Raw genomic sequence first — 60948 nt, forward strand, 5'->3', positions numbered from 1 at the left:
TATCTTTGTAACAATTAGTTTTATATTGGTTTGATATATATACCTCTCGAGAGCCTGTTCTCAGAGAGGAGTTCCTTCTGTAACCGTTTTGGTAAGCAAGTAAAGGTCTTTTCTTTCTACTGCCTTACCTTCTCACTTTGTATTTTCATTTTATTTCTAAGTTATGAATTCTCTGAGGAATTTTCCCCAGAGAATGAGTAACTAAACCTCCAATTCCTTGGAGCTAAGGTTGCCGGGGAAGGTTCCAAGTGCAAAAATGCAAAGCTCTGTGGTTTTAGCTAGTAATGAAGAGGAAGTGAAATCTTTTAGTGATTTCAATGTTTTTAGTTAACTTAAAACACCTTGGAGTCACCTGGGCCAACACTTGGTAAAGCAAGTGATTTCCAACCATGGAAATGCACTAGTTTACCTCTTGCGAGCCTCCGGGAGGTGACTTCAAGGTAGGATTCTCTGGAATTACCAACACTTGGTAAGCTTTTGGATTCCTAGGAGACATCCATTAGTTATCTCTTGCGAGTTTGTGAAGGGGAATCCAAGGTTAAAGATCACCTTGAATGGTAAGTGCTCGTGAGAGGCATGAACCATTGCAAGTTGCATCAGTGAGAGAATTAAAGTGAAATCTAATTGAAGGAGTCTCTGTACATCACCGGTTAGAGAATTGACTATAAGTTGAATCTCTAATGCGAGGAAATGAACCAACTGACCAGAGCCGTGTCTTTTGCATGAGGAACCCCCCAGTGAACCTAAATCTCCAAGGAATGTTTTTCTTCCTAAATTATTCCAAACTTCTGTTAAGTTAGTTAGTTTAAGCCTCAACCTTTACCAATCAAAGTTTGTGTTTTATTTCTTAAGCTAACCGTGAAATGAAACAAGACCAATTCACTTGGAATTGGTATCCTTGATTGCTTGTTAGTTATTCCCAGTGAACGACCCTAGAGCCACTATACTATAGTAGCTTTTTATTTGCTACCCTAGTGTATGGTGTTATAGGTATAAATTTTGTTGATCACTTCCTTAATCAAGGAGCACCAGCTGAACACAAATCAGCTGAGACACCAATTGGGCATGAATCAGATATCTCGTATAGTGCAGCCCATAATCACGAGTAAACCGTAAGTACTTTAGTACTCTTATAATTCCTTGCCAATGCTTGGCTCCGGGATTACTCGTATATCTACTCAGTTTACTAACCGCATAGGCTATGTCTGGTCTTGTACAACTCATTAAGTACATTAGACTGCCTATTATTCTAGAGTATTCTACTTGAGAAACACTCTCACCTTTATTCTTGGACAAATGTAGAGTTACATCCACCGGTGTTCTAGCAACTCCAAAATTATCTTTATCAAACTTTCCAAGAATTTTGTCTACATAATGTGACTGACTTAATATGAGTTCATCTGATGTTCTTTTGATTTTTATTCCCAATATAACATCAGCAAGTCCCATGTCTTTCATGTCAAACCTTGAATTCAACATGTTCTTTGTAGATGTGATCATCTTATCATCACTACCAACAATAAGCATGTCATCTACATACAAACATACAATGACATATCCATGTTCTGTATCCTTGACATAAACACACTTGTCACATTCATTGATTTTGAAGCCATGTGACAGCATAACATTGTCAAATTTTTCATGCCATTGTTTCGGTGCTTGTTTTAAGCCATACAAAGATTTCACCAGTTTACAAACTTTCTTTTCTTGTCCTAGAGCTGAAAAACCCTCAGGTTGCTCCATATAGATTTCTTCATCTAAATCTCCATTTAGAAAGACTGTTTTTACATCCATTTGATGTATTTCAAGATTTCTCAATGCAGCAATTGCAAGTACCATCCTTATGGAATTTATTCTCGTCACAGGAGAATATGTGTCAAAATAATCTAGGCCTTCAATTTGTCTGTAGCCTTTGATTACAAGTCTTGCTTTATACTTGTCAATTGATCCATCTACTTTCATCTTTCTCTTGAAAATCCACTTGGAACTTAAAGGTTTACAACCTGGTGGAAGATCCACTAGTTCCCAAGTATGGTTTTGCAATATGGAATCAATTTCACTCTTAATGGCCTCTTTTCACATAAGACCTTCTGTAGAGTTCACCGCCTCTTTAAAAGTTTGAGGTTCGCCTTCAAGCATAAAAGTTAGAAAATCTGGACCAAAAGACTTTTCTGTCCTTACCCTTTTGCTACGTTTAGGTTCTACCTCAACTTCTTCATTTTGATCCTGACTCTCAAGCATTTTTTTTTATGAACTTGGCTCTTCTTTGGATTTACATGGAAATACATCTTCAAAGAATGATGCATTCCTTGATTCCATTATCGTGTTCTTATGAATATCTGGGATATTTGATTCATAAACAGGAAACCGATAAGCATTACTATTATGTGCATAGCCAATGAAAATGCAATCAATAGTCTTAGGTCCTATTTTCACCTTTTTAGGTGGAGGAACTGCCACTTTAGCAAGACATCCCCACATTCGTAAGTATGTGTAGGATGGCTTTCTTCCTTTCCATAACTCATATGGAGTCTTTTCTGCTTTCTTTTTGGGTACCTTATTCAAAAGGTAATTAGCAATTAAAATGGCTTCTCCCCACATGTTTTGTGGCAAACTAGAACTTATTAACATTGCATTCATCATTTCCTTTAAGGTACGATTCTTTCGCTCAGCCACTCCATTGGATTGAGGTGAATAAGGTGCTGTTGTTTCGTGTATAATCCCATGTTGAGCACAAATGTCAACAAATGGCGATTCATACTCACCACCTCGATCACTTCTTAGTACCTTAATTTTCTTGTTGAGTTGATTCTCAACTTCGGTTTTATAGAGAACAAATTTCTTTATAGCTTCATCCTTGCTTTTTAGTAAATACACATAACAATATTTGGTGCTATCGTCAACAAAAGTAATAAAATATTTATTACCACCTCTTGTTTGTACAAATTTCAAATCACAAATATCACTATGGATCAAATCAAGGGGTTCAGTGTTTCTTTCAACACTTTGAAAAGATGACCTTGTTAGTTTTGCCTCAACACAAGTTTCACATTTATGGTTGGAATTAATTTGGAATGTTGGTATATGATTTAAGTTAATTAATCTACGTAATGTATCATAATTAACATGTCCTAATCTACCATGCCATAGATTAGAAGACTCAAGCATGTAAGTAGAAGTACTAGCTTTATTCATATTTGACTTAATAATAGTCATTACATTGAGTTTCCACATTCCATCACTCATATACCCTTTCCCAACATACATTCCACTCTTGGACAAAACAACTTTGTTTGACTCAAAGACCAACCGAAATCCATGATTATTCAGCAATGAACCAGACACCAAGTTCTTGCGAATTTCCGGTACATATAAAACATTGGTCAGAGTCAACTCTTTCCCAGAAGTCATCTTCAAGATTACTTTACCTTGACCCTTGATCTCAGAGGTGGCAGAGTTCCCCATGAACACTTTTTCCCCATTCTCAATTGGTTCAAAAGTGGAGAACATTTTCTTATCAGAGCATACATGGCGAGTAGCACCAGTATCAATCCACCATTCCTTTGGGTTAGAACCCACCAAGTTCACCTCAGAGACTACTGTTGTGAGGTCAATGTCATAAACATTTTTAGTGATGTCGTCAATCACATTAGCTTCCTTAGGTTTATTCTTTTTGGGCAGTCTACAATCAACAGACTTGTGACCTTGCTTACCACAATTGAAGCATTTCCCTTGAAATTTCGGCTTCTTTGAGATCCCTCCTTTAGGTCCCAACTTAGATCCTTTCCCTTTGTTGTTGTTCGTCTTTGCCTTGGAACTTTGACCATGTTCTACAAAGTTAGCCTTGGCCTCATTTAGAGTGTGCGCGCCTTTCTTTTCAGATCTTCAATTATCTTCTTCAATGCGAAGTCTAATAATTAGATCCTCGATGCTCATTTCCTTTCTTTTGTGCTTGAGGTAATTCTTAAAATCTTTCCAAGCAGGGGGTAGTTTCTCAATAATAGCTGCTACTTGGAAAGTTTCACTCAACATCATTCCCTCAGCATGTATCTCATGCAAGATTACTTGAAGTTCTTGGACTTGACTTACCACAGTCTTGGAATCTACCATCTTATAGTCGAGGAAGCGACCCACAACAAATTTCTTAGCCCCGACATCCTCAGTTTTATATTTCCGGTCTAGAGATTCCCATAGCTCCTTAGCTGTTTTCTTGTCAGAATAAACATTGTACAACGAATCAGCTAAACCATTCATGACATAATTTCTACACAAGAAGTCAGAATGTTTCCAAGCATCTATAGCACTGATGACTTGGATATCGTGCTCGTCTTCTTTGAGCTTAGGAGCATCCTCAGTCAAGAATCTTGCAAGATTCAACGTGGTCAAATAGAATAACATCTTTTGTTGCCACCTTTTAAAATTTAGTCCACTGAACTTCTCTGGTTTTTCTCCTGGTGAGACAGAGATTGGTACAGCAGTAGGCATCGCTGGCACTTGGGCCACAGTAGGGGTTGCCACTGGGGCTAATTCAGTTACAACAACGTTATCGGATTCAGTTGTCATTTTCCTGAAACATCCAAGAAAATGTGTCAATTTCTTTTTCCTTTTTTTTTTTTCCAAAAACTTAAAAAAAAAAAAACTGAAAATCACTTTACAGAGTATTCCCAGGAAAGACTAGTGGGGTATAATGACCCAGACCAGGACTAGTTTCCTTAGACAGAATATTCAGTTCCCAGGAAATTGGAGGGGTCACAAATGGTCCCGCTTAAATTCCAATTACCTTAGACAGAACTTCTCTGTATCATAATTTCCAAATTTTCAAAAGACTTGGTACAAACTTTATAAGAAGGTATTTTTCCCATAATAAAAAAAACATGAGTCATAGTCCAATGGTGTCATACTGAGTTGAGCATGAGAAAAATGGCTCAGGTTAAGAGTTCGAAACTTCTTTTTGTAACAAATGGTTGTTTTTTTTTTTTTTTAGATAAACCCAATTTCAACAAACTTATTTTTTTTTTCTTTTGAAAAAAAATTTGTTTTTCCAAAAAAAAAAACCAACAAACAAAATTTTTTTTTTCTTTTAGAAAACAACAACTTGTTTTCCTAAAACTTTTAATTTTTTTTTTTCCGAAACCGAAAACAACAAACCAAATTGTTTGTTTGTTTTCCCGGAAAACTTAAACAACAAGATTATTTATTTATTTATTTTTCCAATTACAAATTGTAATTTAATTTTTTTTTTCTTCATAACCACGGTTTTTTTTTTTTTTCCTTCTTCTTCTTCCTGATAACTTTTTTTTTTTTTCCTTTTCACCAACCACTGGTTTTCCTTTGAAAAAATCTGTTTTAAGATTGTTACACAACCACACTGCACACACTGGTTAGTTCATAAGAAAATAAAGAAAACTGGAAAAAAAAAACAGAGAATTAAGGAAGAAGATTAGACCGAGTCTTGTGGAAAACACAATCTCCTTAAAACAGATTCACCTTCTCCACAGGTGCTTTGAGAATCGTAAGGCGTCTGTCTCCCAGGATAAAACGATCTTCGAATGACAGCAACAACACTCTGCAGCCACTCCGGCGAACTGGAAATTGTTCAACTCTATCACGGACACGGAAGGAAGGAACTCTTAAACACTCTGACATACTCCAAAGTTTTTCTGTACTTTTTTGAAAGAAAGTCTACCACTATTTATAGACTTCAAGGAGGGAAGAACACAGACAGGTTTAGAAAGCCAAAATGAATTTGGCTTCTTGAGACTCTTAGAATTCTGGAAAATTGAATGAATTTACTTAATTCAATGGATTTACTTAATTTCATTCATCCCCTTTTTCCAACAAGAACTTACCTTGGGAAGAAAAAGAAAGTGACAGATTTTTTATATGAAAAATAAAAGTAGCAGATTTATTGAGGAGTTGGAATTCTTTTTTTACGGAAGAAAAAGATGGCAGAATTTTTTTTGAAGAGGAGATGGAACCTGCGGGCACGATCAAGAGAATTTTCCACTGGAAACCCTAACTAGCTTGCATTCTAGACATGCTCCATGGAGATTGGGGAGCAGATTCAGGGGCCATGAGAAAAGAAAAAAGGAACCAAATGGCATATTTTCTTAGATAAGTGGATGGGAGAATTTTCAAAAATTTAAGGATCTGCAGATTGGTGAGAATCGAGGTATGCATTCGACTATTTTTCTTTGAAGACTATCAACACACACCATCATGAGATGCACCAGATTGTGATTCATCAGTAGAACTTCATCCATTGAAGAACAATCAGTCTGGATCATTGTAGGAGGAATCAACATGCATCATTAACAATCGCCATCACGCACTATCAGGTTTCTTTATTTTTGAGCACTAAAATGCTTGGAATTGCAGTTGAATTTTTAGGAAAAAAATGGCAGCTTGATGGAATTTATTTTAGTGGAAAGTTTTTTTTCAAAGAAATTTCATCCCCTTTATGCGTGTTGATGACTTGATTTAATGGAGAAGATTCTATACACATTCAGTCGTGTTGATGCCTTGGTTAAATGGAAAGGCTTTCATTCACTTTCAACCATGTTAACACTTTGATTCTGATGGAGAATGGGCAGCCACTTTGTGAATACTAATTACTTGATTTCAATAAGGTTTCAATGGCCTTGCACATAAAATCTCCATGGATGACTTTTATAATGGCTTAATGAAGATAATGTCCTTGAATTTATAAATCTCCATGGATGAATTTTATAATAGCTTAACGAAGATAATGGCCTTGAATTTATAAATCTCCATGGATGAATCGCGGAATATATGGTTGCATATGAAGAGTTCCTTTGAAGGTAGTTTCATGCAAAAGGTGGATTCTTGAAGATTGAATTTTGTGGTGGACACAACTCATCATCAGAAAGGGCTCTTAGGGGCACCAAACACACAACTGCAACCATTAGGACTCTGGACATGAATACAACTGCAGATTTTGAAGGAAAATGGGCCACGTTCCTACATAGAGAGGCTCCGGAACACAACACCATGGAGGGAGGAAGGAGGGACATGCTAGAATTTTCTTTAGGAGGAATATACACGCACCAGAATTTTTTTTTTTGAGGAGTCCACGCATAGGTCATGGAAAGTTTTCATTCATTAAGGGGTTTACCCAGATTTTCCGAGAGAAAAGGCGGGCTGCCACTCAGGATATGGTAGCCGCACAGTCCAACGCACCTCCATGTGGGCTACAACTTTGAGGGGAAACAACAAGCCGCACCACAGAATTTCTCCATATGACGCACCATAGGATGAAAGGCAGGTTGGACAATTAAAGAATGAAAGTGGAGGCTACATCTTGGAATGGCCACACATATACAGCTTGGAGACATTGCAAGAGTCCGTGCACCTATTCGATAAGGTAAGTGAGTTTCTTTGTTCTTTAGTTTTTGATTTCTTTTTTTAATTATTAGTTTATTAGTTTTTTTTTATTAGATTGAAAATTAGAGTTTGTTTATTAGTTTTTTTTTTATTCAATTTAGTTTTCGAGTCTTCAAAATTTTAGTCGATTAATTTATTTGGTTTTATGTCATTATCATCTTGTTTTTATTTAATTTTAGTTTCCGGATTCACCCAAATTAATTCGTGTGATGCTTTAGAATTTTAGTGGATTAATTTATTTGATTCTATGTCATTATCATCATGTTTTAATGTTATTTTATTCTCTTTTATTTCATCTTAGTTGATTCATGTGATGCTTTGGGTTTGTAGGTGATTAATTCATTTTATTCTGTCATTATCGCTATGTTTGTTAATTTTGATTTTTTTTGGATCGATCATATTTGGTTTACGAGTCTTTAGAATTTTAACTAATTAATTTATCTGACCCTCTTTAATTATATTCATGTTTCAAGTGTGTTAAGCTCTAGTTCTTGATTGATCCTTATTTAGTTCAAGTGTTTTAGAATGGTACTATATTTTACATTACTTTAATCATAGGTTTGTGTGTTCGAGTGATCTAACTAATTGTTGATTATATCCTTAGTTTATGCGCTTGATTAATCCTTGTTAGTTCTTGATTGATATCTGATTGACTTTATTTGATTTAAGGTCGTTTAGTTATTTGCTTTGACGTTTGTTCGTTAAGTTTAATTCTTGGAGGCCATCGAAAACTCATAAAGGTTGACTCCTACTCTCACCATATTGGTTTGGTTGGTTGTTGAAAATTTTACTTTGAAATTTTGTCTTCCTCTAGGTTGCCTTTGTATGACCCTTGTGTATTGTTGTTTGCAAATAATGTATTTCCTTTTAAAAAGAAACCTTTTCTCAAAATGTTCCTCGTTAAAGTGCATTTCAAAAACTCATTTAGAGTCCTTAGAATCAAAATCTCATTTTCTTAAATAATATGCAACCATGTCTTGATCAGTTTGCATCTTTCTTAGTCTTCAATAAAAATTATGGTTTTGAGTGGAATACAAATCCAAGCTTGTGGTCCCAAATAAATGGGATAATTATAGGCTAGATTTGTGTATATCAATTGGGGAATTGGTGGAACCCCTACATAAAATCATTCTTTCAAAACTCTTCCTTGCTGCCAGTTTTCACTCAAACATTACCCCTTTAGATTTAAAATTCATTTTAGCAACTTTATAATATTTAATTTTTTTTTTCCAAAACTAGTATGATTTTCCTCACTTCTTGAACTTGAATTTAAAATTTCATTTGAGTTAGAAAGCAATTATGAAATAGAAGATATAAATGAGTTTTTGGAGGGCTCTGTTTTCACCCAATTCTAGACACCCATAATCTTTTTCTAAAAATAGAATAACAGATAACTTTTTAAATTTGATTCAATATTTTTTCTTAATTTTAGACTTCTTGAAATTGATCTTAGACATAAAATATTTAATAAAATGCATTTTTGAGGGAGATATGATTTTTCAAAGTTGTACTTACTATACATAAGGGAATCTAAACATTTGATTAGTTGGAGTTGTTAGAAAAATTAGGCTAATCCAACCTATGGTAATCACCCTAGGAGGGGAGGGGTGAATAGGGTGATGGTCTCTTTTTGCAAATTTAAACATGTAAGAGACAATTATATGCAAGTATATAATAAGCAATATAAATACAATTGCATATAAATTAAAAGAGTAGGGAAGAGAGAATGCAAACACAAGATTTTATAGTGGTTCAGCGCAACCTGGCCTATATCCACTCTCCTCTAGCTTCAATCCCAAGCTTGAGGTTCCACTAATTCAAGGCTTCCAAACCAAGCCTTCAAGCAATACAATTGGATTATGGTTCCAATTCACTCTCTTGGACTTTTGGTTCCAAGCACCTTTTACACTTCTCAAGAGATATCCCACTCTTGAACAACCCCTCAAGTGATACCCCACACTTGAGAAACTTACTCTAAAAGATTTACAAATAAATGATCTCACAAAATCCTAGTACAAAAACTTTAAGCTCAAATGATACAAGAAAACTAGGATTGAATGGTGCACTAAAGATATGCAAGTTTTAAAACAATGGTGCACTCAAAAACACTCTTCCAAGGCTCACATATATTCAAGAAAGGTTTGGGAAGGTTAAGCTCATTAAAAAATCAAGATTGGAGTTTTTTTATAGAAGAAAAAAGCCAAACTAGCCGTTGGGGGTTTGACCGGTCGAGCTAGGGGTCGACTGGTTGACTAGCCATTATCATTTAATGCTTGGCAGGTGACTGTTGGACCTCAAACGGACCTCAACCGGACCTCGACCGGACCTCAACCGGTTGATGTTCAACCTTGACTGGTTGATGTTCAACCTTGACCGGTTGAACAACCGTTCTGGAAGAAAGAGAAAGTTTTTTGCACCCTCGATCGATTGAGCTAGGGGTTTACTCAGGCCTCGACCGGTTGAGCCGGGGGTAGACTCGGATCTCGTCCGGTTGAGTTGGGGGTTGACCCGGACCTCGACCGGTTGAGCTGGGGGTCGACCCGGACCTCGACCGGTTGAGCTGACGGTCGATCGGTTCCTCATCCAGTTCAACCGGTTGAGCCATTTTTGGCTCAACAACCAACTTTTTCAACTTAAAAACCTTTTTAAATAAGTTTGAAAAACATTTGACACAAGGTTTTAGTTGTAAACATGAAATCATCTAATTTTTAAAATATTTAAAACAAAATAAATCTTGGATGATTTTGGTGCATAAGTAAAGAATGTAATGCATGAAAATCCTAGTGCACCAACAACCTTATAAAGAGATCTTATGAAGCTTGGGTCTTGAAAAACACTTCACTTTGAGGTGGTCTTCTTTTTCATGATTTCTCCTTGGCTTGATTTGTCTTTGTGATTGCCACTTTGGAAATCGTCTTGCCTAATCACACTTGAAATATAATCATTAGTTCTAAACCTTGTTTTGTTATCATCAAAATCAAGATTAACCAAACCTTGGTTTCATAGGAGTGTTTTAAAAATATTTTTTATTCCTACTCGACCTTAAATTTGTTTTTCTTGTGATATAGACACTTTAAACGATATATCTAACTTTTTTGTATGATTTTATGTGATCTCTTATTATTTTTAAAAAATTCGTTTATGCATTCCACTTTTTTTTACCTAATATGGACCTTCTGGAACTTTTGGGTGTCTTTGTTGCAATTGTCATTTGAATGAGTGTTTAGCTCTTGCTATGTTGTTCTAGATGTGTAGGAGTTGTTTCCTTATTTTTTTTTTATAATTAAATTCAACTCCAAAATATTTTTTTTAGAAATTGTTTTGTGATGCTCCTTTTTTAAATTGCATGTTGATGATCTTGTACATTGCTTGAATTGGTTATTTGTTTTTGGAGTCATTTGACTTACCTAGGCTCAATTTTGGCTTTGGTATTGTATATTAGACATAATAAAGATGTTATATAATTTATACTTGTCCTAACCACTCTAGCATTTTTGGAAGAATCTTATAAATTATGCATGCTATCCAGGTATGCTCTCTATCACTTATATAAAATTCCAAAAAGTAAGTGATAGAGAGCATACTTGGATAGCATGCATAATTTATAAGATTCCTCCAAAAATGCCCAAAAATGCTAGAGTGGTTAGGACAAGTTTAAATTATATAACATCTTTATTATGTCTAATATATAGTACCAAAGCCAAAATTGAGCCAAGGTTAGTCAAATGACTCCAAAAATAATAACAATTTCAAGCAAAGTACAAGATCATCAACATGCAATTAGAAAAGGAAGCATCACAAAACAATTTCTAAACAAATATCTTAGAGTAGGATTTAATTACAAAAAAATTCAGGAAACAACTCCTATACATCTATAACAACATACCAAAAGCCAAACACTCATTCAAATGACAAATTATAGTAAAGACACCCAAAAGTTCCAAAAGATCCCGATTAGGTAAAAAAAAATAGTGACATGCATAAACAATTTTTTTTTAAAATAATAATAGATAACATAAAATCGTAAAAAAATCACACACATTTTTCAAAGTGTCTATATCACAGAAAAAATGAATCTAGGGTTGGGTAGTACTCAAAAATATTTTTAAAACACTCTAGCTAATCAAATGTCCAAATTCCATCATGTACAGTATGTACAACTTTAAAAAATCATATCTCCCTCAAAAATGCACATTTTTTTTTTAATATTTTATATGTCTAAGATCAATTTCAAGAAGTCTAGAATGAAGAAAAAAATATTGAATCAAATTTTAAAAGTAACCTGTTATTTTATTTTTAGAAAAATATTTCGGGTGTCCATAACTGGGTGAAAATAGTGCCCTCTTAAAGACTCATTTGTATTTTCTATTTCAGAATTGCTTTCTAACTTAAACAAAATTCTAAATTCAAGTTCAAGAAGTGAGGAAAATCACACGAGTTTTGGAATTTTTTTTAAAAAAATATTTTGAAGTTGCTGAAATGAATTTTAAAATTAAAGGGTTAGTGGTTGAGTGAAAATTGGCAGCAAGGAAGAGTTTTGAAAATTTTTCTTATGTAGGGGTTCCATCAATTCCCGTAAGTTTTACTTTTGTATCCCCATTAGTTTGGGAGTACAAGTCCAAACCTATGTGAATAATATCAAATTTTTGAAAAACCAACAAAGGAGAAATGCAACTTAAATGAAATGAGTTGCATAATTTTAATAGAAAGTGTGTTCTTTGCCTAAATCTAAAATGAACGTTTTCTAAAACATTTTATTGGTGATTTAAATGCTTTTAAAAATGACTTTAAGGGAAGTAAACTTATGATGGAAAAAATCATTTTTGAAAAAAGAAAGTTTGACTCAACTCAAAATATCAATTTAACAAAAAAACCTTTTCTAAAAGAAAGTTCAAACTCAAGAATTCCTTAAGGTGCTAGTAAAATAAGTATTAAAGATAAAGAGAACTAACAATTCAGTCACATATAACATCCCATATATCACTCAATGGATTTTTTTAAGAGGTATCTACCATGTGGATTTAATCAAACTAAAACTCAATAAATTTTTAAGAGTCATTTAGCATGTGAATTTAAACAAATGGATGCTCAATAAGTTTTTAAAAGACATCAAACATGTAAACTTAAAGAAACTAGTACTCAGTGAAAATTTTAGAACTCAAACTCAAACTAACCTCATTATTTATCAAAAACTAAAATCCAAATTAGCATCAACAATTATTCGAAAACTAAAGTCCATTATTCATCAACACCAATACAGTAAATTACATCTGTACTTATCGAAACTAAAATCCAATCATCAGAGCTAATACAGCGAATACATCCATACTTATCAAAGCTAAAATCCAAACTAACTAAAATGGATGAAAACATCTTTAAAAAAATGAAAACTCTAGCACAAAAGCAATTTTACTAATGGATTGAAATAACAAGAAATAAAAAATCTAAACCGAAGGGATAAATTTAAACTAAAATAAAACGAGTTTAAGAATGTGAACTTACCTTTCAGATCAATGCATGGGGGCTATTTCGAAGTCTAAAGGTGCAGGCTGTTTTCTCTTAAAAATTGTAGCTCGTGTGGAGATCCATTTATGCATGCAGGCTGTCTTCATTGTGGACTGTGCATCCCCTCAATGTAAACGTACTCATGAAGAGAATTCGTGGCATCCTTTTATTTATAGCCATGTGATTGTTAATGGAAAGTGGAGATCCCTCATCTTGGTGTGCTGACCGTTTTTCTCTATGAAAGTAGACTGCCCCTTCAATCCATGTGTGGCTATATTGATTTTATACGCTAGCCCCATTCCACTTCTATGTGGTTGTATAAATCCTCATCAAAGGTGGATTATGCATCTTTCTCTTATGGACATGATGGCAGCTAGTTCTTTTTTTTTTTCCACTCCAAAGCAGTGTGACATTCCTATCCATGTCAAAATGGTGGTTGCTACTGGTGCATCTATGGAACGCCAATGGTGAGGTGAGGTGAATATTTCGATACCCATTTCATTTATTTATTTATGAAAATTTAAAATAAAAATAAATTTATAAATTTTGTTGAAATTACATATGGATTAAAAAATATTTTTTATTTATTGTTTTGATATTTTACTTATTTATCAATAAGTTTATCTTTTTAATATTTTAAAATTATAAGAGAATCTATTTAATTTGATTCATGTGATACATATGAAAAAATTAATGTGATAAATATATTTATTACTCATCCATAAAGCAAAAGTAAAATTCTAACTTTATTACTTAAACTTTTACAAAAATTGATAATTTAATATAATATCAAAACTTGGTTTGATCGGAGTTTATGGATTTGAGACATCTCTATGTAATTTATATGTTTGTTTCTCCAATTTGTAATTTTATGATACCTTTCCATGTGTGGATGCAAATATAGGATTGCATGCCCTCATGTGAGATTAGTAGTTCAACAATATGATTATATTTGATTTTTTATTTTATTATAACAAACAAAAAGGTTCAAAGAAATTAGTTTATGTATTTTGTTTTTTAATTGTTTGAATTAAATTTATATAATTTATTATCTATATTGATTTCAAACATTGAATGATCTACACGTCTCAAGAACAATATAGTCGTAAATTACTAATGTTTTGCTTTTATCTGCATGGTGCTTTCATCTCTCTGATTCACTCACATGATTCCATCCATTTAGTAGGCGAAACTCATCATTGTTTTGGTTTTCTCCTTCTACAAGATGATCCTTCCACAGAAGAAAATCTAAAGCTCACAATCTCTCAAACTTCTATTTGCCGCATGGGAGAGCCTGATGAGGTTTCATCATTGGTGGCATTCATTTGCTTCTCTACTGCTTCATATATCACTGGACAAGTGATATGTGTTGATGGTGGATATTCAATGACTGGCTTCTAGTTCTACCCTACATGCTCAAAACTATAATTGAATAAAGTCTCCAGAAAGATATTTGGAGCCAGTTGTTGCTATTGCAATCCATTATAACTTTCTATCAATATAATATATATATAGCATTAATAATTTTAAAATTTGTTTACATGATTAAAAGGAGTTCTTACATATATAACATAAAAAACTTTTTCCTTTATTTGATATGAGATATCATAATCATTCATTATGCTGATATAATGTTTTCGTCATGTCCCATGAAATTGTAAATTCAAACAAACATATACTCCATGTCAAGCTAAACAAATTCTCACATCGGGATTAAATATCAATTCTAAAACCATGGTTTAATTATAATATAAAGGAGTTAATCCTTAATTCTAGAATTTGAAATATGAATTAAAGTCTAATAATATAATTATTAATAATTTACTTTCATATTTAGAAGTTTTATTTTATGGAGTACAAATATCAACAATTTTTTTTTATTACATATATATTTCCTACTAATGATAATAGCATACATTTTATTTTTCGATTCCCAAACTTAAAATTTTATTTATTTTAAAAGTTTAGATAACATAGTACAAGGGATTAAAGTTCAAGTGCATCAAAGGCTATTGACATAAAATATCTTGTTGTGAGAGAAGAGATACAAAATTTAATAGTGTCAATAGAACAAATTAATACAAACTTGATGATTGCGGACCCTTTGACTAAAGCATTGGCGCCAAAGACCTCTAAGGAACATGTTTGCACAATGGGGTCTTCATATTTTGTCAAAGGATTTTTAATTGAGACACTATGAGATCTCTTTATTGTTTATTATGATTCTACTCTATCATATTTCCATTATGTGCACATCTTGATGGAATAATATTCAGAATAATATTGTCATGTATTTGACATTAAAGTTGAACCATTAAAGTTTATGGGCATAATAGAGTTATGTTAACCCAAATTCTTCATCAAAGGTTGTTTGAGCAAGAAAATTACTGATATTGTGGTGCATGTTTGGAATTACATTAAAAGAGTAATATAGGACCATCATGATCCAGAGTAGCAATTTGTTTGTTCAAGTTATACAATTTTGGAATTTCAAGTAATTGTGATTATGGATAACCACCTAATGAATCTAGTAAAGGAAAAATTTAAAGTCATCATTATAAACCAAGTGGGAGAATGTTAGAACCAAAAGTAGTCTTAATGACCACCTTAAATTTTCTTTTCTTATAAGTTAAGTTTTCTTTTCTTAAATATCTTGATTCATTCTCCCATGCATGAATTTTGATGAAATTAAATTAGATTCATTTTAAAACTCATAATTGGTTGATAGTTCAATATTGATGGGAAAAACCATACTACACCTATAAATAGAAGAATTCTTGGTCCTTCTCTCCACTTTTACAATTTAGTGGAAGTATCTCCATACCCATTACTAAGGAATGCATAAAGAGAGAGTAGGAAAGGGAGGATCAAGAGTAGAAGAGTTTAAGATGGTTTCTTGAAGAACTTCAAATCATATTAAAGTTAGGAGTATGGATCAAGGTATGTTTTTCTTCTTCATATCCTAAATGATATTTAAAAAAAAATAATTCAATATTAAATACCAAATGAAAATATTTTTCCAACATTTTGTTTATTTATTGATGAAAACTAGAATGCAAACATGCAGAGTACGCTTTAAAGGGAATAGTATCAAAGAAAGGTGATATATATAGCTACGGGACCATGCTAATGGAACCTTTTGCAAGGAAGAAGGCTATAGATGGTATGTTTCTAGGGTTGAAGACTTGGGTAAAGTCATCAGCCAATAACATAGTGAAAGTTATATATGCCAATCTATTAAAAGAAGAAAATGAATGTTTTTCTTTAAAACGAGTTTGTTTTTTTCCATCATGACATTAGCTTCGGATTGTAGAGTTTATTCTCTTAGGAAAAGGATTAACATGAAAGATGTGTAGTTAGAGTCAAAAAGATCTTGCATCATATTGTTGATGTAAGGATTCCATAAGAAAAAAAAAAGGCATGGAGATCATGTTGATCCATTTCTTCCATGCTAAGCTTGATTTCTTGATACAAATCAAGAACCAAGGACCATTAGGCATTATCTGTCAGGTATTGAAAATTCCTTATTATATTAACTCTATATGAATTATCCTTAAGTGTTTGTGCAGTTCCTTCTATTTTTCCTATGTAATTCAACTTGAATAATTCAATGGGTTTGTATGCTTTTATTTCATCTTTTACCATCAACATAATGTTAGGAGAAGACACCTAAGGAGTAACTTCTGGAAGAACATTTCATGCTTTTCTTTTCAAGATTCGTTAGAGATTGGACTGATATGCCTTCCAAACCTAGATAGAGTTTACTATAATAAAGTTATAGTAATAATGAACCAATGACAGACAACATGCATCAACCATGAATTGTAGACATATTTTAATTATTGTCTTATGAGTTGCAATTACTTTAATAGAAAAATACAAGTTCAAAGAGAAAAGGTTTTATTGATTGAGCTAGGAAACAAGATTAGTTTAGCTTTGCCTAATTAACAAGCTTGACAAAAAGAGAGGTGATTCATTCCCAGCAGCGGCAGTGGCAATGGCACCATTTGATTCAGGGTTCGATCCCCGGCAACGGCGCCATTTGATACGTACCCAATTGGTGTCTCAGCTGATTCATGTCCAGTTGGTGCTCCTTGATTGAGGGAGTAATCAACAAAATTTATAACCTATTACACCATATACTAGGGTAGCAAAGACAAAGCTACTATAGCATAGTGGCTCTAGGATCGTTCACTGGGATGAGTTTTCACTTCACAAATGATATTAATTCAAAGCTGAATTGGTGCCTTTTCATTTCAAGGTTAGCTTTAAAAGAAAACATAAAGATGTTTGAATGAACAAGGTTCGGTTTTAAACTAACCACAAATAGTAACTGATTTTACTTGCAAAGAAAAATGTTTCTTGGAGTTTAGATCACTAGGCTCAGGTTCCTCATACAAAAAGGAGAGTTCCGGTCACTTGTTTCTTTTCCTCGCATTAGAGAATTAACATATAGTTCCTTCTCCAACCGGTGTTGTACAAATGCTTCCCATTAATGGGTTCAAACACTAAATCCCTCTCACTGATGCAACTTGCAATGGTTCATGCCTCTCACGAGCACTTACCATTCAAGATGATCTTTAACCTTGGATTACCCGTCAAAAGCTCGCAAGAGATAACTAATGGATGTCTCCTAAGAGTCCAAAAGCTTACCAAGTGTTGGCTATTCTAGAAAATCCTACCTTCAAGTCACCTCCCAAAGGCTCGCAAGGAGTAAACTAGTGCATTTCCATGGTTGGAAATCACTTGCCTTACCAAGTGTTGGCCCAGGTGATTTAAAGGCGTTTTAAGTTAACTAAAAAGATAAAAACCATTAACGGGTCACACTTTCTCTTCATTAAAAACTAAAACAACAAAACTTCCAAATTATGCATGTGGAAACTTACCCGGCTTTCCTCACTCCAAGAGACAAAAAGCTTAGCCTCTCATCCTCTGTGGAAAAATCCTCAGAGTTTGGTTGGCTAGAAAGAAAAAGAAATGAAAAATCAAAGAGAAGGAAAAACAGAGCAAGACTCTGTATATTCTATATATGATATATGATATATTACATACTTCCCCCCAGCGTCTCCTGAGAGTGTTTACAAGAGAGTTTATATAGGAAGGTAATTTACCCTTCCTTGGATACTTCCTAGCTAAGGAATTACATGAGTGGTTGAATACAAGGAGAAAATGGAAATTTAGACACAAAAATCTGAAGAAAAATATCTAAAAGAGTCGGTGCAAAAATATCGGGAAGCTCCAGGAACATTTCACAGGTGTAAATGGTGTCTGCGAGATTTCGCAGACACTCAAGAGGGCTGCGAAATAATTTCGCAACAACATGCTATCTTCACAGGGCTGCGAAGTTGGCTTCCACCTTGAGGTTCTCAGCGTTCCAGCTTGCGGCATGTATCGGGTAGCTTCAGGAGGAATTCCATAGCATTGTACAAAAAAGCTGCGAAATTCTCGCAACAAAAGGCTGATTTCGCAACACTTTGGAGTGATCTGCTTGCAATGGCTGTAACTCCTTCGTTTCAACTCCGAATCGCACACGGTTTGAAGCATTGGATTCTTGACTTCCTGAGATTTGAAATGGTATATAGAATGTAGAAAATGGACTTCGGGAAGTGCTCCAAAAGTGCGCATGAAGACTGCAGCTAGCTTTCCTCTGTTTTCTTCACTCTGTTTTTCCTCTCTCCTTGCTTCTCTCCTTGCATACTTTGAACGACTTTGGCAAAGGGCTATGGAGCTCCAAAGCTTGGTTCTTCATGAATTTGAGCTCTTCATTGCTTTGCCATGGATTCCAAATAACTCTCCTCAATCTTGGATTGTTTTGGTGATCAAATTACTAACAAAAACACCAAAACTTACACAATTTGATTAGAAATGATTGCAAGGGTCCTTAACATGTTAATTGAGTTAAAAGGCAATAACTACTACTCAAAAGTGTTTAAAAGGATTAATTACAAGCTATCAAATAGCACTTTTTGAGTAGTAATCAAGAGGTCTCTAGCAAAATTAACATTAATATCAAAGTGTTTTAGTACATGAAATAAAATTGTAAAACAAGGGTGACAAAGTTTTCTATGTCACAAATTAATCATTTTACTTTTATTGTTATTTTTACAAAAACTAGTGGTAAAAGTACATGTACAATTGACTTGAATCAAGAAAACATGAGGACAATTTGCATCTTGTTGATGACAAAGATTGTAGTGCTAATGTCTTAGAGTGATCAAATTGGTACAAACTATCTTCAAGTCTCCCTTGAAGCAACACACAAGTATTCTCGTCCTTGACAAGGCAAAAATAAGGATGAAACTCAACAATCACCTTATTATCTTTAGTAAATTGTGATATACCCAATAGGTTTTTGGTAATGTAGGGAACATGTAAAATGTTGTTGAAAAGAAGAAGTTTAGATTGTGCATTTGAGTCAATAATAATTGCTTCTATATGAGAAATAGATAAGTTTTGATCATTACTTATTATCAATTTGCATTTGCCTTTGTATTCATTCTTGAAAAACATGTTGTTGAGATTTGAAGTAACATAATTGGTTAGATCACTGCTCATGTACCAAGAAGGATCATTCATAGTTTCTGGACTAAAAAAGTATGCTTAAGAATTTTGATTTGGGTTATTGGCTTGACGAGTTGAAGAATTATTGTTTTCACTAATGTTTGGACCAATGAAACTAAGATCAAATCTATGATAACATTTGCCTGCTATGTGACTTGGTTTGCTTTGTGATAACATCGTTGATCTTAAAATTCATGCTTTTGTGTTTATAATTACATTGGAAATTCCCTTTGTTTTGATTGTTGTTACTGGTGTAGTCTTCCTTTGCTACATAATTTTTTAATATTGTCATATCAATTGAAATAACAATATTTAATTGCTCTAAACATAGTTCTTGGCTCTAGAGGAGGATTTGCACTTCTTGTAAAGAGGTGTTGTCACTTCTTGTGAGGAGATGTTGTCACTTCTTGAGGTGATGTTCATTACTATAGAATCATATTCTAATCTGAGACGTCCAAGAATTTAGAGAGTAAAATCACCATTTGAAATAATTTTTCAAAAAGCTGAGAGAATATCAACTATGTTTCACATTTTAAGAACATAGTCATTGATATCGAGGAAACCTTTTCTTGCAAGATTGCAAAATATAATGGAGTTGCATGGTTCTTGCTTTAGATTCTTAGATGAAAAGCCTTTTCAGGGTAGACCAAATATCAATAGAGTTGATGCAGCAAACAATAAGTCCAAACATTGATTTAGAGATGGATGACATTAACCAACTCATGAGAAATAGATAAAGACACAATCTAGTTTTCATATTCAAGGTTTGGAATTACTGAATTGAATATCCAATTTTTCAATGGATTGTAGTGGACAAATTTTGGTTCTAGAGAGAAAGCCATCATGTTTGTATGCTCTTACTACTAGAAGAATTTGAGATCTCCAAAAGCCATAGTTGTTCCTATCAAGCTTGATTGAAATAGGATTCAAGTTAGAGGAGAAAGGAATCGTAGTTGATACCATTGAATATCGTACTAGTTGCAAGTTAATTGATGAGGTTTCAATGGATGAGATCGAAGTAGCGGTAAGATTGAGTTGATCAATTGCCATTTATATTAGTTAAGAAAGCACTAATACTAAGTTATGATATAGAAATAAAATATAAAATTTAAATGAAATAACTATAAAAGGCTCTCAGATTATAACTAATAACTTTGAACTTTGTTTCATATATAATACTAATTTACAAAGATAACAATATTTAATAACAAACTTCATAGTATAATAAACAAAGTTTCTAATTGCAAATTAACTATACTTAACACATATGCATAGTTGGATTTGACTTATTTCAAAATCATGACATATAATAATTAAAAAGTTAGGGAAATCATATTCAAATATGACTTTCTTTTTTCAAATATGTTTTATTTTTCAAAAGAATCTAATATAAATTGATAACAATCAATTGTTTTAAAAAATGGAGCAAAAAGGGTGTTTTCTTTACTCAATTAGAGATATGACATGATCAATGTTTATAATTGAATTTGAACAATTTTGAGAAGTCCTACAATTTTAATTTTTTATTTTTAATATGTGAGAATTAAAATCTCAAATTGGCAAAAAAAAAAAAAAAAAAAAAAAAAAAACCAGTACAATGTCATTACAAAAGAATAAAATAAAATTGAATGAAGATTAGCTTTTGGGATAATATTTAAAATTGATTTGTCAAAGAAGCAACTTTTCCTGAAAATAAAATCAGGATGGCAATGCTAACTATGGTTTTATTTTTATAAACAAAAAGTTGTAATCTCATCAAATTAACATATATAGTAATCAACAAGTTTGAAGTCAAATTGAATTTTTTAATCAAATATTTAAGATAGCTTAGATTTCTTGTGAATACTTCAAATTAAGAATTTGAAAATATGAGGAATAATTCTTTCATAAAATATATTAATGAATTTAAGATTGGTGATACTAAAAATATGGAATTAATTAATATAATATGATTTAAAAAAATAAGCTAATCAAGCAAGCTCATACTTGAAACGAAACTCCAAGTCTTAGTTATTTTGGCCTCAAAGCCCAAAATAAAAAAAATAGTGTGTCCAAGCACCTTTATTTATTTATTTTAGTCTTTTTTTACTTTACAAACACCCTTTCATACTTTTAATGTTTGAGAATTTTATTAAAACTTTGGTGTTAGTGGGATAGGTTTAGGTATTGTATTGTCCCATTCAAGTACATATATATAATTAAATAAAAATAATTTAATATTTTTTATTTTTCAATTTTTAACTAAGGAAGAATGAAAAATTCAATTCTTATATAAATAAATTATAAATTAATAGTATTTATTTTTAAATTATATTATTTTAATATAATTATAATTTTTATCTTTTAAAAAATAATTTAAAAATTAAATAAGGTTGGGTGGGCAAGGAAGGTAAGAGAAATTCTCCTGCCCACTCTTGACACCCCCTTCCCCCAAATTTAAACTTGAAAGTGACCTATTTTATAATAGTGTTGTCACATATAGAGGAGGAACAATTATGAAGGCACAAACCACAATTTGAAAAGTTAGAGGACATGAATTGAGTTTATTATTGTAGAGGAATAAATATTATAATTGTCTTAATTAATTATAATAATTAAAATAAATGATAATTATTATAGGATAATTATCTTTAAAAAATTTAATTATAATAATAATGTAGAACCCTCATTTTGGGTCTGCAGCAGTGACACGTAGGAGGGTGACAGAGGAAGATATTCTGAGGTTTTTGGAGAGGTGCAGAGGAGGCTTGGATGGCAAGAAAGTAGGCGATGAGAGGGAGAGTAAGCAAAGGAAAAGAGCAGAGGAGTGGGAGAGCCAGAGGAGGGGAAAAAAGCAAAGTGTTTAGTGGAATCTACTTTGTTCCCAAAGTTTCCATGAAGCTTAAAGCATGCCCAGTTAATGTTCCCAAGGATATTGTTGAAATTTGGCATTCAAAGTTAGGGTTCTTAATTTAGGAAAGTTGTTTTAGGAATAAAAAAGGAGAGATCATTTAGGATGATTCAGTTTCCTAATTTTAGGAGAGAATCAAGCCAGATTGATATCTTCTTATTAAGTCATTTGTGTATATATATGTGTATGGTGTGTACCTAAAAAATCAATAAAGAAATTCAGAAATTCTTCATGGTATCAGAGCCAGTTTTTTGAAACCCTAATCCCTTCTGGCCACCTCTTATTTAGGCCATCATTCATTTCGGCCAAATCTCTCTGGCCATCTCTCATTCCGGTCATCAGTCCCTGTTCTCAGAGCCAAGGGAGAAAACGCTTTCCGGTCGGTTGAATCGTCGTCAGAAAACATTCACCGTCGGCAACTTTTCTGGCGAACTCTTCCGGCAAACTTTTCCAACGAACTTTTCCGGCGACGGTTTTTTTCTACACCGCAAGGACCGCCTGGAGGAGATCTCCAATTTTTCCCAAAGCACCGGAGCCAGAAAAGCATCCACGCGCCGTCCACGCGCGTTTTTCCGGCCGGCGACTGCATCTCACGAGCCGGCGCGCGAGGGCGCGTGAGCCACTTTCCGGCGACGCGCTTCCTCCTCCAGGCTCGCTTGACGCCGACCAGCCACCCTTCTTACCTGTTTCTGCCATCCGAGCCCTGCACGTGCCTCTTTTGGGGTTCTTTTGCCTCCGCGGGCCCTCCGATCAGTTTTTCCGGCGTACTCCGGCTATTTTTTTCTCAACTCCAATCCCTGCACGTGCCTTGGGAAGTGTTCTTCTACCTTTCCGGTCCATGAAAAAATATGGAATGGCATCATCACAAGTATCCAGCGTCACGTCACCAGAATCAGGGGGCAGATCTGAAATTCCAAACCTTGGTGGTAGTGATTCCTCTCCTATTCTCATCACAGGACACAAATTAAATGGCCATAACTATTTACAGTGGTCACAATCTGTGTTGCTGTTCATTTGCGGTAAAGGAAAGGATGAGTACCTCACTGGAGAAGCAGCTATGCCAGAAACTACAGAACCGGGTTTCAGGAAGTGGAAGATTGAAAACAGCATGATCATGTCATGGCTTATCAATTCCATGAACAATGACATAAGTGAAAATTTTTTGCTGTTTAGGACTGCAAAGGACATCTGGGATGCAGCCAAAGAAACTTACTCAAGTTCTGAAAATACTTCAGAACTTTTTCAGGTTGAATCAGCCTTACATGACTTCCGCCAAGGAGAGTAGTCAGTTACTCAGTATTACAACACACTCACAAGGTATTGGCAGCAACTTGACTTATTCGAGACTCACTCATGGAAATGTTCGGATGATGCAGCAACATACAGGAAAATTTTGGAACAAAAGAGACTGTTCAAGTTTTTCCTAGGACTAAACAGGGAATTGGATGATGTTAGAGGCCGAATCATGGGCATTAAACCCCTTCCAAGTCTCAAGGAGGCTTTTTCAGAGGTTAGGCGTGAAGAAAGTAAAAAGAAAGTGATGATGGGATCCAAAGAGCAACCTGCCCCAACATTGGATGCCTCTGCCCTTGCTGCTCGGTCATTTAATAGTAGTGGTGGAGATCGTCAGAAACGGGATAGGCCTTGGTGTGATTATTGTAAGAAACCAGGCCATTATAAGGAGGCTTGCTGGAAGCTTCATGGCAAACTGGCTGATTGGAAACCAAAGCCACGGTCTGATAGATATGGCAGAGCACATGTGGCTGCCAACTCTGAGAGCACATCTGTTCCCGAGCCGAGTCCATTCAACAAAGAGCAGATGGAGATGCTACAGAAACTATTAAGCCAAGTTGGCAGTGGCAGTACTACCGGGATAACCCTCACTGCTAATCGAGGAGGAATGAAGCCGTGGATAGTGGACACAGGTGCTTCTGATCACATGACAGGAGATGCTGCCATTCTTCAAAATTACAAGCCAAGTAATGGTCATTCATCTGTCCATATTGCTGATGGTTCAAAGTCACAAATTGCCGGGACAGGTTCTATAAAACTTACTAAAGACTTATATCTTGACTCTGTCCTCCATGTTCCAAACTTGGATTGTAATTTTTTGTCCATTAGCAAATTGGCTCGTGTTCTCCAATGTGTTACTAAATTCTATCCAAACTCGTGTGTTTTTTAGGACTTGAAATCGGGGAAGATGATTGGCAGTGCTGAACTGTGTTCCGGGCTCTACCTCCTCTCATGTGGCCAATTCTCAAACCAAGTCTCTCAAGCAAGTTGCGTACAGTCTCATAGTATGTTAGAGTCTTTCAATTCTGTGTCAAATTCTAAGGTCAATAAAGATAGTGAGATTATAATGTTACACTATCGCCTTGGTCATCCTAGCTTTGTTTACCTTGCAAAATTGTTTCCCAAATTATTTATCAATAAAAATCCAGCATCTTATCACTGTGAAATTTGTCAGTTTGCAAAGCATACTCGAACAGTATATCCTCAAATCCCATACAAACCTTCGACTGTTTTCTCTCTAGTACATAGTGATGTGTGGGGTCCCTCTCGGATAAAAAATATTTCTAGCACTCGATGGTTTGTGACATTCGTTGATGATCATACACGGGTAACATGGGTTTTCCTTATGAAAGAAAAGTCAGAGGTCGGGCACATTTTTCAAACCTTCAATCTTATGGTTCAAAATCAATTCAATTCCAAAATTCAAGTCCTCAAGTCAGATAATGCAAAGGAATACTTTACTAGTAGTCTTAGTACTTATCTTCAAAATCACGGCATTATCCACATAAGTTCTTGCGTTGACACCCCACAACAAAATGGGGTGGCTGAATGCAAGAATAAACATCTCTTGGAAGTTGCCCGGTGCCTTATGTTTTCCTCTAATGTTCCAAACTATTTCTGGGGGGAAGCTATTCTCACAGCTACCTATTTGATTAACCGTATGCCATCCAGGGTGCTTACCTTTCAATCCCCACGTCAACTTTTCTTAAAACAATTTCCTCACACCCGTGCAGCCTCTTCTGATTTACCACTCAAAGTATTTGGTTGCACGACATTCGTTCATGTGTATCCTCAAAATCGTAGCAAATTTGCTCCTCGAGCCAATAAGTGCATTTTCCTAGGGTATTCTCCAACCCAAAAAGGGTACAACTGCTATTCTCCAACCAACAAAAGATTTTACACCACCATGGACGTCTCTTTCTTTGAACATGTCTTCTTCTATCCCAAATCTCATGTTCAGGGGGAGAGCATGAATGAACATCAAGTTTGGGAGTCTCTTCTTGAGAGTGTACCTTCTTTTCACTCAGAGTCACCAAATCCTTCCCAATTTGTGCCCACTGAGTTGTCCACACCCATGCCGTCATTAGTCCAGCCAGCCCAACACACAAATGTTCCTTCTCCCGTGACCATCCAGTCTCCCATGCCTATTCAACCTATAGCCCCAAAACTTGCTAATGAGAACTTACAAGTTTACATCAGGAGGAGGAAAAGACAGGAATTAGAGCACGAATCACAGTCAACATGTGGCCAATATATTGACTCCAATTCAAGTCTTCCTGAAGAGAACATAGGTGAGGATAGGGCTGGAGAGGTGTTAATTCCTAGCATTGATGATTCTACTCTGCCGATTGCATTGAGGAAGGGTGTTAGGAGATGTACATATTATCCAATTGGGAATTATGTTACGTATGAAGGGATATCACCATCTTACAGAGCATTTGCTACTTCTCTTGATGATACTAAGGTTCCCAACACAATACAAGAGGCACTCAAAATTTCAGAATGGAAGAAGGCAGTACAAGATGAGATTGATGCACTTGAGAAGAATGGGACGTGGACTATCACAGATTTGCCGGTTTGGGAAGAGGCCCGTGGGGTGCAAGTGGATTTTCACCATAAAATACAAAGCAGATGGATCATTCAAGAGATTCAAGGCTCGTTTGGTAGCTAGAGGGTTTACACAATCCTATGAGATAGACTATCAGGAAACTTTTGCTCCTGTTGCAAAACTGAACACTATCAAGATTCTTCTCTCATTGGCTGTCAATCAAGATTGGTGCTTGCAACAACTGGACATAAAAAATGTGTTTCTTAATGGTGACCTAGAAGAGGAAGTCTACATGGAAATACCACCTGGTTTCGAAGAAAGTATGGCAAAGAATCAGGTTTGCAAACTCCAAAAATCCTTGTACGACCTTAAACAATCTCCCCGAGCCTGGTTTGATAGATTCACAAAAGCAGTCCTGAAGCTGGGTTACAAACAAGGTCAGGCTGATCATACTCTATTTGTCAAGAAGTCTCATGCCGGGAAAATGGCCATATTGATAGTCTATGTCAATGATATTATTCTATCTGGGAATAATATGGAGGAATTACAGAAGTTGAAGAAGCATTTGTCAGAAGAGTTTGAAGTTAAAGACCTTGGAAATTTGAAATATTTCCTTGGTATGGAAGTGGCTAGATCAAGGAAGGGAATTGTAGTCTCTCAAAGAAAATACATACTCGATCTTCTTAAGGAGACCGGTATGCTTGGATGCAAACCAATTGATACTCCTATGGATAGTCAGAAGAAACTTGGTATCGAGAAAGAAAGTACACCGGTAGACAGGGGGAGATATCAGCGGCTTGTCGGGTGCTTGATTTATCTCTCACACACTCGGCCAGATATTGGCTTTGCAGTGAGTGCTGTAAGTCAATTCATGCATAACCCCACTGAGGAACACATGGAAGTAGTCTACAGGATTCTTAGATATTTAAAAATGACACCAGGGAAAGGTCTATTCTTCAGAAAGACAGAGAACCGTGACATTAAAGTATACTCAGATGCGGATTGGGCAGGAAACATCATTGACAGGCGATCCACTTCTGGATATTATTCTTTTGTCTGGGGAAATCTTGTTACCTGGAGGAGTAAGAAGCAATCAGTTGTAGCCAGAAGTAGTGCAGAAGCTGAGTACAGAGCTCTTGCACAGGGAATCTATGAAGGGATTTGGATAAAAAGGGTTCTTAGTGAACTGGGACAAACAAGTTCATCTCCAATTCTGATGATGTGTGATAATCAGGCAGCTATAAGCATAGCAAAGAACCCCGTGCATCATGATAAGACCAAGCATGTTGAGATTGACAGACACTTCATCACAGAGAAGGTGGCTAGTGAGACTGTTAAATTGAACTATGTTCCTACCAAGCACCAAACCGCAGACATCCTCACCAAAGCTTTACCTAGGCCTAACTTCGAAGACTTAACTTGCAAGCTGGGATTATATGATATATATTCTCCAGCTTGAGGGGGAGTGTTGAAATTTGGCATTCAAAGTTAGGGTTCTTAATTTAGGAAAGTTGTTTTAGGAATAAAAAAGGAGAGATCATTTAGGATGATTCAGTTTCCTAATTTTAGGAGAGAATCAAGCTAGATTGATATCTTCTTATTAAGTCATTTGTGTATATATATGTGTATGGTGTGTACCTAAAAAATCAATAAAGGAATTCAGAAATTCTTCAGATATGCAACAACTTCAACCCACAACAGGCAGCATTTGTTTTGTAAAAACTGATAGACTCAAGAGGGGCTTGCAGAGTATGGGATCATCTGATTATCCAATGGGCGAAATTATAAGTGGAGAAAATTCCAGGGAGGTGGATGAAGTAGCAGCAAGACAATGTGAGCATGCACTTTTGTAGAATACAATGGACAAAAAGTTAAATGCAGCTACTGTTATGACAGAATTCAGTGATAAAAACAGATTTGTATAGTACCCAGACTGGAGGAAGAAAGTAGTTTTTGCCTTGTATGTTGGAATTTTTATAAAGGATATTATTTTTTTTCCTTTGAAGACATGTTATTTCTTAATAAATACAACTTATTTTAAAGAATGTATTTTGTATTTAAAAGACGAAACCTATTCCAAAGGATGTGTTTGATGTCTTAAGACACAACCCTTCAAAGGATGTGTCTAGTATTTTAAAGACACATCTCTTCTAATAAGTCACCTTCAAATCTATAAATAGCCCCCCATGACACTCTTTCTCATTTCTTGTCATTCAAGTCCTCCCTAACTTCAAGTTTAGTCATTTATCTTTTTTACCAAATATTTGATATACAAAAGAGTACAAATAACTAAGTGATTTGTTGTTTCTTGTGATTTAAAGTGCTACTATTACAAGAAACTAATTGTTGCATTTTAGAAGACAATTGTCAATAAACCGTAAACACTTGAGCGGGAGAAATTCGTCTTAAGGACATAAAGTCAAATTTTAGCCTTGATCAACCTTATTTGTGAGTTCCAATTTTTTACTTACTTTTTTTATTTGTATATTTATTATATACACTTGTTATTGATTTGGATAACATTGTAAACATTGCCCGGAAAAGTCTTTTGACATTGGTGGGCTGAGCTATTACTGTTGAGCGAACAGAAAATTTTAAGAGAGTAGTATTGTAAGGCTGACAATAATTATATTCTATTTTGGGGAACTCATTACTCATTACGGGCAATCATTGAATCCCCCCTTGGGGACAAGCAATGCGAGGCACCTTCATGATCAGCAAAGCTAGAAACTTTCGGGAAATCCAAACCAGTCATAGATAACCAGGAAAGTGGACACCAGAATGGGAGATAAGGCAAAACATGCAAATGAACCCCCATCAAATGGAGGGCTTCAATTTTCTGATAAGCAACTTGGTGGCAGAAAATCCCTGGGGTGGCATTCTGATTCATGCTCCAGGGTCTTGGAAAACTTTCATGATCATCAGTTTCATGCAGAGTTTCCTAGCTATGTCTTCCCAAGCCAGACCTCTTGTTGTACTTCCCAAGGGTATCTTGGCAACATGGAAGAAAGAATTTCTGATTAGGCAAGTTGAGGATACTCTACTGTATGACTTCTACTTTGTGAAAGCAGATAGGCGGCCTCAGCAAATAAAGGTGTTGAAACAATGGGTGGTAGAGAAGAGCATCCTGTTTTTCAGAGTATAAGCAGTTCTCCTGAATTGTTTGTGGTGATGGAGCTTCCATTTAGCGCATGTCACATGTCTCCGTGTTCCAGAGAGAAACCACCCATGTAAGGAGCCACTCCAACTCAAGTACATTGATGAAGAAGATGATAGAGAGAGCAATGTGAACTCAGGATTGTATTTTAGCATCTTCTGAAATCTGAACTACTAAGCGAGCAAGGAGCAAAATGCCTTATTCCAGTTGGTCTTGGCGATGACGATCGGTGCATAAAGATGATTTGCTGCTTGGAGAGAATTAGGTTGTGTTTGTTTTTTGGCTTAATAAAAAAAAACCAAGTATTTTAGCTTTTTTCTATTCAGTTAAAAGTAACTCATTGACATCAACCAATATCATTAAACTAAACTTATTGATAATAAGTTCACTTTAATTATGTTGGTTAGTATCAATAAGGTACTTTTAGCTGAATAGAAAAAGCCAAAATATTTGGCTTTTTCTATTCAGCCAAAAAACAAACACCACCTTAGTGTGGCCTGAGTTAAATTTATTACTCCGAGATGAAGATGATATAAGTCCTGTGTCCATTCTTCGAATAACTGTTATCTTTGAATATAGAAGTCAATTTTACAGTTCAGCAAGAGTTGCATACACTGGAGCCTGATCATTCCTGCATACGTCTAGAGTTTGACACATCAAGCACTGGTATAACATATGAAGCTGTAGATCATGTGGGTGTTTATGCTGAGAATTGTGATGAAACTGTTGAGGAATCAGGAAAGTTGTTGGGTCAACCCAGTAAAGTGAATCTAGTAGAGTTGGGTCCTAGACGAGAACTCTGATGACTGATCTTCTTCGCAGTACATCCAAGTTCAAAACCTTCACAAGATCATTGCAAATACATATGGTTGAATGGAGTCTGACATTACAGAAGTTTCAGCACAAGAACTTGAAATGTGTGAACGAAGACATTCACAATGGAAATGTCGATCAAAAGGGATCCTTGGCTTTCCTCAATTATCTGGCACAGCTGATGTTTAAATCCACAAAGAAGTGCACGTCTCCTAATTTCAGTTTAATTGGTGTTTAAATGACATCGGGTGCTCTAGTCATGGATTCCTTCCTCGGTAATTTGCAAGAGGCTATCTTTACCATGGACCTAAAAAAAATTCACACAGATGGAGACGTTGTTTTGCTCAACAATGGTGAGGTTTCCCTTCTTACTTGTACCCAGGACTCTTAGCAGGAGAATTGTTCAATGGCATGGGTCCTGCTTTCTCCAATCAGACAGTCCCTCCTGTTGCACCAAGGATTTCCCCACTGTTGTGCTACACTGCTACCTCATCTCATCCACAGGTGGGCCCACCTGGGACTGTCACCCATGCAGTTTCTGGACTAAGTCCTTTGCCAAGCCCCATTCAACTTACTGCCACAACCTTACCTATTACTGGAACCCAATATTTAGATGCTAGGAATTTGGTCAAGGTGCAGGTATTAAGAGCAAAAACTGTGAATGGGAGGTTGGAGAGAACAAAAAATGTTTCACTTGTGAAATCTGATCCGGTGCATGCAAAAGTAAAAGGGGGTTCATTGGTGAATGGTTCAGATATTCAGCTATCCATGCCCTCAACTGCTTCACACGCAAGAACATCCAGATCGGGAGAAAATCAAACACAAGTGGGTGAATCCACAAATAGAACATTGGATGAAAGCACGACGAATATTCCTTAGAGAGCATCATCTGAATCTGAGTCGAGAATTACCGCAAAGCGATCACTGCTACTCAGATGCTTGGATCTATAATCAAGTCTCTTTGTCCAGTCCGTGTTAAAGCTACTGATATAGCCAATGCAGTTCTCGGTGGGTCTGACTGTGATGCTGAGTGGAGTGAGTGCATCAAGAGCCTCCAGAGATGATCCAAATACAGGCAAATGATGGAACTACACTGTATGGAGCTTTGTATAAACTCGATCAAACAAGGTTCGGACCTCCACCATGCAAAACCTTGATCGCTGACTATGGTGGTCCAAGCGCGCAGCTTGTTTGTGATTTTTGGGATGAATACAGTTGACATGAGAGTCCAAAATTTACGTAGCTGAGACACCCTAGTATGGAGGTTAGATAACAGAAGGTTACACTTCTGCATGGCTGCATGGCCAAATTCTTAGAGATTCTTCAAGACAACAAGGCTCCAGAACAGGCTGCATTTTCAGTCTCTCAAAAGAATGCATGGTCACTGCAGTGTGTGCTACATTGAAGTGTAGGAGCTCCGGTTTGGTTTGCTGATTGGAATGCACAATCTAATGTCCATGTTCTTGAATTTCTGCCACCATTGGAGAAATGTTTTGCTGATGGCGACATTAGTGGTGATGATAACTTGAAACAGAAGTGGGCTCTTGTTTCTCGCAGTGAGGGTTATCCACTAATGGTGATCCTTCTGTTCTTCTCCGAGCTTTCCATGAACTGATGGTCTTCTTCATGGAGAGCAGAAGTAGTAGAAAGTTCTGGAAGTAAAAATCAAATTGTATAAGGCTAAGGCTTTATCATCCAAGCTGTTGATAAACTGGTCTGAAGATGCGTGCAAAAGGATTGGAGCAAGTGCTTTAGTGGTTGCAAGAGATAAAAGGGCATTATGGCTACTCTCAATATGAGGCTCAAAAGTTCCCAAAGCTGGAGTATTGCTACTTTCCTCTTGTTGGAAGCATTATGCCATGCTGCTGCACTTGGAGGATAAAAACTTTTCTCAGCATTACAGACTTGTTGGATGACGGATAGCAGACTTGTGGAGCTCACACTCTTCCCTGAAGCTGCAATCAACAACACCTTGGCATCCCTAGGACCCACTCTTGCAGGGTTTGCATGGCCACCTTTGGTGTGCCATTTTCAAGCTCACGTGTCCCTTTGCCAATTGTGCGGATTCTTGGTTTATAACTGTACCTTCTTACATACGTTAAAACTGATTATACACCCTATATTCAATAAATTTATCTCCATAACTATTTCTTTTAAAATTCCTGATTTTAATAAATTGTTTGTTGCCAAATTTCCTTTTGGCATGCATTCTTTTATTTTTCTTGATTTTTTTATTTTCTCGATTTTTAATAAACATGAATAAATTCTGTTATTGTAGAATAATGGAATTTTCCCCAAATTCCTATGCTCCTTAATTCTCCATGAATATCAAGAAAATGAAATTTATAAAATTAATTTATACAAAAATAAATCGGTATTGGTGGAGCCCAACATATCTTATTTTTTGATTGAATATCAATTGATTTTGCTTCGTTCTATGACATGCATAAGATATTTTACGCTTGCTGTTTTGCACTAACATAATTTCTTATGAAACACTCAATTAAGAAGCACTCAGTTAGCTGCTCAGGTACGCCCTCTATCCTCATATATTTGATTATACATCTATCCATATCTTGATCATTGTACACTATGTTTATTGTTCGGTATCCATAGATTAACTAATCAATTGTTATAGTTAGCTTAACTGATTAGTAAAGACTTAATTTTAGGGTTTAGAGGGGTATTACGACTTATCATCATATTTTCTTAATAGGTAACCTAATCTCCGGACCCAAATTCTGTTTTTCAGAGACGACTTTTCCTTTTAAGGAATCAAACTTAGGGTCTTTAAAAATAAAACAAAAATAAGTGGTAAGTCCAAATTTTTTAAAAAAATCAAATTTTCACAATAAAAGCGAGAGTTTCGTTATTAAGTGGCAACATGTGAAAAATGCGGGTCCGATAATCAATAAGATAATTGCAATGAGAAGATTTGAAGATCAAAGACAATTTAGAGAGTTCTTGAAGTAATTTCTTGAATACTTAAAGAAAAAATTAGGTACTAAATTATTATAATGGTGTGTCTTAGAGGGCATATTAAAAATTATTTCCTCAGGGAACATTTGGGTGTACAATTGTCATTATGTTGTAATTATGAACTTGGCTAACAACAATTCATTAACTTAGGTCCAAATTGGGAACCTAAATCCAGTCTTTTAAATCATGTAACGCATGTTACCACAATTATGATTCCTTACCCCAACCTATAATATATTCTTATTAATAGTTTATATTGATTTTATGGTATTTTAATTTAATAAATTTCAAAATTTTCAATTATTATTATTATTATTATTATTATTATTATTTATTTTTAGATTTGGTCAGAATCTAAACAAAAGTATGAGAAAAAGGAAAAGAAAATGTGAAATCATCTTTTAGGCTTTATTAGGTAACTATTTTTAAAGAAAAAAAATTTCTAATTTAGAAAATAAGTTTATTTTTTAGAATTTGCTCTGAAAACAAGTTCTTTTAAGAATAATTATGCATGAAGAGGAGGCAAAAGGATTATTACAAAAGGTAGACAACTCTACATGCGAGGGGAGTTGAGTCTGCTATGGAATCAGGACTAAGGCACCGTGATTGGCGGCACTTGTCACTGCACGACGCTAGCTCTTTTGCCCCCCCTTTGGAAAACTGCACCGTAGCTCCCCCTTCATGACTGGCTTAACCCACTTCTCCAAAAGAGGCTGACGGTGTTCTTTCATTTTAGGGACCACATGCAACACCGGGGTTCTTCATTCTTCCTACATTTCTCCAATTCCATCATGACACATGCAAATGCTGTTGAATTTTTTTGAGTATGTCCAATGAGAGACAGTTGCATCAGCTCTGGTCATAGTCCATGCATTCGATGATGTGTAGGAAGTGTCAAACTTTGTGTTTGGTCAATGGTCATGCAGAAAATGGCTCTCTGGAATTGTTAATTGTATGGGAGTTAGAAAAGTCTTGCTTCTTTGTTGCCCACCAATTACTCTCCTTGTTGCCCACCAATCCCTCTCTTTTCCTTAACCCTTGCTTTTATAAACCTCATCCTCTCCTTCACAACTACCTTTTCATTTTGCTTTCTCAAGAAAAGATGCTTCTTTTTACACCTTATGTTTTAGTGCTTTTTTGGGTGCATTGCTTCACACCCATGGTGTTGTCCTTCATTTTAGTTGATGAGTTTGCCCTTATTGCCTTGAAAGCCCATATCACATATGATTCTCAAGGCATGTTGGCAACAAATTGGTCTACAAAAAGCTCTCATTGCAGTTGGTATGGTATTTCTTGCAATGCTCCTCAACAAAGAGTTTCTGCAATCAATTCCTCTAACATGGGTCTTGAAGGAACTATTGCGCCACAAGTCGGCAACCTCTCATTTCTTGTTTCGCTTGATCTTAGTAATAACTACTTCCATGGCTCTCTTCCTAAGGATATTGGTAAGATTCTCATAAATTTTGTCTACTTTATGAGTCAATACTCATGCTTTTTGTTTCAATATTTAACATCAATAAAGACAATTCATTTTTGGTTCCTAAAAATTTAAGAGAAAATGCAAAGATTAAAAATAAATAAAAAGGAAAAGTAAAAGAAAACAACAAGTGAAAGAAAATAAAAAATAATTTTAAAGCCAATAAATTATTTTTATATCTTGTTTTAAACTCATTTTACTTATTTTAATTTTTTTATATAAAGATTAAATAATTTTAAAATACAAAAGTTTTAACCGATTTTAATTAGAAATGATTTTCTTCTCCAATCTTGGGGCATGTTTGGGATTATGATGATTTTCATCTTTCAAAGGTGTTGAAAGGAAAACAATTAAGGTGTGATAAAAGATAATTGAGGAATTGATAAATTGTAGTTTTAAAAATAATAATTAAATATTTGGTAACTAGATTGTTAAATTATTGTGATTATGTATAATATCTAAAAGATTGATAAATTTTAATTTATTCTCTTTATTTTGATATAAAATTTATTTTAATTAAATAAATTATTATACAATTTAAAAATTAGTTCATATTTTTTTCATTTCTTAAAAATTATTATTTTCTTTCTTGAATGAATTCAAGTAAACATAATCATAGTAGTTGTAATAATTTTTGTTTTAAATTTTAGAATGGGTATTACCAAACACAAATAAGAACATTTTTCATTTGATAGATAATTTTAAATCTAGAAAATTTTGATCCAAAAAAAATTAAATTATTGAAAAAAAAACTTAATTTAAGGAAGTATATTGTAGATTAAAATGTAATCAAATATGTAATACATATCAAATAATTTCATATATATAAAACTTAATTTAATTTAATATAATATATTTACAACTATAATATAATATTTATTTACGACAAAGTAGATATTTTTGTTGTTAACATTCCTAATAAAAAATAAAAATAAAACATCAATTAGTTAATTATATTCTATACTCAACATTTGTGTTAAGTGTATAGTCAATTTCACAAATTATTTGATAATATATTATACAGTAAGAAACATTATTGTACACAATTCAAACCATCATATAGGTTACAAATTGTATTCAATCAAACCAAAATGTGCAACCCAAATGCTTGGCAGCCATCAATATGTGATTCATGATTAGTTTTCCTCCATATTAATGCGACTTAAGAGAAGTTTTCCTCAATATTAGTGTCTCTTTTAAATATTATCAAGATGTTTGATTCCAAGAAAATATTAAGGAAAAAATATTAAAGAATTTTTTTTATATTTGATTTTACTATGAATATATATATATATATATATATATATATATATATATATATATATATAATTAAAATCAATTAAAACTTATTTATTTTTAAATTATTTAATCTTTATATAGAAAATTTAAAATAAGTGAAATGTGTTTGAAATAGCATGTAAACAATCTATTGACTTTAAATCTATTTTCTATTTTTCTTTACTTTTTTATTTTTCATTTCTCCTCTCTATTTTCTTTCCCTCATATTTTTTTAAAATCAAGTAAAACCTTTAACTATGTTTAGTTCCCAAAAAATATGAGGGAAAGAAAATAAAGATGAAACTTAGAAAAAAAAATGGAAAAAAAATATATGGATTTAAAGTTAATAAATTAATTTTATATGTTCCTTCAAATTCATTTAAAATCAAAAAATAGATTTAAAGTTAATAAATTGATTTTATATGTTTATTCAAATTCATTTACTTATTTTAATTCTTCTATATAAAGATTTAATAATTTAAAAATGCATAAATTTTTAATTAATTTTAATTATATTTCATTTTCGTTCTTATTTTCTTTAGTAAAATCTATCATGAGAAAATAATTTTCTTTAGTAAAATCTATCATAAGAAAACAATTCTCTTTTAATATTTTTTTTTCTTTCTTTTATTCTCCTCCAAAACCACACATAGTTTATATGTTCACGCCCATAATAATTTAAATAATTTTTTTTAAAATTTTATGTTAAATTATTGTGATCATGTTTGATATAAAATTCATAATTAAATAAATTATTATACAATTTAAAAATTAGTTAATTTTTTATCATTTCTTAAAAAAAAAAAAAATTTCTATTTTGAATGAATTCAAGTAAACATAATCATAGTGGTTGTAATATTTTTTATTTTAAATTTTAGAATAAGTAATACCAAACACAAATTAGAACATCTTTCATTTGATAGATAATTTTAAATATAGAAAATTTTGATCCAAAAAAAAATTAAATTATTGAACAAAAAACAACATAATTTGAGGAAATATATTATACATTAAAATGAAATAAAACATTTAATAGATATGAAATCATTTCATATATATATATATATATATATATATATATAACTTAATTTAATTTAATATAATATAGTTAAAGCTATAATATAATATTTATTTGTGACAAACAATAGTAGATATTTTTATTGTTAATATTCCAAATAAAAAATAAATATAAATCGTCAATTAGCTAATTATTTTCTATACTTAACATTTGTGTTAATTGTATAGTTAGTTTCATCACAAATTATTTGATAATATATAATAGAGTAAGAGACATTATAGTACACAATTCAAACCTTCATATAGGCTACCTAATTGGCAACCATCAATATGTGATTCATGATATGTTTTCCCCCAAATTAATGCTATTCATGAAAAGTTTTGCTCAATTCTAGTGTCTCTTTTAAATATTATCGTTATGTTTGATTCCAAGAAAGTATTAAGAAAAAAATATTAAAGAAAATAATTTTTATATCTGCTTTTATTATGAAATATATATATATATAAAATGTAATTAAAATCAATTAAAACTTATCTATTTTTAAATTATTTAATCTTTATATAGAATAGTTAAAACAAGTGAAATAACATATAAATAATCTATTGATTTTAAATATATTTTCTATTTTTCTTTACTCTTTTTTTTTTCTCCATTTTTCCTCATTATTTTCTTTTCCTCGTATTTTCTTCAAATCAGGCAAAACCTTTGACTATGTTTGGTTCCCAAAAAAAATGAGGGAAAGGAAATAAAAAAGAAACTAAAAAAATAAAAATAAAAAGGAAAATAAAAAATAGATTTAAAATTAATAAATTAATTTTATATATTGTTTCAAATTCATTTAAAATAAAAAGAAATAGATTTAAAGTAAATAAATTGATTTTATTTGTCTCTTCAAATTCATTTACATATTTTAATCCTTCTATATAAGAAATTAATAATTTAAAAATACATAAAATTTTAATTAAATTTAATTATATTTTATTATGGTTCTTATTTTCTATAGTCAAATCAATCATGAGAAACTAATTTTTCTTTTATATATATATATATATATATATATATATATATATATATATATATATATATTTTTTTTTTTTTTGTTTTATTCTCTTTCTGGAACCAAACATAGTCTATATGTTCAGGACAATAATATTTCAAATCATTTTTTTTAGGTAAGTGCAAGGAGCTTCAACAGCTGAATTTATTCAATAATAAACTAGTTGGAAGTATTCCAGAAGCCATTTGTAATTTATCAAAACTTGAAGAGCTATATCTTGGCAATAATCAGTTGATTGGTGAAATTCCAAAGAAGATGAGTAATCTTCTTAATCTGAAGATATTGTCATTCCCAATGAACAACTTAACAGGTTCCATACCAACCACCATTTTCAACATGTCTTCTTTGCTCAACATTAGTCTCTCCTATAATAGCCTCTCTGGGAGTCTTCCCATGGATATATGCTACACCAATCTAAAGCTCAAGGAGCTTAATCTTTCATCAAATCATTTGAGTGGAAAGGTCCCCACCGGTTTAGGCCAATGTATAAAGCTTCAAGGAATTTCCTTATCATATAATGATTTCACGGGAAGCATACCAAGTGGAATTGGTAATTTGGTAGAGCTTCAGAGCTTATCTCTCCAGAATAACAGCTTGACAGGTACACTTTTTCTTTCCTCTCTTTTTCTTCTTTTTATTCACTCACTTTCCCTCAAGCTTTCAAAGATATAAACAAAGCATTAGTATTTTTCCAATGCACTCATTTTAATTGTGTTGCAGGAGAAATACCTCAATCACTATTCAACATCTATTCGTTAAGGTTTTTGAATTTGGAAATAAATAACCTAGAAGGTGAAATCTCTAGTTTTTCTCATTGTCGAGAGCTTCGAGTGCTAAAATTATCAATCAATCAATTCACTGGAGGCATTCCAAAAGCCCTAGGGAGTTTGTCTGATCTTGAAGAATTATATCTTGGTTATAACAAATTGACAGGTGGAATTCCTAGAGAGATTGGGATTCTTTCAAATTTAAATATTTTGCACTTAGCGTCTAGTGGAATCAATGGCCCTATTCCTGCCGAAATTTTCAATATCTCTTCATTGCACAGGATTGATTTCACTAATAATAGCCTTTCGGGGGGTCTTCCAATGGATATTTGTAAACATCTTCCTAATCTCCAAGGGCTCTATCTTTCTCAGAATCATCTCAGTGGTCAACTTCCTACAACTCTATTTTTATGTGGAGAGCTCCTGTTACTGTCATTATCAATCAATAAATTCACAAGAAGCATACCAAGAGATATTGGCAACTTATCAAAGCTTAAAAAGATCTATCTAAGCACCAATAGCCTCATAGGTTCCATTCCAACTTCATTTGGTAATTTGAAGGCCTTAAAATTCCTTCAGTTGGGGTCCAACAATCTTATAGGGACGATACCAGAAGATATTTTTAACATCTCTAAACTACAGACCCTTGCGTTGGCGCAAAATCACCTTTCAGGCGGTCTTCCATCAAGTATTAGCACTTGGCTCCCAGATCTTGAAGGGCTTTTTATAGGAGGCAATGAATTCAGTGGAACAATTCCAGTGTCTATTTCAAATATGTCAAAACTTATCCGGCTACACATATCGGACAACTATTTCATTGGTAATGTGCCAAAAGATCTCAGTAACCTAAGGAAGCTTGAAGTTCTCAACCTTGCAGGCAATCAATTGACTGATGAACACTTAACCTCTGAGGTTGGTTTTCTTACTTCTTTGACAAATTGCAAATTTTTGAGAACATTGTGGATAGATTATAATCCTTTAAAAGGCACTCTTCCAAATTCACTAGGGAATCTTTCCGTTGCTCTTGAAAGTTTTACAGCATCAGCCTGCCATTTCAGAGGAACCATTCCCACAGGAATTGGTAATTTGACCAATTTGATATGGCTGGACCTGGGAGCTAATGACTTAACAGGGTCGATTCCAACTACATTGGGACAGCTACAGAAGCTCCAACGATTGTACATTGCTGGAAATAGAATACAAGGATCCATTCCAAATGATCTTTTCCATTTGAAGAACTTGGGATACTTGCATTTGAGTTCTAACAAATTGTCTGGATCAATCCCAAGTTGTTTTGGAGATCTTCCTGCGCTACGAGAACTCTCTCTTGACTCCAATGTGTTAGCTTTCAACATTCCTATGTCCTTTTGGAGCCTTAGAGATTTGTTGGTTCTTAGCTTGTCTTCAAATTTCTTGACTGGTAATCTACCTCCCGAAGTTGGAAACATGAAGTCCATTACAACATTGGACCTGTCAAAGAACCTTATTTCAGGTTACATTCCAAGAAGGATGGGAGAACTACAAAATTTGGTTAATCTTTGCTTGTCCCAAAACAAACTACAAGGCTCAATACCTGTAGAATTTGGTGATTTGCTAAGCTTGGAATCCATGGATCTATCTCAGAACAATTTATCTGGAACCATTCCCAAGTCATTGGAGGCCCTTATTTATCTCAAGCATCTAAATGTTTCTTTCAATAAACTACAAGGAGAAATTCCGGATGGAGGACCTTTCGTAAATTTCACTGCTGAATCGTTCATCTTCAATGAAGCCTTATGTGGAGCACCTCATTTTCAAGTCATAGCATGTGATAAAAACAACCACACTCAATCATGGAAGACAAAGTCATTCATCTTGAAATATATTCTACTACCAGTCGGATCAATAGTAACTTTAGTGGCTTTCATTGTTCTGTGGATACGTAGACAAGATAACACGGAAATACCAGCTCCAATTGATTCATGGCTTCCTGGAGCACATGAAAAAATTTCACAGCAGCAACTTCTTTATGCAACAAACGACTTTGGTGAAGACAATTTGATTGGGAAAGGAAGCCTAGGCATGGTATACAAAGGGGTATTATCTAATGGCTTAACTGTTGCTATAAAGGTTTTCAATTTAGAATTCCAAGGAGCCTTGAGGAGTTTCGATTCAGAATGTGAAGTGATGCAAGGGATCTGCCACCGAAATCTTATCAGGATAATTACCTGTTGCTCAAACCTTGATTTCAAAGCATTGGTGCTCGAATATATGCCTAAAGGAAGTCTTGATAAGTGGTTGTATTCTCATAACTATTTTTTGGATCTCTTCCAAAGATTAAATATTATGATTGATGTAGCATTGGCATTGGAGTATCTTCATCATGATTGTTCGAGCCTTGTGGTGCATTGCGACTTGAAGCCCAGTAATGTTTTGTTAGATAACAACATGGTTGCTCATGTGGCTGATTTTGGGATTGCAAGACTCTTAACTGAAACAGAGTCTATGCAGCAAACAAAGACCTTGGGCACAATAGGCTATATGGCACCAGGTAAAGTTCCTCACTACTTATATGCCTATTTACTACAAAAAAACAAAAAATTAGTATCTACCTTATTTTATTATATTTTTTTGTTGAATTTATGACCAAAACTAACATCACACGCAAGCAGAGTATGGCTCAGATGGGATAGTATCCACAAAGGGCGATGTTTATAGCTATGGGATCTTGCTTATGGAAGTATTTGCAAGGAAGAAGCCTATGGATGAAATGTTCACTGGGGATGTAACCTTGAAGACTTGGGTGGAGTCATTATCCAGTTCAGTGATAGAGGTTGTTGATGCCAATCTATTGAGAAGAGATAATGAAGACCTTGCCACAAAGTTGAGCTATTTATCCTCACTTATGGCTTTAGCTTTGGCATGTACAGCTGATTCACCTGAGGAGAGGATCAACATGAAAGATGTGGTAGTAACTCAAGAAGATCAAAATCAAACTGTTGATGTAAGGATTACTTCAAAAGATGGGATGGAATTTAAGAACATCAAAGTGTTACACAATACTTCATGTCAATAGTTCAAAGGAAGTCGGAAGTCGGAGCTGGTTAAGAGTACACAAAACAACACCCTTGGCACTATTAGGTATATGTATGTCATGGGTATATATGTTTGATTTTCTTTGGTATTTTCCATAAGACAACCAATTATGAGAAAATAATTTTCCATACTATTTTTTTTTCTTTCCTTAATACTTCCCGAGACCCAAACATAAACTAAAGGAATCATGGTAATAGATTATCTCAACATAACTACCAGTCGATCAAATGACCATGAAAATCAAGGTATCATTCTTAAGTATATCTTCAATAGAAACATAGTTTCCAAATATATGCAGTTTTAATGAGCAATATGTGTTAAAGCTTGTTGTGTCCTCAAGTAATTTAGCATCTGGATTTCTTTTTCTTGCCTTGATAGTCTATAGTACAATTTTAGTTGACATACATTTAATTTGTAAGTGGGATTAATTTTCTCTAAATATAAAATGAAAACATAATTGCTTGTTGACTTGAGTAAATTCTTCACAATTTCATTAAATTTTTAGAAACAATTGAGACATTTGAAAAAAGAAAAAAAAATACTAAAATCCAACCATTCAAACAAATTCATATTCAAAATAGTCCTCTAAGTTGTTAATGATTCTACTACTTGAAAAACGTACTACCCAAATAAAAATATGAATAGTAATTACAAATTATGTACAAACCCAGACTAAACTTGTAGGTAGAATTGTATGCTATGGAGATGAATTTGGAGCAAGAAAACTGGATTATGAAAAATGATTTTTATCATTACTCAAATTTCAGATGAGCAAATCAAATCCTTGAAAATATGGTTGCAATCATAATCCTTCCATAATTTAAAAAATGGATGAAAAAAAGGGAAAATAAGATACAATCAACAAAAAATTTCTTTTGTAAAATTTTACATTTTATTATATCGAGAGTTGGATTTTAGGGATATATTGAAAAATATTAAAAAAAATTATTGATTTTCATAGGTATATTGATAGTTGAGGTGTGGACTCGCATTTTTCACGTGTGTCCCCACTCAATCAACGAGACTCGCTTTTTTATTTGGAAAAAATTAATTTTTAGAAAGAAAATTCGGAGTCACCACTTATTTTATTTTTATTTTAAAGGGAAAATAAAACAAGAAATAAAACCCTAAAAAATGACTCCATTATTTTTGGAAAAACGTGTCTTTGAAAAACCCAAGTCTAGGTCCGGGGATCAGGTTATTTATTGGGATGGTACTTCTAGGAGGTAGCACCCCTCTAAGCCCTAAAAAGGTCTCTACTGACTAAATTAGGGGAAATGTGACAATTAATTGATTAATTAGGGATACCTAGATAGACTAAGGTGATTTTAAAAAATAACATGCCAAATAGGATCAAATTACAATAAAGGCTAGGAGAGTTAGGGTGCATACCTGGACTGCTTCTCAAACGCTATCATAAAACATAAAAGTTAGTATAGAGATACATCACACAACATGTGTATTTGTCAAAGATAATCAAACAAGCATCAAATATCTATCAAGGCAATCAAACAGAATAGCAAGCATGGGCATAGTACGCAGTGACAATCATGTTCACGGGGTGGGTTTAGAAAGTGGGTATTAGGAAACGTACCTGGATAGCATATATAACTCATAGCGTGCTTCCGCAGGACATGGGGGTTAGATAATAAATAGTAAAATAAGAAACCCTAAGATGCTTAACTAATTGGCATAGCAAAAATGATCAAAGAATACAAAATCATCGATTATTACACACATCTTATGTACAATTCCAAAAAAAATAGATATGATTGTAACAACCAACAAATGTGGTAGCAAAAATAAGTTTTGAAAAGATTTTTTTTTTTTTTTTTATGTAGGGGTTTCACCAATTCCCCAATTGATATATACAAATCTAACCTGGAATCATCCCATTTATGTGGGACCATAAGCTTGGATTCGTGTCTGGTTTTAAACCAAAATCTTCATTAAAAAAACCGAGAAAGATGCAAACCGATCAAAAAATGGTTGCATATTATTTTAAGAAAATGGGGTTTTTTTTATTCTAAGGACTCTAAATGATTTTTTTTTTTTTTAAAAAAAAGAATTTCTTAAAGGGGTCTTCGGAGAAAAAGGTTTTGATTTTAAAATAAAAGGAATTAATTTTTAAAATAATAAAACATAGAAAACAAAATACCAATCAAAACAAAAGAAAGCAAAAATCACAAAATAAAGATTTAGAAAATCATGTCAATTAAAGTGGTGAGGGTAAGACCAACCTTCATGAGTTTCCAGTGGCCTTCAAAAAATAAGAATTTAACTAACAATCACTAAGGCATCAAATTTATGACTTCCTAATCAAACAAACTAACAAAATATTACCCAAGACTAACATTTAGATTTCAAGAAACGCATGAATTAAAATAAAAATAACCAATCAAATATTAAAGCCAACAAACTTAGCATATGGAGATAATAATATGGAATCAATTAAGGTAAATTAGCATTTTAACAAAATATGATGAATCAAAGACCAAAGTTCAACAATCTTGAAGGTATGAAAACAATGACATGCAATTAACTGGATTGATTATCTAAAATTCCTAAAGCTCATACTAAATGTCAATAGATCAAAGCCAAAATTACCATACTTAAAACATGAAAATAATTACACGTGATTGACTTAATTAATTAAAAAAAATTATAATCAACTGCAAAATTGGATATAAACGGATTAAATACAAAGTTAATGAAATAAAAAACACACAAACACATTCAATACTAAAAATAATTAATACTAGATTAAATTAAGAACATCATCATCATCTAATAAGATTGGCTAAACTATCAAATTGAAATCACAAATATATTTAAACTAAAGCAAATAAATAAATTAACAAAATAAAATTAAACTAAGGTCGAAATTTAAAATATGGAATTTGTCTAAGAGGGTTAATCAAACAATTGAATTAAAATCATGAACGCATTTAGATTATAAAATAAATTAAAATCAAACTAAATTGAAATTAAATTCTACTTAATAAAATTATTGGAATATTAAAAACTCAAACTTTATTTGATACAATCATTTAAACTAAAGAATTAAGATCCACGAATGCCTTTAAGTTAAAAAACGAATTAAAATCAAACTAATTAGGATCACTAACACATTCAAATTAAATCATAAACTAAAACTTAGTTAATCCGAAATTAAAAAAAATAAACCTTATCTCACAACTTATTTAAACTAGGGAATTGAAATCATTAACGCATTCAAATTAAATTATAAACTAAAACTAAATTAATCCGAAAAAAATAAACTTTATCTCTTAAATTTTTTAAACTAAGGAATTAAAATCACAAACATATTTAAACTAATAGCTAAATTAAAATTTAAACTAATTTGGGATTTTAAAAATATGAACTTTATCTATCAGGAATACTTAAACTAATGAATTAACATCTCAAACACATCTAAACATATAGGATAGATTAAAATTGAATTAAATTGAAATGAAAAATAAGAACTTTTCTAATATGAATAATTAAACTAACGAATTAAAATCACAAACATATGGGATAGATTAAAATTGAACTAAATTGAAATTAAAAATAAGAACTTTTCTAATATGAACAATTAAACTAACGAATTAAAATCACAAACATATGGGATAGATTAAAATTGAACTAAATTGAAATTAAAAATAAGAACTTTTCTAATATGAACAATTAAACTAATGAATTAAAACGACAAACACTAAACATAAAAGGTAGATTAACAGTGAACTAAATCAAAATTAAAAATAAGGACTTTTATAATAGAAACAATTAAATTAAAGAAAACTACAAACACATCTAAACATAAAAGATAAATTAAAACTAAATTGAATTGGAATAAAAAAAAAAAGGGAACTTTATCTAATGGGATAAATTAAACTAAAGAATTAAAACCATGAACATATCCAAACTAAAAAAAGAAAAAAATTAAAACTCAATCGAAATTAAAACAAGAAATTTATTATATAGGATTAATTAAATCAAAGAACTAAAATCATTAAAACACTCAAGACTAAAAAGATGAATCAAAACGAAATCCAAATAAATTTGAAAGCGTACACTTACCTATAAACCGTTATTTGTGGAGATTTTGTGGGCTGCTCTTCTCTTTTTTATGGTTATGTGTCGGCTCCTCAAAGTTCTTCGCGCGTCCTCTCAAAAGAATTGCTCTCGTGTCCTGTTTGCCTGAAGTCCCTTGCTCTCCTCCAAAGTTCTGCTTGAAAATTCTTTCTGCCTATTCCCCTCCGAAAAAAAGTTCCTCCATGCTTGGATTCTCCCCTTTATTTATAAGGCAGCCCACTCCTTATGCAATATCTTATTTCCATTTTTTCCTATGTGCGCGTGGATATGGGAAGCCCATTATGTGTGGCTCACTTGGAGATTTCCCTAAGAATGTAGCCGTATCTTGTTTGGTAAGTGATCAGATCCCCTTTAATCTTCTTTCCATATGCTCCTGGATGTGTCTCAACCGTGATCTGCCCACTTTCTATATGCAGCCCTGATTCCTTCCAAGTTTCCCTAGTTGGTCGTGATCTCCTCTCCTTGATGGCTCCAAGTCTCATGCAAAGTAAAAATAAAGTTGAAATAAGAAATCATGTAATTGGAAATAGAATAAAATAAAATAGAAAATCAAATCACATAGCCACAAAAATCTAAAATGTCAATTCATGGAATTAAAGAATAAATGAATAAGTGAGTAAATAAACAAATAAATTGATAAGGGTATAAAAATAAATATCAGACGTATGCAATTAGAAAAAATCAAGAAATTAAAGTAATGCAATGGATTATAATAATTTAAATGTCAAACTCAAACCCTCAAAAATAAAAAATAAAAATTCATTTCATGCAATAAATAGTCAAGCCAATACTCATCCTATCTCGGAAAAAGAAGTAACCAAAATCAAGAACACACCCAAGTGGGCTATGCCAAAAGAAGTGTCCAAGTGACCTATTCTGAAAGATTGTCTAAGTAACCTAGGGTGAATGTGTGCAAACTAGAAGGTGCCAAGTGCATCTAAATGGGCCTAAGGTGATGCCTAATGGGCCTAAGTCTAAATTAGGGCTGCCAAGAGTCACAAGGGGGTTAGATAAATCCCTCAACCAAAGTGTCCGAGGTGGCTCAAAAAAGGTAAGTAGTGTGAGTAGCTATGGGCCACCAAGGAACTACTATAAAGTATTGAACAAGTATCTAATAGGACATGTGCTAGGATAACAAAATTGGGGGTCTACATGAGGTCATTAGTGGCTTTAACGTACAAGTGAGACCTTAAGATGGTTATATATTCCCTATGGGTTGAGTTACTATTGATTAAGATAAGTGACAATAGGTATTTTCAAGACATACACCATGATATCTCATAGGTTTGAGATAATGGGTCCTCTTAGGTTATCCTTGATTCATGCCCGATTGGTGTCTCAGCTGATTTGTGTCCAACTGGTGCTCCTTGGATGAGGAAGTGATCAACAAAATTTATACCTATAACACCATACACTAGGGTAGCAAATAAAAAGCTACTATAGTATAGTGGCTCTAGGATCGTTCACTGGGAATGATTAACAAGCAATCAAGGATACCAATTCCAAGTGAATTGGTCTTGTTTCATTTCACGGTTAGCTTAAGAAATAAAACATAAACTTTGATTGGTAAAGGTTGAGACTTAAACTAACTAACTTAACAGAAGTTTGGAATAATTTAGGAAGAAAAACATTCCTTGGAGATTTAGGTTCACTGAGGTGGTTCCTCATGCAAAAGACATAGCTCCGGTCAGATGGTTCATTTCCTCGCATTAGAGATTCAACATATAGTCAATTCTCTAACCGGTGATGTACAAAGACTCCTTCAATTAGATTTCACTTTAATTCTCTCACTGATGCAACTTGCAATGGTTTAAGCCTCTCACTAAGCCTTAACCATTCAAGGTGATCTTTAACCTTGGATTACCCGTCAAAAGCTCGCAAGAGATAACTAATGGATGTCTCCTAGGAGTCCAAAAGCTTATCAAGTGTTGGCTATTCTAGAAAATCCTACCCTGAAGTCACCTCCCAGAGGCTCGCAAGGGGTAAACTAGTGCATTTCCATGGTTGGAAATCACTTGCCTTACCAAGTGTTGGCCCAGGTGACTCCAAGGTGTTTTAAGTTAACTAAAAACATTGAAATCATTAAAGGATTTCACTTTCTCTTCATTACTAGCTAAAACCACAGAGCTTTGCATTCTTGCACTTGGAACCTTCCCCGGCAACCTTAGCTCCAAGGAATTGGAGGTTTAGTTACTCATTCTCTGGGGAAAACTCCTCAGAGAATTCATAACTTAGAAATAAAATGAAAATACAAAGTGAAAAGGTAAGGCAGTAGAAAGAAAAGACCTTTACTTGCTTACCAAACTTTTTCAGAAGGAACTCCTCTCTGGAACAGGCTCCCGAGAGGCATATATATGAACATAATATAAAACTAATTGTTACAAAGATATTTAGTCTTTTTACTAACTTAAAAACTAAGGAAATCATGTAATTGGTCGTTTACAAGGAGTATTTTGGGATTTAGACAACAAAAATCTAATGGAAAATATCTCCCAATGTCGGTAGCAAGCTTCGGGAGGCTTCAGGAACCATTTCGCAGGAGTAAAATGGTGTCTGCGAAATTTCGTAGACACCCAAGAGGGCTGCGAAATTATTTCGCAACACCGAGCTATCTTCACTAGGCTGCGAAGTTGGCTTCCACTTTGAGGTTCCCAGCTCCCTTCTCGCGGCATGGTTCGTGCATCGTCAGAAGGAGAAACACCTTACTCTACAAAAGTGCTGCGAAATTCTCGCAACAAATGGCTGATTCCGCAACACTTTAGTGTGATTAACTTGCAGTGGCTGTAACTTCTTCGTTTCAACTCCGAATCACGTACCGTTTGAAGCATTGGATTGTTGACTTCCTGAGCTTTGAAATGGTATATAGCATGCATCATTTGGACTTCAGAAAGTGCTCCAAAAGTGGCTGCTACGACTGTCATCAAGAATAGGCTTCATGGCAGATTCTCTTTGCTTTTTCTCCTTGCAATCCAAATTCACTCTTGGCAATTGAATTCTAAGCTTTACCCACGATTCCTCATAGCTCTCCTCAGTCTTGACTTGCTTTGGTGATCAAAATACTAACAAAAACACCAAAACTTACACAAAGTGATCAAAATTGCTTTAAAGGATCCTTAACATGCCAATTGAGTTAAAAGGCCTAAACTACTACTCAAAAGTGTTTAAAAGGATTAATTATAGGCTAATCAAATAGCACTTTTTGAGTAGTAATCAATCCTAAGGATTTGTGATCATGAAATCTATGGTCATAATAATTCCTTTGGTGGAATTTGACATAAGCTCTTATGAGCTAGAATGTCTCAGTTGATTACATAATAAGAGGATTTAAGACTCAAGGATAGTAGAGTGATCTTAAGAGGATGATGACTATGCCTCACTAGATTACAAACACTAGTTCATGAAGAGCTTACATACAATGCTTACTAAGTCACAAACACGAAAGATTGATTAAATTGGATTTAATCAATTTTTTCTCTATCTAATATCATAGGGTACAAGAATATTCTAGTTAACTCTCTAAAATGCTAAGTTAACTTCAAAATTGGATTCTAAGGGAGCTAGTATTTCCTTAGGGTCCTAGTGGTCCTTATTTGAGCTCACACTCCTTGGTAACATATTATTTTCAGTGATTTATGAGTTTTTATTCATATGTGTTTGGTAAATATGCAAGGTTGCACAAGAGTTTATGAATGATTTTTTTTTTGGATTGGGCTACTTAAAATTAATTGGAGATTAATAGGACTAACTAACTAATTAAGACCAAGTGGATTAGATTAAGTGATCCAAGCTTAAGATGGGCTTAATTCACCTATAAGAAAGTTTATATAAACCCCTCAGGCATTTAGGGTTGGATACTCTTAGCCATTGTCTTCTAAAGAGAGAGCCTCAACCGTCATCCTTGATGAGAGTTAACTCCATCATTTAGCTTGAATAATTCATGGGTTTGTATGCGTTTATTTCATCTTTTATAATCAGCGTAGTGTTAGGAGAAGGTACTTGAGGAGTAATTTCTAGAAGAATATTTTGTGTTTTTCTTTTCAAGATTTGTCAAAGATGGGATTGATATGCCTTCCAGACCTAGATAAAGTTTACTACAATAAAGTTACGGTAATAAAGAGCCAATGACACACAACATGCATCAACCATGAATAACTTTGTAGACATATTTTAGTTATTGTCTTACGAGTTGAAATTACTTCAATAGAAAAATACAAGTTCAAAGGGAGAAAAAGTTTTACTAATTGAGCTAGGAAACAAGATTAGTTTAGTTTTTCCTAATTAACAAGCTTGACAAAAAGAAAGGTCCATAGCAGAATTAAAATTAATATAAAAGTCTTCTATGTCACAAATAAAACATTTTGCCTTTATTGTTATTTTGACACGAACTAGTGGCAGAAGTGTAGGTAGAACTAACAAGAAATTGACTTGAATCAAGAAAACATGAGGACGATTTGCATCTTATTGATGACAAATATTGTAGTGCTAATGTCTTGCTACAGACCATCTTTAAGTCTCTCATGAAGTAAGATACTCGTATTCTTGTCCTTGACAAGACAAAAATAAGGATGAAACTCAACAATCACATTATTATCTTTGGTCAATTATGATATACTCAATAGGTTTTTGGTAGTGTGAGGAATGTGTAAAATGTTGTTGAGATGAAGAGGTTTAGATTGTGCATTTAAGTCAATAACCTATATGAGACATAAATAAGTTTTGACCATTACCTATTATTAATTTGCCTTTGCCTTTGTAGTCGTTCTTGAGAGACAAGACATTGAGATATGAAGTAACATGAATTGTAGGACCACTGCCCATGTACCAAGAAGGATCATTCACAGTTTTTGGACTAACGAAGTATGCTTGAGAATTTTGATTTGGGTTGTTAACCTAACGAGTTGTATAATTGTTGTTCTGACTAATGTTTGTACCAGTGATGTTAAGATCAAATTTGTGATAACATTTGATTGCTATGTGACCTAGTTTGCTTGGTGGTAACATTTTTAATCTTGAAATTCATGCTTTTGTGTGTTTTGGTTGTAATTTCTTTGGAAATTACCTTTGTTTTAACTGATATTGTAGGTGTAGTCTTCCTTTGCTACATAATTTGCAGAAATTGTCATATCGATGGAAATAACAGTATTTAACTACTCTAAACACAGTTCTTGGCTCTAGAGGAGGAATTTCACTTCTTAGAAGGAGGTGTTGTCACTCCTTAAGTTGATCTTCACTACTACATAATCATATTCTAATCCAAGACCTTCAAGAACATAGAGAGCCAAATTATCATCTAAAATAATTTTTCCAAAAGCTGAGAAAGTATCAAATATGTTTTATATCTTAAGAACATAGTCATTGATGTTAAGGAAACCTTTTCTTGCAAGATTGCAACATATAATAGAGTTGCATGGTTCTTACTTTGGATTTTAAGATGAAAAGCCTTTCTAGGGTAGACCAAATATCAATAGAGTTGATGCAACAAAAACATGTCTAACATTGATTCAGAGATGGATGGCAGTAACCAACTCATGATAAATTGATAAAGACACAATCCAATTTTCATATATTCAAGGTTTGGAATTACCTGAATTGAATCTTCAATCTTAACTTCGATGGATCATAGTGGACAAATTTTGGTTCTAATGAGAAAACCATCAAGTTTGTGGGCTCTTACTACTGGAAGAATTTGAGATCTCTAAAAGCCATAGTTGTTCCTATCAAGCTTGATTGAAATAGGATTTTGGTTAGAAGAGAAAGGAATTGTAGTTGATACCGGTGCAATATCGTACTAGTTTCAATGGTTGATTGAGGATTCACAAAAGGAGAAGTTTTAATGGATGAGATTGAAGTAGGGACAGGATTGAGTTGATCGATTGCCATTTATGTTAGTCAAGAAAGCACTGATACCAAGTTATGATACGGAAATAGAATATAAAATTTAAAGGAAATAACTATGAAAGACTCTCATATTGTAAATGATAACTTTGAACTTTATTTCATATATAATACTAATTTAGATAGATAACAATCTTTAATAAAAAACTAAACAGTATAATAAACTTAGTTACTATACTTAACACGTATGCATAGTTGGATTTGACTTATTTCAAAATCTTGACATGTGAGAATTAAACAATTAGGGAATTGATATTCAAATACATCTTTCTTTTTCCAAATATGTTTTATGTTTCAAAATAATTTAATATAAATTGATAACAATTGATTGTTGAAAAAATGGAGTAAAAAGAGTGTTTGCTTTACTCAATCAAAGATATGACATGATCAATATTTATAATTGAATTCCAGCAATTTTGAGAAATCTTACAATTTTAATCTTTTATTTTTTATATGTGAGAATTAAAATCTCATATTGGGAAAAAAAAAAAAAAAAAAACAACAACAACAACGAACCAGTACAATATTATAAAAAAAAGAAAAAAAAAAGAATGAAGATTAGCTTTTGAGATAATATTTATAGTTGATTTGTCAAGGAAACAACTTTTCCTAAAAATAAAATCACAAGGGCAATGCAAACTACGGTTATATTTTTATAAACAAAAAGTTTCCATCTCATCAAATTAACATATATAGTAATCAACAAATTTGAACTCAAATTGATTTTTTAATCAAATATTTGAGATAACTTAGATTTCTTGTGAATACTTCAACTTAGGAATTTGAAAATATGAGAAATAATTCTTTCATAAAGTATATTAAAGAATTTAGGATTGGTGATACTAAAAATATGGAATAAATTAATATAATTTGATTAAGAAAAAAAATCACTTATTCAAACAGGCTCATACTTGAAGTGAAACTCCAAACTATTTTGACAGAATCCATCTCAATTATGTGACAACTCTGCTTCCAACCTAATTAGAGTATTGAAGATTAATATTATCGAGTAAAGCCTGCTATATATATGGGCTTCATCCTCAAATTAAAAGTGCTCAAGTTGAAAGAATGTTGGGAAAATTATGAGTTTTTGTCTAGAAAGCACATGCAATGCATGTGAAGGTGTGTATGTAGATAGCTGATGTTGATATATAAGATTAATGGAAGGGGATAAAGAATGTCTAGAAAGGTAATTAGTGAATGAATTATTATTTGGTTTGAATTATTTATAAATAATTTTACATTGATTAAAATAATATATAAAATGATGTAGCATACCTATAATTTAATTAATCCATAAATAATAATTATATATATATATATGGAATATATTATTATATGTGATTATAGTGATAGATAATATATGTAATATATTATTTTAATGTAAGATGATGTTTTAGGTTGCTTTAAATTCTTTATATTTTTTATAATTAAGTAATTAAGTTAGGTATGAAATCCATCTTAAAGGTCATATATTTGTTTTTAAAAATTTGAATTTGTTGTTCATCATTATTTGAAATATATTATTTAAATCGATATTTATTATTATGATTTTAAGACATTTTACTTGTAGAAAAATAGATAGAATATAAAATTTCAATGAACATATTTGTGTCATAATCTATATGTTTTATAATCAACCATTGTTGTGATGTATCATTTGAAACAATTAACTTAGTTGTCTTCTTGTAAAACTTTGGAGGAATCATTATTATAATGATCATTAACTACTTGTTTGTTTTTGCAATAGTTTGGGTCATATTCCTTTCCTTTTTTTCTCCTTCATAAAAGTAAAACATAGTTGAAAAGGTATTAAATAAAATAGAAAAACAACATTTTAAAAAATATGTGCAAAACATTTTTATCTAAGTTAAGGGTATATTACCTTATATTGTTTTTTGAATATATATATATATATATATATATATATATATATATATATATTGTTCATTTTTCTCTTAATGTTTAAAAAACTGCATAATTTGCATTGAAGAAATAAGTTTTATTATTTTAAAATTTAACTTAGAAAATGGTAATATTGATGAAACTTAACATTCATTTATAATGATACTAACATATACTTACCTCACTAATATAAAATTCTTCTCTTTCATATTTTTTTTTCCCTGAAATGAATTGGTGGGAAGATAGATTTTGTTTATAAAATTTCAATTTAATTATTTGGAAATAAGCTATAGAATATATAGGATATTCGTGTTAAGAAAGTCGACATCCCACCGTCTTTTTGATGAGTTTTACCTAGCTAAGAATAGTATAAAGATTAATTTGTGTAATATTATCGATAAAGAGATACGTACCATAGTCAATTCAAACTCTAAAGATATAGCAATTGTATTATTGATTAATGTAAAAATATGAAATTAGAGTTATTATAAATACATGATAAAAATGAATTAGTTTTTATAAGTTAAGAAAATAAACCATTGTTTCTTCTATTTTGTCAAAATATTTTTTACCATCATCCATAGAATTTGGCGGATTAACTTTGTATGTAGCACTCCATTATGGACTATAAAGTTGTAGCTTCAACTAAGATTATTTTGGTTAAATTAGTAATTGTAGTACACATTTAAAACTTAATATTTTGAATATTATATTTAAGATGTAATACCTTATTAGTGGTCATTGAGGATAAATGTCCTTTTATTGCATGGAAACCAATATGGAAATTGGAAATGTTAGAGTGAAGTATAAATATATAGAAAGATGTTTGTCATTTATTATGTTGAACATAGATGACATGGCGAGAGCATTAAGTAGATAAACTCACAACTAACAATATAATGAGAATTCAAACATTATTTATTATCAAATATTTTATAAGGAGAAAAAATGACACTATAAAAATGAAACTTCTTCTATTATTAAGATTATTATTTTTATAATATAAAGAATCTTATACATATATATTACAAAATTAAAAATGAAGAAAAAGACCTCCCAAAAAAATAGACTTGGTAAAGCTTGTTGAAATAGACTTTTTTTAATTTTTTTTTTTTAAATACACAAAGGGAAGATGAGATTTTGGATGGGAGAGGTGGTTTTAGATAATGGTGTTCAATAAACGGACCACATTCCTCTACCAATTTCGAGTTTTTCCAATAGGTTAGATAATGGTGTTTAGATTCTTAATTTTAATTTAAATATATATATATGCACACTCCGGTATAGGAGAGGAGATGTATATGGTTTTTTATTCGGGGTAGAGTCCTCAACATGATTTTCTTGCGGCTCTTGCAATGATTTCTCAGCTTCTATTTATAAAAGTGATGATTTTGGAGTTCACCGTACTTCCTACTTAGCAAATAACTTCCACCGATATAGAGCACAACAAATTTTTAGAATATTGAAAAAAAAAAAAAAAATTTCTTATATACACCGTACTTCACTATCTATGGTGGTCCAAGAGTGCAGCTTGTTTGTGATTTTTGGGATGAATGCAGTTGACATAAGAGTCCAGCTTTAATGTAGCTGAGACATCCTAGTGTGGAGGCTAGATAACAGAAGGTTGCACTTCTGCATGGCTGCATGGCCATCTTCTTAGAGATTCTTCAGGACAACATGGCTCCAGAACAAGCTGCATTTGCAGTTTCCCAAAAGAATGCATGGCCATTAATTTCAGTGCGTGCTAAGAACTTGTATGAGGGACCCTTAGATGATATCTACATTGAAGTGTAGGAACTTCAGTTTGGTTTGTAGATTGGAATGCACTATCTAATGCCCGTGTTCTTGAATTTCTACCACTATTGGAGAAATGTTTTGCTGATGTCAACATAAGTGATGATGTTAACTTGAAACAGAAGTGGGTTCTTGTTATCCAGAAGCTGTTGATAAACTGGTCTAAAGATGCGTGCAAAAGGATTGGAGCAAATGCTTAAGTGGTCGCAAGAGATAAAAGAGCATTATGGCTACTCTCAATATGAGGCTCAAAAGTTCCCAAAGCTGGAGTGTTGTTACTTTCCTCTTGTTGGAAGCATTATGCCATGCAGCTGCACTTGGAGGATAAAAACTTTTCCCAGCAATACAAAGACTTGTTGGACCACGGATAGCAGAATTGGAGAGCTCACACTCTTCCCTGAAGCTGCAATCAACAACACCTTGGCATCCTGGGACCCACTCTTGCATGGTTTACATGGCCACTTTTGGTGTGCCATTTTCAAGCACACGTGTGCCTTTGCCAATTGTGCAGATTCTTGGTTTTATACTGCACCTTCTTTCATGCTTTAAAATTGATTTTACACCCTATTTTCAATAAATTTATCTCCACATAACTTTTTCTTTTAAAATTCTTCTTTAATATTTCTTTTAGAATAATAAAATCCCGATTTTAATAAATTATTTGTTGCCAAATTTCCTTCTGGCATGCATTCTTTTATTTTTCTTGATTTTTAAATAATTTCTTAATTTTATGATTTTCTCAATTTTTAATAAACATAAATAAATTCTATAATTCTACGGTAATTGAATTTTCTCCAAATTCCTATGATCCTTCTCCTCATCAACAAAATGAAATTTATAGAATTAATTCATACAAAAATAAATAAGGCATTAGTGGAGCCCAACATCTCTAATTTTTTTTTTTATTGGATATCGATTGATTTTGCTCGGTTCTATGACATGCATGAGATATTTTATGCTTGCTATTATACACTAACCTAATTTCTCATGAAGCACTTAGTTAGCTGCTCAAGTACGCCTTCTATTCATTCTCATATGTTTGATTATATGTCTATCCATATCTTGATTATTGTACATTGTATTTATTACTCGATATCCATAGATTAACCATTTCCTTAACTTATTATTAGTGACCTGATTTTAGGGTTTAAAGGGGTGTTACGACTTACCACCGTATCTTTCCTATATATAACATGATCCCCGAATCTATACTTTGCTTTTCATAGACCTGTTTTTCCTTTCTAAGAGTCATACTTAGAGTTTTCTTTCTTATTTTGTTTTTTCTATAAAAAATAAAACAAAAATAAGTGGTTACTCCAAATCTTTTCTAAAAATTATTTTTTTCACAATAAAAAACTAGTCTCGCTATCAAATGGAACACACGTGAAAAATGTCAGTCCACAAATAATTATTCTCTATAATTAATTATTATAATTAAAATAAATGATAATTATGATAATCAATAAGATAATTATCTCTAGAAAATCAAGAGATAATATCAAAATAAAAATTTCAAGGAGACAATTTGAAGATCAAAGAAAATTTAGAGAGTTCTTGAAGAAATTTTTGGAAAACTTAAGATTTCTTGTATACTTCAAGAAAATTTGAAGATTTCTTCAAGAATCAAAGATGATTCAGATTTTTCTTTAAGAATCGAAGAAGAATTGAATATTTTTTTAGGAAAAGAAGATTTGAAGATTACTTTTTATCAGAAAACTTTGTATATGATGAAATCCTTTTTGATCCAAAATCAAGTAGTAAATTATTAAAATGGTGTTTTTGTCATTGTTATTGGAAATTATTTCCCTCAAATTATAAAATTACTATTTTTCCATAGTTTCTTTATTTGGGAACATTTGGGTGTACAATTGTCATTATGTTGTAATTATGAAATTGCCTAACAACAATTTATTAACTTAGGTCAAAATTGGGAACCTAAATCCAATCTTTTAAATCATGAAGTTATGTTACCACAATTATGGTTCATTACCCCAACCTATAATATATTCTTATTAATAGTTTACCTTGATTTTATAGTATTTTAATTTAATAAAAGCACAACATCATAATTTCCAAATTTTTGATTATATTATTATTATTAGATTTTGTTAGATTTTTTTTTTAAAAAAAAAAGTACGAGAAAAAGGAAAAGAAAATGTAAAGAAATATTTGGCTTCATTTTATTTTGTTAACTTAAAAAAATAAGTTTAACAAACTTTTGATGAAAAAACAAATTTATTTTTTTAGAATTTGCTTTGAAAACAAGTTTTTACTAGAATAACTTTTAAAGTGTTTTAAGTTGTTGGTTTTTTTTCTTTTTTTGTTTATAGTTTTTGAGCAATAATTAAAAATAAAAAATATTTTGAATTTTTTTTTATCATACATAGGTTTATAATATATTTATAGAGAATAAGCCTAGAAGATTGTATTTAATATTTGTGTTCAATTTTGACATTTTTTTTTTAGTATCCATCTAAAAATCTATTTTTTTGAGAATTTTTTAAAAAAACGTGGGTGGAAGATGCCCTTAAATTCTCTTATTTGTTATGGGATAAAAAATACCATAAAAATCAAATTTGATTATACTTTGTATATTTTAAATTCTTGTTTCTTACATGAACGAGAAAATAAGAGAAATAAATTTTAAAAATCATTTTTTAGTTCTTTATCCTTTTTTCCTTGAGAAGACGAAGAAGAGGCAAAAGAATAGTATTGGATGGTTGATGGCCAGTCCATGTACAAAAAGTAGACACCTCTATATGCAAGTGGAGTCAAGTCTCCTCTGGAGTGTGGACTAGGCCACCGTGATGGGCGGCACTCTTCACTGCACAAGGCTTGACCTGAGACTAGGTCTTTTGCCCCTTCTTGACTGGCTTAACCCACTTCTCCAAAAGAGGTTGAGGGGTTCTTTTCATTGTAGGGACCACAACACCAGGGTTACCCAACAATTACTTTATTCTTTCTTCATTCTCCCTACATTTCTCCACCTGCATTATGACACATATGCAAATGTTGTTGAATTGTTTGGTCGATGGTCAGTCAGAAAATAACTCTCTGGAATTAAAATTTGGATGGGAGTTAGGAAAGTCTTGCTTCTTTGATGAGTATCCAATGGTTCAAGCATGGCATCCAGAAAATGTAAACCTTCATGCATATAGGTTTGGAACTTACTTCTTCAGAAAATGTATGATTCTCCAACAATCCCTAATTTCACACCCATAAATTCGCCAATCCATTTACAAAAGGTGTCTCCTCTATATGCAAGTGGAGTTAAGTCTCCTGTGGAACGTGGACTAGGGCACCGTAGGCCGCACTCTTCTGCTGCATGAGGCTTGACCCGAGGCTAGCCTTTTTGCCCCTTTTGGAAAACTGCACTGTAGGTGCTCTCTCTTCACCGGCCTAACCCACTTCTCCGAACGAGGTTGAGGGTTTTCTTATCATTTTAGGGAGCCCCATATTCAAAAGCTGTTGAATTGTTTTGAGTATGTCCAACGGAAGACAGTTGTTGCAACAGCTGTGGTCATAATCCATGTGTCAAACTTTGTGTTTGGTATAGGGTCATGCAGAAAAAGAACAGTTCTTTTTTTTTTAAATTTTTTTAAAAAACGGGAGTGATTGATAAGATGTTTTAAAAAATAGTTTTTAAAAACAAAATAACAAAAAACTTGTCATCCTTCCATTACTTTTCATTCTGCTATTAGCTTCAGGTCCTACTGTGGAAAGTTTGCTCAATGTGTCTCAATTCCGAGATTCTTGTCCCAGTACCCACGGCCTTTTACACCTCAAACACTTCTTTCAGTGCTATTCTGCAGTCTTCTGCCCATAACCTCAGGTACCCCAAGCCTGAGTTTTCAAAAACAATAGAGAATCTTGTTTTTGAAAATTGTAACTTAAAAACAATTACCAAACATATAAAAAAATTTTAAATTTGTTTTCTATTTTTTAAAACTAAAAACTGTTTTAAAAAACTCCGTTAAACAAGCTTAAAATTTTCATGTATATAGGATTGAACTTACTTCTTCAGAAAATGTAGAAGTTTGTTTGACTATGTGATTTAAAAACAGTTTTTTACTTTTAAAAATATAAAATTGTTTTTTCATTGTTTACTAGAAACAATTTTTTAAAACAAAGTAAAATAGAGAACAATTTTTAGAGAACAAGAGTTGTTGCCACTAGTTTTTAAAAATAAAAGGAAAACATTGACCCATTTGACCATATTTTCTTAAACTTGTTTTTAAAAACTATTTTTTATTCTTGAACTTAAAAACAGTTTTTAAAAAGAAGTTTAAGAAAACATGACCAAATGGCTTGACTTGAGACTAGGTCTTTTGCCCCTTCTTGACCGGCTTAACCCACTTCTCCAAAAGAGGTTGAGGGTGTTCTTCTCATTGTAGGGTCCACAACACCGGGTTACCCAACAATTACTTTGTTCTTTCTTCATTCTTATTACATTTCTCCAATTGCATTATGACACATTCAAATGTTGTTGAATTGTTTTGAGTAAATATGTCCAACGAGAGACAGTAGCAGCAACTCTAGTCATAGTCCATGCATTCGATGATGTGTAGGAAGTGTCAAACTTTCTATTTGGTCAATGGTCATGCAGAAAATTATTCTCTCGAATTATAATTTGGATGGGAGTTAGAAAAGTCTGGCTTCTTTGATGATTATCCAATGGTTCAATCAAGGCATTCAAAAAATGTAAATCTTCATGTTTATAGGTTTGGAACTTACTTCTAGAAAATGTAAGACTTCATGTATATATGATTCTCCAATAATCCTTAATTTCACACCCATAAATCCGTTATTCCACTGCGATAATTCATATAATACTATTCTTCTCTAATAATTCCTAATTCTGCTTTATTCCACTCTAATATACATATATGTCTTAATTTTACTTTCAATGGAAAAGTTATAAATCCTTTATTCTATTAATTTGTACCATGATCTAATTGTTCTATGTCCTTAGTCACATTGCTTCATTTTTTTCCCAATTATAAGATATGGTGGACTTTAGGATTTTAATTGAGCTAAAATATTTTTATTAGATTATTAAAAACTGGACAAACGCTCAAACCTAATGCTCAAGTGCTCATACTTGGCACTTAAGCGCTTTGAGAGCACTCAAGAAGGGGAAGCTTGAGTGTTTGAAGCATATTTTTCCAAATTTGAATTCTCGATTTTGTTTTAAGAATTGGTTTTTGGAAACTTCAATTACATATCTATCCACTAGGGTTTCATCCCTATATAAATATTATGCCTAAAAATTGTTTTTGTTATTGATGCAAATTTGAAAAAGAGATTATTAGCCTTTACTACATTCTCACACTCCTAGGTTTTTATAGTTCTCATTCTTTGGGTTCGTGAGAAAAATATGTGTCCTTTCAGGTATTGAGATAGTCTATTGGTTGCACATGCATGTTGCGTT

General features: G+C 32.8%; 1 protein-coding gene across 1 annotated transcript; it reads left to right on the forward strand.

Annotated features, from left to right (window-relative positions):
* The first annotated feature begins 34492 nt into the window (after window positions 1–34492).
* On the forward strand, window positions 34493–41805 carry LOC100246367 (probable LRR receptor-like serine/threonine-protein kinase At3g47570). Its single transcript, XM_059740438.1, has 4 exons — window positions 34493–34598; window positions 38294–38584; window positions 38704–41280; window positions 41402–41805. The coding sequence occupies exons 1-4, from the start codon at window positions 34493–34495 to the stop codon at window positions 41803–41805; spliced, it is 3378 nt and encodes a 1125-aa protein (XP_059596421.1).
* Window positions 41806–60948: the final 19143 nt, after the last annotated feature.

The sequence above is a fragment of the Vitis vinifera genome, chromosome 10, assembly GCF_030704535.1.
Source record: "Vitis vinifera cultivar Pinot Noir 40024 chromosome 10, ASM3070453v1".
Classification (NCBI taxonomy): domain Eukaryota; kingdom Viridiplantae; phylum Streptophyta; class Magnoliopsida; order Vitales; family Vitaceae; genus Vitis; species Vitis vinifera.

Excerpts from the sequence above, each read along its gene's own strand:
- LOC100246367 (XM_059740438.1), top strand. The coding sequence starts at position 34,493 with ATGGGTCTTGAAGGAACTATTGCGCCACAAGTCGGCAACCTCTCATTT. Across the intron at positions 34,599-38,293 it reads CTCTCTTCCTAAGGATATTG|GTTCCATACCAACCACCATT; the intron begins GTAAGATTCTCA and ends ACAACTTAACAG. Across the intron at positions 38,585-38,703 it reads CCAGAATAACAGCTTGACAG|GAGAAATACCTCAATCACTA; the intron begins GTACACTTTTTC and ends ATTGTGTTGCAG.